Below are 72,089 nucleotides of genomic sequence, written 5' to 3'. Positions count from 1 at the left end.
TACGCTTGCCTGGAGAATCCCAGGGACGGAGGAGCCTGGTGGGCTGCCATCTATGGGGTCGCACAGAGTCGGACACGACTGACGCGACTTACCAGCAGCAGCAGCATAGCTGCTTCAATAACTATTTTGTTTTTCAATGTATTTCTTTGATATCATGTAGCCATAGGGCATCCCAGGTGGTGCTAGTGGCAAAGAATCTGCCTGCCAATGCAGGAAAAGCAAAAGATAAGGGTTTGATCACTGGGTCAGGAAGATCCCCTGGAGGAGGAAATGGCATCTCACTCCAGTATTATTTCCTGGGCAGAAGAGGCTGGCAGGCTACAGTCCATGGGGTCATAAAGAATCGGACATAACTGAGCACACATATTCTTGTTTAATCTGAATTTAATTCTCCTTTAAATTTATTTACATTAGATTATCAATGATTATCAAACTATGTAACCAGTTGTTCCTGTTATATTACTTATGCAACTTTCCATGAGAATCTATTGAACTGATGCAGGTAACTATATCTTACTGACACTTTCTCTTGTGTATTAAAGTTTCTAACTAAAGAAATAAAGTTTAGAACTAAAAAAAGTACCAGCTTCTCTTTTTAAATTCAAGTCATAATAAAAATAATTTGTATAAGATTATATTCACTCAGATGGGAAGTATAGCTTTAAAAAGCATATAGCAGAAGTCATCTTTTATAACTGTTGAAATGTCTACTGAAATTTGACAAATATCAAGGCCATTCTATCTGTTGATTTCTTAAAAAATAAATTAAAATTGGTTTCTATAGTAGTTCATTTACTGTAAATATTTTCTTCTTTAAAATACAAATATTTCTTGATGCCAAACTATCAACACAAAGATATTTTATAAACAATATTTTTATGTATTCTGGACATAGCAAAATACTTACCTATTTCCATTTATAGTTTAGGCTATAGTAGACCTAAAAAAAAGTCATAGAACTTTGTTTCTCCTATATTCAATATCAGGAAATTGTAATCATGACATAGACATGTATTACTCTCTAGTCAAAATCCTTAAGTGGCTTCCTATGTGGCTATACATGGAACTAGCACTTCTAATCTTTTGAGATTAGTGGTGTGTGTGTGTGTGTGTATAGGCACACAATATTAGTATACGTATATGTAATATGCAAGACTCAGGTTTGATCCCTGGGTCAGGAAGATTCCCTGGAGATGGGAATGCTACCTACTCCAGTCTTCTTTCCTGGGCAATTCCATGGATAGAGGAGGCTAGAGGCTGGGTTTCAAAGAGTTGGACACAACTGAGTGACTAAAGAACAACAAATTCTTTATAATATGTGAACATAATGCATAATATATAGTGTTATGAAACTGAAAGTGTTAGTCACTAAGTCCTGTCTGACTTTTTACAACCCAATAGACTGCAGTATGCCAGGCTTCCCTGTCCTTCACTATCTCCCAATGTTTGCTAAAACTCATTTCCGTTAAGTTGGTGATGCTGTCTAACCATTTCATCCTCCACTACCCCTTCTTCTTTGCCCTTCAATCTTTCCCAGCATCAGGGTCTTTTCCAGTGAGTAGGCTCTTCACAACAGGTGGCCAAAATACTGGAGCTTCAGCATCAGCATCAGTCCTTCCAATGAATATTCAGGTTGTTTTACATTAATATATAGTTCTTGTCTTATTTAATTCTCAATTTATGAACAACACAGTAGGGGATTTTACCTTAAGTGTGGTTTTTGGAGCAATTTTTAGAAAAAAAAATAATTCTGTATTTTGTGAATTTGACTAAACTGTACAATAGTGTGGTACTTAATGATACTTAGTTTAATAAAAAAAACAAAACAGATTTTAAGAATTTTTCCCACTGATTTTGCCTAGTGTTATCCTATGCCTTGACCTACTGCCAATAGATTTTATGCTCTTTCAAAGAAGAAAACATTTAGTGAAGTTACTGATGAAAATATCAAGAAGACATTACTAATTGACAAAGTAATAACTATTTTTTGGTTTTTTAAATTTGTGTATAACACCAGATTCTCTTTGTGCCCCACCCCATTTTGTAGACATTGTTACCATTTTATACAGATAATCAGAAATGTAGGTAGAGTGCTTGCATAAATATTTTACTAAAAATGACCTTGCATGCTGTTTCCTGGGGTGAGGTCATATTTGCTAGCTAGGCGAATTAGATTTTGAATTTTCTACAGGGCTGTCCCTTTAGAAGAAATAGATGAACACTGGAGAAGAATATGGAAAAAAAGTTTCCTTTCCTTATTTTTTTAGAAGATAGACACATACACACACACATTTAAAAAAAAAAAATTCTTTCCAACATTGTTATTGTTAACAGTATTGTATTACGTAACTGCAACTTCATTTACTTTGGTCATTTTCCTGTCAAAATATAAATGATTGGTAAGGAGAAAGCTTGGGTGCAATGGGTATTGGCTACTATTATTTATTCTTTAATCTTATCTTTCTAGTTACATTAGCTAAAAGCAGTTTATGAGCAGACTGCACACTGAGGTAAATTGCACTGCATTCTATTATGTACATTGAGAGGGCCAAAGGCTTTCAAGCAGAGTTGGGAGGTGAAGCTGAAAGGGGATCACATCAGAAACAAATCTCTCTGATCTAACTGTGTTAGTTTGGGTCAATCCCTCATTATCTGTTACTGGAAAACCATAAAGCCTAAGACATTTATCATTTTCCTATCTTATCTACTTTTTGGAACAAACTGATTAGTTAATTTGGCCTGAAATGTTCCAGATATTCTTAGGGTCACTGAGTGATTACACCCTAAAATGAAGAAGGGATAAGCTTTTCACACAAGCATAATGTAGTGACCTAGACTGGGAAAATAAAAGGAGGAAACCTCAAGTACTTGGAAAATGACATATTTTCAACATGGAAAATGCTTCAAGAGAAAGCGACATGAAATTCTAAACAGATGGAAGACTATAGTGCAGAATATAGAAAATGTTGAGTGTTTTAAACATCAAAATAAATATATAATGTAAAAATAATTTGGGACATTGAACATGTAATGCTTAGAATGGAAACAGGAATGGCAATTATCTGGTGACCCGAACGTGGTGTCTGGTATTTGTGGCATATGACTAAACAGGAACTGTAGGGAAAACAGTGAGTTTCTCTTCAATGCATAGCAGACAGAAGACAATAAGAATTATAAAACTATAAAAATATATTTTCTGTCTTGTATTTTAATCCTCTCAGGTTTATAACCAAGGAATTCAATAGTAAGACATTAAAGATATGCCTGTGAATTTACATAGGGCAGTAACGGAGAGAGTGAATGTCCTGTTAATATCATTTTCCATCTTGCTGAAGCAGAGCATCTGTGTGTGTGTGATTACCTCACTTTCGCATCTCTTAGATCTTGTAGACAGGAAGGGAATCTGCTGGAGGCAAGAGATGATGCATACAAAGTCATGTTGGCAACTGTCAAAGTCAGCAGTCATATGAGCATGGAGTTTTAGATAAGGTGTTTATTTGTTGGAGCTCAGTATAGTGGATCCCAGGGAGAATTATGAAGTGTGTATTTTTAAACAACTCCTATTCCCATAATGAAGAACACTGCTCCCTGGAGAAAATGGGTAAGTTCACTGTTACTTCACTCTAATTTTTTTAAAGGTAAATAAAACAATATATAATATGGTGGAAAATTCTAAAATAATAAACAATAGTTCATTATTGAACAAGTAAGCTAGGTTTTCAATTTATAAATTTAACTTTTATTTGTAATGTCACAATTTAAAAGCATCAAGAAAGGAAACAGAAAATGTAAACCTGTATAAAATTAAATATACATATTTATATTTATACAATGTGTATACATATATATATTTAACATGTAATAAGTGTAAAGAAGATGACATTGTAAGTAAGAAATACAGTATGGAGTAATCATTAAATAAATAAAATTACTACTTTGACCTTACAGAACTGAAGGAGGCAGCTATACCATACTGGTGCAAGTGTGGAGTCACTTGCTAAACTCATAATTTCTCTGGTCATACTCATTTAAAAATACTATAATACTGTTAAAAAGACAGAAGGATATTTGTTACTTATGGTCAAGAAGTGTGGAAGTAATGAATCCAGGCTTCTAATCTACTCATTACTGAGATGGATAAATTCCTTACTTTCATGGTCCTTCACCTTCTCCAGTTTGTACCCCCAAGGTCACCACATGGTATAGGAGATGAGCTGAAGATTCAGCCTTTATGTTTGCCTTTCAAACAGCAAGAAAGAATGAGGGAAAACAGATATAGAATCCTTCCCTTTAAGAACACTTATCAGAATTATTTTTCATGTCACCAGTAAGAATTTTATCACATGGTCAAAACTGTTAATAAGGATTTCTATTTTTCATGGCTGTGCATTTCAGAATCACATTTTGATTATTGAGGAAGAAAGAGCACATTTTGAGACAACAAAATGTCTTCTAAAATTCTGATAATAATGTCTACCTAATACTATACTTTTCCATGGTATTCATATGAGAGATTATATAAGAAATGACATCACAATACATATATCACTTAACCAAACTTTAAATGGCACATGATGGTTCAAGTATAATCTGAATTGTATCTTTTAAAAAAACTACCATTTCTTTCAAATCTTTACTTTTATGCTTCATCAGTAATGCGTGGGTGTGTGTTACTCTCTCAGTCATGTCCGACTCTTCGTGATCCCATGGACTGTAGCCCCCCAGGCTCCTCTGTCCATCGAAATCTCTAGGCAAGAATACTGGAGTGAGTTGCTATTTCCTTCTCCAGGGGACCTTCCTGATCCAGGGATAGAACCCGGGTCTTCTGCACTGCTGGCAGATTCTTTACTGTCTGAGCCACCAGGGAATACACAATCAATTATGTTTTTAAATTAACATTTTATTTTATGTCAAATTCAGAGAGAATTCATTTGTTTTTCAAATCCTTAGGCTCCTTTTTTGGTTACTTCCTGCTTCCGGCTCAGTAATAATTATGTTGATACTAAGAATGCTCTGTTCCCTGCCCTGTATCCTTAGAAAGTTCACTTACTTAAAGCCAAGTGAAAGAAATGACTGGAGGTCTAGTAAAGCCACACACAAGTACACACCCCCACACACACATATGCACCCATACACGCAGAGTTCTAAATCAAAGCACATTGTTTTTAAAAATTTAGAAAACTGGGCATAAATGCAAGATTTGAGAAGAAACTATGGAGAAGAATATGGGGCAGTTACAAAAGATCAGGGACCTAATAAATCACTGAAAAGGTTTAAGGATCTGATTGGCATCAAACTTATCCAAAATCTAAAACTAAATGTGCAAATTTCTTCAACATTCTGAGGAAAAATGATTACCAATCTAAAATTCTGTACTAAGGAAAACTATAAATCTGATAATGGTAAAATAAAGGCATGTTCAGGTATGTACCACCTAAAAAAGTTTTGCCTTACATACATAAATATCTCATAAACACATGGAGGGATCTTCTACTATCAAAATTAGGTTATAAATCAGTATAACTTTGAACTAATAACATAATCGATCTTGGTTCCTTAATTGTGACAAATGCACTATACTGATGTAAGATCATAATAACGTGCTGGGTGTTTCACATATACTCAGGAAGAGCAGTGGACACCATCTTGTTTCATCAAGCTGCCCATGGTAAAACTGAGGAGGAGAGACAGGAGTTTAAAAAAGACCTTTTCAGTATTCAAACAGAAGTCAAAATAGAAAGGGATTTCTGGTTTGAAATTTAAATTATTTCTCATACCCACCTACTCAAGACTTTCAAATGAAAAAGGGCTTCAGAACAAAAGTTAAACTCAGCATGTAAATATAAGATCATTGGTAAAGAAAGACCTGAGAAATATTGAAAGTGTTGCCTCAGAGAAGTGTTCGATTAGACAAGAGACCTACGAGTGATCTTGAAGAGATGCCTCACAATTTTCATCAAATTTTAGGGCTTCAGAACATCTTAAGACGTTGTTCTTCAGCAGCCTTCATGAAGACCACAGCAGAAAAGTTCTTACTTTGGGAAAAAGAAAAATTAATATGTCTTTTGTCAAACAGAGCAGAAAACCAATTGATGGATAAGAAAGCTACAAAATATTTATAGTTATTTCAGCTTAGACGGCAAGGACAGAGACAATGCAAAGGACAGCATGAGGCTCACAAAGTTACTCAGCTGGCAATCTCCGCCCAGTTGTGGCTCAGAACTGTCTCAATCTGTGTGCCTTGGTGCCTCCCATTTCACCCTTTTTGAATAGGAGTGGCTGTATTAATTATTCTATTTCTGTTTACCACTGGACATGAGTTATGAGGGCCATAACTTGTCTTTTTAGCTCTTGTCTCTCAAAATTGAGATTAAAAAAAAAAAAAAATGAAAGCACAGAGCTTCACAATCAGAACCACTTCTGAGAACTTGATTCAGAGATAAGTAGATCCTGGACATCAAGCATGAGTGGGATCCAGTGGATCCAGCATACTATGGGCAGCAGGGAAGTTCTGGCCCATGTGTTTTTGTAAATAAAGTATTATTAGAATACAACCATACATATTTGCTTACACATTATCTGTGAGTCCTTCAAGCTATAATGCCAGAGGTGAGCAGTCTGAACAGAGATCATATGCCTTACAGTGCTAAATACATTTATTGTTCTATAGATAATTCTTTGGTGATGGGTCTTACAAAATGGTAAGTGGATTTTTCATATGGAAATAATAACTACTGTGTAGCTACAGGTCAGTACATTAGTAGCTCAGTTGTGTCCCACTCTTTGCAATCCCATGGACTGTAGCCCATCAGGGTCCTCTGTCCATAGACTTCTCCAGGCAAGAATACTGGACTGGGTGTTCATTTCCTTCTCTAGATGCTCTTCCCAGTCCAGGTATCGAAGCTGGGTCTCCCGCATTGCAGCTAGATTATCCTCTGAGCCACCAGGGAAGCCCCGACGTCAGAGACTGATGGTTTTAAAACAGGTCCTCATATTTTGTTTCAATTCTCCCACAAATATTTCAGGATAATTTCTCTCTCCTCAAATACAGAGTTCAGTCTTATTTTCTCATTTCTAATGTGTGAACTGCAATAGAAGTAACAGTGTCCAAAGCAAGGTCCTAAAAATATTACAGCTTCTGCTTGGCTTACTGTGTCTTAGGACACACACTTTTGAAACCTAAGCACATACTACAAGGTAGCCCAGATTAGTTACAGGGAGAGAAACATGGATAAACCCAAGTGGAGAGAAACTGAGAGCCCAGTGAAAAAAAAAAAAAAAAAAAAGAAAAAAAACAGTAACAACCTCCAGACATCAGTGGAAAAAAAAAAATTTCAATGATTCCAGCCCCTGGCAGAGGAGGCATAAGCACAGACGCATGTTCTTGGGACTTATGTTGACTATATATCTCAATATTCAAATCTGCCTACCTAACAAAATAGTAGTATGTCCTTGCCAAGACTAAATTAACATTCCAACTTGGGAAAACACCCTGTAAGCTGGGGTTCTTTCTCCAGGATGTTGTATATAATCTAAGATACAGTGTTGTGTCTCCATTAGCTAAAATACATTAGTGCAGGAAATAAAGTGAAAGTGAAAGTCACTCAGTTGTGTCCGACTCTTTGAGACCCCATGGACTTATAGTCCACGGAATGCTCCAGACCAGAATACTGGTGTGGGTAGCCTTTCCCTTCTCCAGGGGATCTTCCCAACCCAGGGATCAAACCCAGGTCTCATGCATTGCAGGCTGATTCTTTACCAGCTGAGCCACAAGGGAATAAAGGGAGGAACTGATATTGGCCTCCTCTCATGCTCACGCCCTGTGACTCTCCTGTAGAATCTGTGCTTCTGATCCCCACAACATTTTTACTCTGCCAATTTGAAATGATATGTTTTGAATTAGGCATGTGTTTTGAATTTTGAGGACACGGAATTAAACGGAATTGTAAGGATTACAATAGGCAAAGTTATGAGTAACACTTTGTCCTTTGGGCTTCTCATTGAAGGGGTTTAGCAGGGGAAATGGAGAAGGAAATGGAACCCACTCCAGTATTCTTGCCTAGAGAATCCCGTGGACAGAGGAGCCTGGTGGGCTGCTGTCCATAGGGTCGCATAGAGTCGGACAGGACTGAACTGACTTAGCATGCATGCATGCGTTGGAGAAGGAAATGGCAACCCACTCCAGTATTTTTGCCTGGAGAATCTCAGGGACAGAGGAGCCTGGTGGGCTGACGTCTATGGGGTTGCGCAGAGTCAGACACAACTGAAGCGACTTAGCAGCAGCAGCAGCAGGCGGAAAAAAAAAAAAAAAAAAAAAACTAGGGTACTCTACTAAGCCCATATAGATTCTGATAACCACGAAGGGTTAAGGGTAATTTTGTACTATTGTATCAAGGGAGAAGTAAGCTTGGAACCCAGGAAATTCATGGCATGCCTCTCAGTTCTTCCAAGTCTGTGATAATCATGAATATCAATATCAGTGATTACAAAGCACCACAAATGAAGTAATTCAAATCTCAGATACTTTATGAATAAAGGACCAAGTGACCCCACGAACCAAGAACCTGGATATGCCATATTCTTGGTGAAGAAAATCAAAATCTTCATTTAAGAAGAAAGAGAACAGATACTGGTTACAGTCCCAAGATCAGCTGCAGTAATAGGAACTGCTGTAGGTAGTTAGGGCTTTTTTTTTATTAGATCCTTGGAGAATGATTGAGAATTATCTGCTATTGAGAATTATCTACCAAGGGCTCTATGAAAAATTTAGCTTAATGGTAGCCAAATGTTGATTTCTGTGGTTCAGTGAGTAGACTACTCTCAAGTAACAATTTAAAATCCTCTTGGTCCTTCCTCTTCCTTCAGCTTAGCCATCATATTATGCAGGGTTGCACAGCCTTCATTTGAGTAGAACCTCACCACGTTCATCTGATATCACTGCTGTGTACCTCATGATTTCTTTTCAGGTGATACTCTTATCATTACAATGGAGGACGCCAGCAGGAAACTATACCAATGCATACTCAACTCCAGGGTGCAGAAGTGGAGCCATGAAGTAGCAGCCATGGAGTCTGTGATGTATAAATTCTGCTCTCTTACTCCTTCAAGCTGAGAGTTTTGATGTGCATTTCAAAAACACTCTTTATAGACTTTTCTGGTGGGACTAAGTGCCAGTCATCTGTAAGCAATGGCTAAGTCCAAAATACATCTTTGTTTTGGTTTTTCCTCCCTCCATGCTTCACTCACCTGCCCTTTGTATTCACTTCCTGAGATCACATTTAAACTACCTGCATGCAAGTCTTTGTTCAGACTCAGCTTTATGGAGAATGAAAGATGACCTCAGCTTAACCATTTTCCAATATTTTGTTCACAACTCCTATTTGTGGTTATCTACTTCTCTTAGTTTTGTAGATTATAGATTTATTCTGTTACTAATATGCCAATGCTATTCTGTAAGAAACAGTGGTAGACAGATAGGTAGGTAGACAGAAATAGATAAGTAGCTAATTAATAGACAGATGCAGAAATAAGTATAGATATGGATATATAGAGATATCAATATTATGTGTTTGAATGAGTTCAATTGTCCTTATTTGCATGTAAGTTTAAAATGCTGTATTTATGTAACTTAGTTTCCAAACTTGTAGATAAGGACCATTTCTAATTGATCTTTTTATAATTTCTAGGTTTACACTTCTTGAAAAAGTAATCTCTCATCTTCAACAAAAGATTCAAGATTCAAAACAATAACAATGAAAGCTAATGCACATAATTGAATATTCAGTCTGGTAATTTGGTCCCAGTCAATTCATGTTTTCCTAGGACTATTTCTTAAAAAAAAAAAAAAATCATTACAAATATACAAAATTTTTTGTTTTAAGTTATTTTTAAGATATGTTAACAGGAACACTAACATATGAGGTTTTATATGTATGGGAAGAACTTTGTTAGACTTGAATTTTATTATTTTAATCTATAAAATACTAAAATACACTGAGAAAAACAGGTGTTAAAAATTCTATAGATTGTGAAAAGATTAAGAAATTAATAATTTACCAATTCTTTCAATTAACTGTATTCTGAATCCTTCACCTAACTTCATCATAATAAGGTGAGCAGAAAGAAAGTCTCTAAGTCAGTCTTAGAGATTCTGTAATCAGACAAGAGGGGGACCACACATGAGGTTATAGTCTAAGAAGATAGATGATTTACTCAGATCCAATGCACAAGAGATCTCTCATACTTACTAGGGTCTAATAAATTTTATAGAGAAAAATAATTTAAATATTTGTAATAGGAATCATCTTATGGGTAGTTAACATGAATATGGATACAGATAAAACATAAAGAACATTTTAACTTTACTTTTATGTTTTTCACATGATTTTACATTTTTTATGTTAACTTAAAAAACGTCATCTTATTAAACTTACATAACCCACTAAGTGATTTTTAATCAGAAAAAACTCACAAAAAACATTTGTATGGCATTCATTTATAAGCTTTAATCTCAGTCAGTCAGTTCAGTTGCTCAGTCATGTCTGACTCTTTGTGATCCCACGGTCTGCAGCACACCAGGCTTCCCTATCCATCACCAACTCTCAGAGCTTGCTCAGACTTGGTATGCCATCCAACCATCTCATCCTCTGTCGTCCACTTCTCCTCCTGCCTGCAATCTTTCCCAGCATCAAGGTCTTTTCCAATGAGTCAGTTCTTCACATCAAGTGGCCAAAGTATTGGAGTTTCAGCATCAGTCCTTCTAATGAATATTCAGGGCTGATTTCTTTTAAGATTGACTGGTTTGATCTCCTAACAAGTCCAAGGGACTCTCAAGCATCTTCTCCAACACCACAGTTCAAGAGCATCAATTCTTCGGTGCTCAGCTTTCTTTATAGTCCAACTCTCACATCCATACGTGACCACTGGAAAAACCTTAGCTTTGACTAGATGAGTCTTTGTTCACAATGTAATGTTCCTGCTTTTTAAAATGCTCTCTAGGTTGGTCATAGCTTTCCTTCCAAGGAGCAAGCGTCTTTTAATTTCATGGCTGCAGTCACCATCTGCAATGATTTTGGAGCCCAAAATAATAATACCTGTCACTGTTTCTGTTGTTTCCCCATCTATTTGCCATGAAGTGATGGGGCTGGATGCCATGTTCTTATTCTTAGTTTTTTGAATGTTGAGTTTTAAGCCAGCTTTTTCACTCTCCTCTTTCACCTAAATCAAGAGTCTCTTCAGTTCCTCTTCATTTTCTGCCATAAGGGAGGTGTCATCTGCTTGTCTGAGGTTATTTATATTTCTCCTGGCAATCTTGATCCCAGTTTCTGCTCATCCAGCCCAGCATTTCGCATGATGTACTCTGCATATAAGCGAAATAAGCAGGGTGACAATATACAGCCTTGATGTACTCCTTTCCCTATTTGGAACCAGTCTGTTGTTCCATGTTCAGTTCTAACTGTTGCTTCTTGACCTGCATACAGGTTTCTCAGGAGGTAAGGTGTTCTGATACTCACATCTCTTGAAGAATTTTCCACAATTTGTTGTGATCTACAGAGTCAAAGGCTTTGGCATAAACAATAAAGCAAGTAGGTACTGTTTGATGGAAAACTAAAAACTATTTTATGTTTTCAAACATGAAAATACAGACTGGTTTAGCGTGAATGAACAGACATGAGTGTATGAAAACAACTGCATATATGGCAGAAAGAATGACTGTGTGGAGGTCCACATGCAACATTTAGGTCAGATTTTTACATTTACTTTTCTAGCCTTTCCATTGTATTTATCACCACTCTCACCACAAATATACTTAGATACAATATACTAGCATTGTAAATATGCAAACTATTATTTTAAGCAGTGAAATATAAAGTTACCTCAACCTCAAAATCTATGAAATCAGCAGTTAGAAATATTCTCACAATTGAGGTAAAGGGGAAGTGACATTTAGAATGACACAATTACTGTGTTCTTCCTTTCCTATGATTTCACACATTGAAGCCAACTTCAGTCTTTCGTTGTCCCATCACACAGTTTCTTTTTAACTCTGACTTTATGCTATACATTCCTCCCCTGTCTCCAGGAAGATTCTTCATATTAAGCCAGGCACATCTGTTTATTTCCAGAGCAAGTTTGTAAAGAGGTTAAAAAAAACAGCCAATTTTACTATATTTCCAAATGTGAGACATCAAGTTAAAAACATAGGCCAAAAACCACATCTGACTGCACACAAATATTTTGCCCCGATTTGAAATTACAATTTCTATCAAGGATGAGTTTGTTTCACCTCGGTTTTGAAGTTCATCTTTTAGACAATTTTAGAAATAATCATTTACCTCGGTATCAGTCTTTATTTCACTCTCACCACAATTGCAATACAAAACATTAATTTCTATTCTCTTCAAGTTCACTACACTGGCTGATAACAAAGCACTGATTTCCAGCAGGATAATATTTGCCATATTAGCTGATCATTTTCCTTTGAATGTCGTTTTCATTTCCTCTTCCATATACAGTTAGCTTTTATCTTCTCTCTCAATGGATCAGTGAATGGATAACATGCGAGAATACCAAAGGATTCATTCTTAATTTCTTTTACTGATAGAAAACTTTGGTTTAAAAAAGGTTTCTCAATATTGAACCCAACATATTGAATTACAAGTAAATAATTTTCCTAATTTTCATGCTCTACTTAAATAGGGAGTGTATCGCAGGCTGGAAGAAAATTAGAAGGATGTCCTGGTGGGAAACTGTAGTATGTTCCTGATAAAGAGAGAGAAATTTTCTTCCCTGATCTGTCCCAGTGTATGGGATGCAGAGAGGAGTCTGGGAAAAATATGTATTTCAGGCTAAAACAAAGTAAGAAATGGGGGGGGGATGCATATTGAAATACGGCAGTGCCACCTGTACTCCTGGAAACATCCTGGGGAAAGAGCATGACTGAGCACTCACTATGACTCAAACAATGGAAGTAGTAGAGTTGAAAGGGTATAAGCGTCCTCATATGTGTGCAGCTATTTCCCACATATCTCGGGGACTAGAGCAAATGCATGTGGACAGGACTGGTAGTGGGGAGGATGTGAAGTCTGCAAGTGCAGTGGAGACTGCCTAGAAAAGAATTTCCCACCAATGTCACGAGATAACAAACAAGTACAAAGACTCACACCCCCACACCTTCCAAAAAGAAACAAATAAAACGTACAACCTGATTCTTAGTAATGGGTCCACTGGTTATTAAATCTCATCAAGGAGATGAGGAGAGAGCTTGGATTCATTGAGATTAAATTTCTAAGAGGAGCCTCTAAGTAGAATTCAGATTAATTTATTAAAAAACAAAGTAATATTACTTTCATATCCATGTTCATGAATATGATTTTAACTGCTATATGTAAAAATTTAGGCTTTTGAAATCTAAGTACTGTAATGACAATATTTATATATTTAAAAAATACTCTGATAAGCACATTTGAGTACTGCATAAGTATGGCATGATGTGTGATACAAAGCTAAGTGTTATAGATACATTAACTTTTTTCTATTTTATGCTCACTTACTATACTAATACCAAAAATAATTTCAAGCTCACTCTTTTTTATCTTTAAAACAAAACATTTTAAACTATAAATTTAAATTTTTACTCATTTCCATTTATAGTTTTGTTTTTACCAAGCAAGCGGATCCAAGTAACTATGACTATGCATACTATGGAATGTGTTAAAAATAACTAACGCCCACTGAATTCACTGATGTTTACAGAATATATAAATAAAATGTCAGTTGTAATAAACCTAAAAAATTAAAATGATATATTTGCATATTTTATTTCACTATCTGTTCATGTGGGCTCCCCTTGTGGCTCAACTGGTAAAGAATCTGCTTGCCATGCAGGAGACCTGGTGGGTTCCATCCTTGGGTTGGGAAGATACCCTGGAGAAGGGAAAGGCTAGCCAAGTCAGTATTCTGGCCTGGAGAATTCCATGGACTGTATAGTCCATGGGGTTGCACAGAGTTGGTCGCGACTGAGCAAATTTCACTTTTCATGTGGGCTGGTATAAGTTTCATATAAACTTCAATTATATATTATTCAGATTCTAGTCTAGGCTTTGTTGTTGTCAGCCACTAAGTCATATCAGACTCTTTATGAGTCTTCATGGACTGCATGTAGCCCGACAGGCTTCCCTGTCCTTCATTATCACGCAGAGTTTGCTCAAACTTAGGTCTACTGAGTTGGTGTTGCTATCCAAACATCTTATCCTCTGTTGCCCCCTTCTCTTCCTGCCTTCAATCTTTCCCAGCATCATGGTCTTTTCCAATGAGTTGGCTCTTCGCATTAGGTGGCCAAAGTATTGGAGCTTCAGCTTCAGCATCAGTCCTTCCAGTGAATATTCAGGGTTGATTTCCCTTAGGATTGACTGGTTTGATCTATGCCAGTATATTTTAATTAGGAAAAAACACCTTATTACAATATATTTTTACCAAAATTATCCTTTAGAGATTTTGTCTGTGAACTAATTGTTTGGTTCAATGTTCTAGCTGGCTTTACCCTAGAATTATGATGGGGAAACAGAGTAGAGGTGATACCCTAAAATTGTCCCTAAACAAATACCTATAACTATCAATGTCCATACCTACAGTCAACAAACATATCTACTTGTAAGACATGGGCACTTTGAAAAGATGCATATTTTGGTGTTATGATTTATTATATCTATATTCTAAGACTGAAACAAATGAATAATAAGTTAACTAAAATTTAAAAATTTATATAGTAATTTTCATTTCCTTATTGCATGGAATATTACCACTGCTGGGTTTTCAGCCTCCACCACTGAGTTTAAAGCCTTGAACTAAATATACTTTAACAGACTCATGCATAATTTGCATCCGTAGATAATCTTAGACAACATTCTTGAAATATTCATTGAGGTTATTATCTAACAATTGTCATATTTCAATATGTCACTTTGTCCTAAAAATCAGTTGTTTTTGTTTGCTTTTAAAACCTGTACATCATATTGCCTCATCTCCAAAATTTTAGTAACCCTAAATGTTAGGAAGAAATGTTATTACTTTGTAAGTAGCTAAAATGACTGTAGTTTATAAGCCTTAGATTCCCTTTCAACCAAAATGTCTGATGTTATCTTGGGAAAGCAGTTAAGCATGGGTGTTAACAGTATCCTCTCCACACTCAAACTACCCAAGGACAAATCCAGACCATCCACCCTTGTGTTACTCAACATATTAGTGGTCTCTTCTCTAAGCTGTTCACACTAATAGTACCTGACTCCTAACACTGTTGTAAAGATTAAATGGGTGATGTATGTCAAAATACTGCCTGGTACATAATAAATACAAATATGTCAGCTACTGTTTCTTTTGTTGTGTTTTTGGTATGAAATGACGTCACTGTCATACACAGCAAATATGGGCTCAGCTTTTAGAAACTTGTCTCTTGTTTGAAATATGCCTGAAAGCTATGCACACTGAGTAAATATGACTAATTTATAGCTATGTATATACATAATTGAGAAAGAAAATGAACCACACTTTCCACTTACCACTGTATGGGTACAATTTATGCACAGTAGTCCCCCTAAGCTATGACAAATATGTTCTAAGACTCCCCAGTGGATGCCTGAAATCATGGAGAATAGCAAACCCCATAAATATATGTATGTGTGTGTTTTCTATACCTATATACTACAGAAATTCAGTAACTTAGTTAATTCTTATTTAAAAATTAGACAGTAAGGTATTAACAATAATAACTAATAAAATATAACAATCATAACAACATGTTTTAACAAAAGTTTTATGAACCATTGTGTTTCTACCTCATCAACTTCTTTAGCTCTGAAACGTGGCAGCAGACTCTTTCTTTGTAGATACAGTCTCTTAGGTAATTTATATATATTTATAGTCTAAACCTATTCCTGAATATGTGTAACCATCCCTTGTGTGGTTTAGTTACTAAGTTGTGTCTGACTCTTGCAAACTCACGGACTGTAGGCTGCTAGGTTCCTTTGCCTATGGGATTCTCCAGGCAAGAGTACTGGAGTGGGTTGCCATTTCCTTCTCCAGGGGATCTTCAAGACTCAGGAATCAAACCCAGGTCTCCCGCATTGCAGGCAGATTCTTTACCGACTGAGCTGTGAGGGAAGCCCATATGTGCATTAACCATCCTTTACGTGCAGCAAATGGCTTAGTGTCACTCCATTTAGGAGATCCTTTTCTGAATCCTTTGTATTGGTTCCAGGCTTTCTGGTGCAACACATTGCTGTCAATGTTTAGAACAGGTTTTGAACAGGTTTTCCACCCCCAAAGATGAAAGACATTTCCATCTTAACTCAGCGCTTATCAAACACTGTGGCTCTAAGTTTGGCAGCTTGAGGTGCAGCAGCGAAACTAGCATGAATTTCTTTTCCCTTCTTCACAATTCTAGGAGAAGATTAATACTGTAGATCTTAGCAACTTCAGCATACAATATTATTTGTTTGTTTTTCCTTTCCTTAGAGTTTCCCTGGTGGCTCAGATGGTAAAGAATTTGCCTGCAATGCAGGAGACCCAGATTCAATCCCTGAGTTGGGAAGATCCCCTGGAAAAGGGAATGGCTACCCACTCCAGTATTCTTGATGGAAGAATTCTGAGGACAGAGGAGCCTGGCGGGCTGCAGACCATGGGATCACAAAGAATCAGACACAACAGAGTGACTTTCATTTTTGCTCTATCTTTTAAATTTAAAGGAAGCACTTCAAGGCTTCTCTTTGGCATATCTGTATTGCCAGCCTCACTACTCTTATGTTTTGCAGCCATTATTAAATAAAAGAAAGGTTATTTGAACACAAGCACTGTGATACCACAACACACAACAGTACATCTAATAACCCAAGAATACCGGAGTGGGTCACCTTTCCCTTCTCCAGAGGATCTCCTGCATTGCAATCAGGGTCTCTTGCATTGCAGGCGGATTGTTTACCAGCTGAGCAACCAGGGAAGCCCCTCTGATAATCCAGGCAGCTACTAAGTGACTAAAGGTTGGGATCAGCTGAGCAGAGATGATTCACCTCCCAGGTGGCACCAAAAGGGACAGCGTGGGAGTTCATCACTCTCCAAGAATGGTAGGGAATTTAAAATTTCTGAATAATTTGTTTCACAAATTTTCCATTTACTATTCTCAGACCACAGTTTGCCATGGGTAACTGCATCTGTGGAAAGTAAAACCATGGATAAGAGGGTACTACCATGGATGATGTGTCTGATTTTCAGAAGAGTAAGCTGTACTTACTCTCAGGGTATAAATTAGCCATGTTTAAGATTACTTAAAATTTTACAATTTCAGTAAGGTTTGTAGTTGTTGTGTGTATGTAGTTTACTTGTCTTATAGTATTCCTTTTTCAGGCAAACACATTAGATACTTAAAAAACTTTTTGTGCATTTATTCAAGTCAGTGTTTGTATATTGACAGACTTTGAAAACCTTGAATTAGTTAATGGTTAATTTGCATATTTGTTATTTCTTTAATAAAAAACAGTCATTGCACCTCTTTTTCATATCTGTTCTTCTTGTTTTGAATGATAATTGTTCATCATTTTATACCCAGTTTCACCATTTCTAAATATCCATCTAAAGGTGATCTTTTTAGTAGAGTCACTGGCTCCTTCATCTCATATAGAGTGATGGAATCTACTGCACCTTCAGCATGTGGTCTGTACAACACAGAGGATAATACAAAAATCTGTCGATAATATCCTGCAAAATTTATCTACAAGCATCTGAGTAATATGAGTTTTTTGGTTGCCAATGATGAAAAGAAAAGAACCAAGATTCATTGGTTTAAGTACATCATCTGTCAAAAATCAATCATAAGCAATTAAATTTGACACTTAGGGAAATGTCCTTTTAACATTTCTCAAAAAGCTGAGTGAGTCCAAATTGTTTTTTTTTTTTATTTAAAAGATAACAATTTGGATTCTAAAGTACTAAGACAGCTTATAAATATGTATGGTATAAAAATGTATTTAACTTTTGTATACTTTAAGATGTTCATATTATAACACTCAAATACAAACTACATTTGTCAAGAGTTACCACAAATCATACTCATATTCACTGTAAGACATTGATAAAATACTGATAAATAAAGAAGCTGTTTCTATATTGCACATGTCTGAGCATATAAAATACCCTTCTGTTAAGTGGATGGTGATAAGAAGGACAATATAAAAGCCACCTATCTTCAATTTGCTGCACCACAACTCAAAGGGACTAAGATCAGTTTTTTTTTTTTTAGAAGTTATAGTAGCCCCTGTTTTTTAATCTAATATAACCTTGGCATTTCACAACTGAATCCAGTACCCCTAACTTAGTGCCTGTCAGAGATTAGGAAGGTGAAAAATGTTGAATGAAGTGGGTTGTTCTTCGCAGTAACACAAAAGTACTCGCTGGAAGATAAAAACAAAACCAACACAGGTCTCAGGAATGCTAATCATTTTCAGAAAGGGTATATAAGACCACAATCAAATAGTCTCTGATAATAACTAATTTGTGTATGTGGTTACTAGGACTGTATTTAAAAACACACATACATATATAATATGTACCGAATTCCAAGGAGATGAAAATATTTTTAAAAGCTTTCTGATCAAGGTTTAACCTCAACCAATATGGAATATGTTTTACTATTTGAGTCAACTTCCAATTGTACTTAGTCACTGCTTTTGAAAGACAGCAGTGAGATTTTTTTTTTCTGAGTGTTGCATATCATATATATAATTTTTAAAATTTTTATTGGTGTATGTAAGTTGACTTACATCGCTAGTTTCTGCTGTACAGCAAAGTGAATCAGTTATACATACACATATATCCACTCTTTCTTAGATTATTTTCCCAAATAGGTCAATTATAATTCTTTGCTTTTTTATTTCATCTCTGAAATATATCTTCTCCATCATTTCAACTATACTTCACCATAAGTATATATATGTATATATATTCATCATATATATACCTCTATCTACAGCTAATATTTATATCTATAGGCAGAGTTTTTAATGTGACTTTATAAAAAGAGAAATATTATAAGTTATATCTCCATACAGAATTTCTACTCTATGATCAAACAGTTTAAGAACAAATAGTTGTAACTTTAAAAAAAATTATATTTTTGCATTCTTCTTAAATTGATAATATTGTTCTTTAAAAATTACTTATTTTACTGTCAATTTATAATGTTTTGTGAGCTTAATCAGAAAATTATCTCTAAGATCCCTTTTAAAAGTGATGAATACTAAGGAACAGCCTCTTACTGATTTTTTAATACAGATGTATTGATTAAGCATCACAGTCATTTTTCATCTTTTCTACTTACTTATAGCAGATATGACAATCATAAAAAAGCAGTTATAGAATACAAATGCATAGAAAAACCAGAGAAGAACATCAGAAAAAAAAGTATATGTTGGGGCTGTAGTATAAAGAGACAGAAAAGGGGGAAAGGGAGAGAGAGAGAAAGGGAGAGAGGGAGGGAGGGAAGGAGAGAGGAGAGGAGGTAAGAGAGAGAAGGGGAGAGACAGAGGGAGTTTTTCTTAAATTCCATTTCTAACTAGTACAACTGCCTCCCTTCCATTATGAGGTTTTACCACTGACATGTGTTATGTGAAAACCGCTCAGTCGTGACCGGCTCTTTGCAACCCCACGGACTATACAGTCCATGGAATTCTCCAGGCCAGATATACTGAAGTGGGTAGCCTATCCCTTCTCCAGAAGATTTTCCTGATCCAGGAATCAAATGGAGGTCTCCTGCATTGCAGGTAGATTCTTTACTCAGGGAAGCCCAGCCCTTCACTTTTCTTACCACTTTCAAGTGTTGTAGAATATACCAAAAAAGAGTTAAATGTGATTATACAATACATAACTATCTTTCTAAATTGTACTACTGATTATATGAAATTAGATGTCCAATATATAAAATTAGAACTTGCATAATATTTCATGCCAGTAAAATTGTCTCAAAGAGGAAAATCTCATATTCTTAGCATTTTCATATGAAAAAGTTATAATAACATATTTATCTTAATGACATGTGAAAAAAATTAGATTGAATAACAAACTTCCAGTATTCAGATATCTTCAGGGATAAATGAATATGGAGCATTTGGTTTGCAACAAAGCTATCTAACTTGGATATAAGTTTAAAATGCTGATTTGTAAAAAACAGTAAATCAAATAAACTTGTTTCTCTTTTTTATGAATTATATCACTGTATATTCACTTGCTCAAGACTTACATTTAAAAATGTGAACTCTCACTTGATACTTTAAGAAACTATAGTTTAAACTTGAAGTGTACTAATGATACTATGTTTATGTTTTTGAAGACAATATTTTTACCAATATGTATTAAATTTTCTATAGATGCAGTCAGACTAGAGGGAAGATGGGTGAGAATATAGGTAAAACAAGATCAGTCATGCATGGATAGTTTTTGAAGCTAGGTGATTCATATATGAGGTTTTATTATATGTTTTTCTAGCTACTTTTATATACATTTGACTTTTTATCATTAAAAGTTTAAAAAAATTATTTTTTTAATTTTAATTTAAATTAAAATTTTAATATAATTTAATTTAAATTAAATGTTTAATTGTTTTTAATTCCAAGTTCTTTTGAACCATACTGTATAAGAAGTAGATGGCAATCTAATCCTGATTTTTTTTTTTTTTTTTATCCTGAGGATTTATGTTACTAATTGCCTGGATCCATACCTGCCTAGCAGAATGGATCTTCCATTAAAGTTCTCAATCAATTTTGACCTGACAGCTCTTCCATCAGAAAAAGAGGTAAAAATTATTCTATAAACAGGTTTAAGGAACTGTAGGAAGCAGGGATATAAACTTGTGCCTACAAAGGAATTAAGCATATCTGGTCACGAAGGATGGAATGCAGGTCCACCCTGTAAGTAGTAAATTTTCAAGAGTAATTTGAGTGCTACTGTATGTCAGCTTTGGCTGCCATAACAAAATACTGTAGACTTGGTGGCTTAAACCACAGAAGTGTATTTTTTCATAGTTCTGGAGTTTGGAAGTCTGAGTGTTGGGTTCTGAGGAGGTTTCTCTTACTGACTTGTCAACAGCAACCTCCTTCTTATGCCCTTGGAGAGGGCAGACAAGGCTCTCTCCATTGCCACCTTACCCCTCCTTTCTTCCTCTACTTAGGGAGCTGACTAATCTTATCATGAAGGTTCAGCCCTCAGGATCTCATCTAACCCTAATCAGCTCTCAAAGTCTCCACATTCAGATATCATTGCATTAGGACTTCAACATATGAATTTGAAGGGAATACATTCAGTCCATAGAGTTGTTCTAGCTTTAAAAGGGAGGAGGAGTTTGAAAGTATCTTCTGTGAGGAACACAACATATTGTATATCTTAGGAGTGTTCTCAGGATCTGTTTTCTCAACTCAGATCAGAGCCAAAAGTTTGTTGGCATAAGTGTAAGAACTTCTACGAAATAATAACAGAGACCAAGGAAGATCAATGTATCTTCTAAAATGGCAAAGTAAAGATAGACAGTGATAAATTTTCTCTACTTCTGTTTAAAATTCAGTATGTGTTTAGTCACTTCAGTCATGGCTGACTCTGTGGGACCCCATGGACTGTAGCCCACCAGGCTCCTCTGGCCAGGGGATTCTCTAGGCAAGAATACTGGAGTGGGTTGACATTTCCATTTCCAAAATTCAATATATGTTGACTAAAATGAGAGCTCTGCCGCAGCTTGGACAGCTAGATATTCCACAGCTTGTAACCCTGGCAAGACATTTTTCTCACTGATTGCTCCAACATTAGAGGCAAAATCTGCTTAAAAACGCCAAGGGAACTAGGAGTTGCAACTGGAAATTTGTTCATGAGATTCACAAGGGCAGATCTCTCATCCACAAAGATGGAGGAAGACTGAGATCATATTAGATAGATACTCTCATCCACTAAATGCGCCTTTGGAGCAGGGCTACAATTCTTGAATTGCATAGCTGGAGGCATAGTCCCAGGATTGTCAGTTACCCCTGTGAATGTGATCACACTAGTACAAATGCTTGATTAGCTCTGGGAGAATTCTGTTACATGCAGAGTATGAAGTGTAGAAAAAACAAATAAATCACAAGTTGGCTATACTAATGCAAATCAAACATACACAAAACACTTTAAACATATTTTATATACTGAACACAGTACATGTCACTGATATATCCTCACAAAGAGCATCACATAGAATATTTTAAAATAAAGTTGTGATAGAATATTAATAGACAGAATATCCAGGTTATACGCCATCTCTTATGTGCCCAACCCTATCATCTCCTTCAGCCTCTCCTCAGGACAAGAACTGAGCTTGGTCATGGGCAAACGACACCTATTAAGGCAGCAGCGACAACAATGCTAGCACCCACGTTTAGTTCAGTTATAACCATGAAGGCTATGGTTTCCCCAGCAGTGGCCAGACAGAGCCAGTTAACACAGTGCAGACATGAAGGGGTATTGAGCCCTATACGTTAATTTTGAACAGTGAAAGACAGGTGACCTGAGAGAAGGGCAAGATAAACTTTGACCTTCCTTTTTTCTCACCCTGATAGACAATTCTGGGCTTCCTTGGTGGCTCTGATGGTAAAGAATCTGCCTGCAATGTGGGAGACCTGTGTTCGATCCCCGGGTTGGGAAGATCCCCTGGAGGAGGTATGGCTACCCACTACAGTATTCTTGTCTGGAGAATCCTCATGGACAGAGGAGCCTGGTGGGCTACAGTCCATGGGGTCACCGAGCAGGACATGACTGAGCGACTAAGCACAGCACAGCACAATAGACAATTCCAGACACAGTAATTCCATACACCCTCTTCAGAGAAGCATTTTTGCCTGTATTCCCTTGTGAATTTGTGGTCAACACAGTTATCCACAAACTTCTAGTTCTTTCTCTCCTTCCCTAGAGCAGCCCTTATACTGTTCTCTCAGTCGTGTTGCCCTAGTAATACAGCAATCCTCCCACCGCCCCTCTACCCTCCAAAAAAAGTCTACAAAAGATTTACCATATAAGCTAGACCTCTGGCTGGATTTTCAAAACATATCTGGACTAAGACCCTTGGTCACAACACTGGTCCTATAATTAAACCCCCAGAATGAGAATTCAGACTCGCATTCTCAGTGATCTGACATCAATACAGACACTATATTTTTGTGGATAATTACGGTGAGTAATAATTCTTGGTATGCATAGGCATCATACTTACTAAGGTTTTCAGAAGTGTTTAATTAGGAAAAAGCTCGGAGGGAAGGTGACGAGTAGGAAGGTAACTGCTGCACTTGATTAGCATAGAGGCGATGATGATTATAAGAAATCTTATGTGAGATGTCTGCTTTGGCCAAACATGGGGACTTTGCATGCATACACACATATATGCAGGCTTAGGATTAACTGATCCTAACCTTAAGCATGCTGTGAAAAACCTCAGAAATTCTAAGGTCATATTAGAAGCCATTCTTAAATATTTCAGCTACAAGGAAGAGTACTGAAAATCAAGCCCACTGAAAGGTTATAAGGTTGTAAATGCTACAACCAACAGCAAATATGCAGCCATGATACATCTTGACCCTTACAAGGAAAAGTGGGGCCCTGAGATTTATGGAGATAGGTGTGTGAACGAGAATAAAATATATTGAAAATCTATGCTTTCCTGAACCCTGCTGGATAAAAGCAGGAGCCCCTTTCTGTTTTGCTAAGAATGGCCTCATTCAATAATCTGGTCTCTAGCAAGTGCCTCCAAAGGTGATGCTGTTCTCCTCCATAGTTACCGCCGGTGTATGTTAGCTTCCAGATTTAGATTTTCTATTTTTTTTTTTTATGTGAACCATTTTTAAAGTCTTTATTGAATTTTATATAATACTGCTTCTATTTTATGTTTTGATTTTTGGGCTGTGAGGGATGTAGAATCTTAGCTCCCCATCCAGGGACCGAATCCACACGCCCTGCACTGGAAGGCAAAGTCTTAACCACTAGACTTCTAGGAAAGTCCCGAACCTCCAGATTTAAAAGCATCAGATCTGTGAGATCAAGTGAGAATGTAGAAGCCCTGTTTACAAAAAGAAAATAGTCTACAAACCATGAAATTTCAGGAGCCAGTTAATAAACAGTAGCAGACAAAAGGGGATCTGGAGAGTTTAGCCTGGGGGTAATAGGATGTTAAATAAGAAGGCTGAGGTTCAAGTTGCTGTACAGCTAAGGACATGCAGAAGGAAACTGGATGTTACTCTAGGTATCCAGGAGGGATACGGATACTGACCAATGACTCTGGAAAGGTCCAGCAAGAAGTGGAAGATGCCTAAGGTCCTGCATCAAAGCCAAACATTACAAGAGTGAGTTTTCTAGGGAGCAGAGAGTAAGACATACTTTTCACATGACTTTTGTTTTCTCTGGATTAAACTATCCACTCTGGCACTGCCTTTCACAACCATCAATCTTATTGTAAGACTTCTCCAGCCAATCCTTCAACAAAATTTTTGGGAAGTTCATTAAATCCAGTTACAATTATTTAATAATACATTTTATAATTTATTGATAATATCTATGCCTCAGCCAAGTAAATTATTTGAACCTTTAGATAAATGTGATAAATTAATAAAATTAGGTTAAGTCAGAACCTTGCTTGCTTTCAGCTTAGAGCATGTAATGCTATCATAATTATCACATTGTACCTAAGTTTAAAAGAAAATAATGTCTCTTCAGCAACTCTTACTCATTCATTCACATTTGTGAACATCTGACTTACTAGGTGTCTGCATAGACCAAAGCCTTAATATTTGGGGAGGGGTAGAAGACAGACTTCATTACCTCCATTTGGAAGAACTCATAGTGCACACTGCCAAGGTACACAATTTCCATTTAAATAACACAAAAATATTTCGTCCTAGAGCTACACAATGATCCCCGCATCTTGGATATTAACACTTGTAGCATGTTAAAAGAAGTGAAAGTGTTTGTTAAGTCATGTCCTACTCTTTGCAACCCCATGGACTGTAGTCCACCAGGCTCCTCTCTCCATGGGATTCTCCAGGCAACTGGAGTGGGTAGCCACTCCCTTCTCCAGGGAATCTTCCCATTCCAAGGATGGAACCTGGGTGTCTTGCATTGTAGGCAGATTCTTTACTATCAGAGCCATCAGCGAAACTCATCAAACGTACAATAAGCAAGTGAGATGACTTTAGAAAGCAATCAGCTTGATGAAAAAGGAAATTAAAAAGCCAATGGAAGACTAGTATGTGGAAAGAAGTGTGCTTTATCTAGAGAAAACATGCTGTGATCCAGTTCAGCTCATCTGAGAAGATCTAGCAATAGGGAGACCTAGAGAAGTGCATTGTGAACATAACTAATTCCCAGTGTAAAGTTTAGGATAAGTTTGGAAGGTTTGAAGGTCAAAAAAAAAACCTAATTCTATTGAAGATTGGGAACCAGGTGACAGTATTGCCACATGAAGAGAGAGAAGTAGGTGAGGCCTTATATGTCACAGAAGGGATCTTTTATTTCAATTGTGTGAAAATTCATTGATGTATTGAAAGCATGTTACTGACATGATCTGACCTGTACTATAAAATGTTACCCTGCGTGCAAAGAGGAGAGGAAACTGTGAGGGGTGGAAGGAATGAGAGTGTTCAGGAAGGCTGACTCATAGTTCTCAATCCTGAGCAACTGGCTAATTAAAATCATTAAATGAGGTGAAAATGGCTGAAGAAAGATAGAAAAGGCAAGAATTTTGTTCTTCTTTTAGAGCCTCGAAGTAATATAGCCCTGCCAACACTTTGATTTTAGCTCAGTGAGACATCAGATTTCTGATGTGAAGTTTAATATAATACATTTGTTTTAAGTCACTATTTTTTATTGAAGTGTAACTGACATGGGCTTCCCTGGTGGCCCAGTCAGTAAAGAATCTACCAGCAATGCAGAAGACCTGGGTTTGATCCCTGGGTTGGGAAGATCCCCTGGAGAAGGGCATGGCAACCCACTCCAGTATTCTTGCCTGGAGAATTCTCATGGAAAGAAGAGTCTGGTGGACTGTAGTCCATGGGGTTGCAAAGAGTTGGACACGACTGAGTGACTAATACACCTGCATGAACACACGTGCTAAAGTCAACTGGGTTTAACACCAGTCTGATAAGGGAGTAAAAGAGTCATCCCTTTCTCCAAACACACTTTCCTCTCTAACATGCAGACCAGAGAACATTTTACCATTCACTCTCAGCACACTCACTGTTAATGGAGACTGACAGTAAGGAAAGAAGTTTTGGTTCAATTAATGTCTTCTGTGTGAGGCATATACGTTTATTGAAACTGCCAGTTGAGGTGATTTTTCTCCTTGGCTGTCAGATCTCTTCCCTTGGCTTTACGTCTCTGGGTTAAACGACCATCAGTTCTTTGGACAAAACCTGTCGCTAATGTCAGGTTATGCAGTGAACTACTAGCTCAGGCACCTTGCTGGTGGATATCTCGCAGTACTAGACCCATTTAGAGGAGGAATTAACAGCACTCCTTAATGTAAAGGAAGAAATGGTATGGAAAGAAAAACAACACTGAAATACAATAAAACAGTTTACAAATTAGAAAACACATTAGATAATATAGCCTATCTCCTGCTTCTCAGTTTTGAATGAGATGAATGAAACTTAAATTGGTAAACAATTTTCTTTAGGAGACATTGTTCGATAAGTAGAATTTTAACTAAATTTTCTTTCTTTCTTTTCTTTTTTTTTTTTAGTGAAATGATCCCTCAGAAAACTAATATTTTGGAGCAGTGAGGAAAGAACTCACTTCTACATGAGCATGTGAATGCTGGGGTTGTAATGACAATCATAACACTTATTAAGCACTCTGTGCCAGGCTTGGTGGTATACACTCTCTGTTTGATCTTATTTAATTTGTATAAAACAAACAAAGAAAAAAAAAAGATACATTCATATTGTTCTTTCAGAGATGAGAAAAAGGAGGCACAAAGAGATGAAGTAACTTTTTAACGATTGTACAGTAGTTAATGACTGAGATATGTCCTGGAAGGAGGGAAACATTCTAAAAAAGGGCAGGTCATGTGAGCACTATGATCAGTGGGGCTGTTCTGCTGGTTACTGGAGTTTCAAGAGGAGATGCAGAGACTTCACTTCAGGATCTGCCCCTTTCAAAGTGAGTCATAAATACCTATAACCCAGATATTTCCTCTGGGGATAGTTAAGGGGTGTATCAATGCATACTTCCCTGCCTGAGAGTGCAAGTAACACTTCTAGAGGGGAAAGGACAGGCTCAGGAGAAGTACGAGTGTGTGTCTGTGTGTAGGTGTGTGTGTTGGTGTGTGTATCGCGGACCTAGGAGGAAGCACCCAGGCTTTTCCTACCATCTTCTGTGAGGGAGCTTTTCTTTCTCCTATTAAGACATGTCTGGAAGTGCGGTCGCATTTCCTCTTTACCCTCCTTGACACAACATGGCAGGTACATAGAGCCCAATAAACAGAACAAATCTCCTTCTACTCCAAGGTGACTCAGGAGGAGGAGGCATTACAAATATCTGTCTCCCCTCATTTTAAATCCTCTCAACTGAAGCTTGACCAGTGGAAAGTAAAAATCTGAGACTGAAATTCTCAGCCTAGATGACAGCAACTGGGATATTATAACCAAGAGTAACCAGAAGACGGTAAAATCTGTTAAGGTGACAGTGAAACATTGTTTATCATGTTGTGATTCACAAAACCACAGTGAGTGGTAAAGAGACGAGGAGCTGAAGCCAGAATATAAATAAATGTATTGTTTTATTTTTAATATTTTGGTTAATGTAAGATATTAAAATGATAAAAAAAAATCAGTACAACAGGCATTAATGGTAAGAAAAAATAGTTACGCCCATACTTCTGCATAATAGAACTCTCCAGAGGTACATTGGTTTATCCTGTGAAATTCTGGTGGTTACTTTAATGCTTTTATATATAATGCATGTGTTTGCATGTGTATAATGTACATGTATATTTATAAATATATGTGTGTATCTGTGTGTTTGTGTATGTAATGTGACAGAACCTTTAAAGAAAATATATATGTATTTTAATGGGAGCCACAGTGTAGAAAACAAGCAACTTGAAAATATTAAAATACATCATTAATTATTTCCATTTTGGATCTCCTAGATTGAGTCTCTTTTTATACATATTTTATTATTTCTATATATTTAAACATATTATACCAAATCTGTTTTTCAACAAAACTTATTATATTCTAATTTGGGAAATTATGCTTTAGTATTTCTAAAGCCATCTCTTCTTATATTACTCCATTTTCATATGTTAAGTAGTTAGAATAGGAAAAAGGAGTCCAGAATGGCAGTGGCTAAAAGACAAGGAAGGGAAAAGCCTGCAACAATAGAACAAAGGAAGGTCCGAGGACTGGAGTAGGACCTCAGGTAGAACAAACAGCACTCCTGGCTAGCCCAGTTTACATAGGGCAGGCCCAGGGGTAGGAAAAGCACATAACCGGGGCTCTCTCTCTCCCACACACACGCAAGCATTCTCTCTTTTTCTTTCTCTCTCTCTCTCCTCTTCACATCTCTTGGGTCAGCATGCCCCCATGCCTCGAGGATGTATTTTCCTTTCTTTCCTAAATAAAACTGATCTGTCCGAGAACTATAACACAGACTGTCTGAGAGCTGGGATGCACCAAAGGCTTTAACATCCATAGCTTCAAATTTTTGTTGTGATGAGACAGAACCAAGGAAATTACACTCCTCTAACACATACAATTATTTTCACTGTGAATATAAGTTCACTTCAGTCTCTCAGCCGTGTCCAACTCTTTGTGACCCCATGGACTGCAGCACGTCCGGATTCCCTGTCCATCACTAACTCCCCAAGTTTGCTCAAACTTGTGTCCATCAAGTCGGTGATGCCATCCAACCATCTCATCCTCTGTCGCCCCCTTGTCCTCCTGCCTTCAATCTTTCCCAGCATCAGGGTCTTTTCCAATGAGTCAGTTCTTCGCATCAGGTGGCCCAAGTATTGGAGCTTCAGCTTCAGCGTCAGTCCTTCCATTGAATAGTCAGGATTGACTGGTTTGATCTCCTTTCAGTCCAAGGGACTCTCAAGAGTCTTCTCTAACACCACAGTTCAAAAGCATCAATCAATATGAATATAAGCTTACTGTGAATTTTAATATTTGACATTTTTAATTACAACAACTTCTCACTCATCAATACCTACTCTTTAAGTCAATATTTTTGCCTTTTTAATATTGATATTTTGCCTTTAATGTCTATATTTTTTCAAATAGCTGATAAATGTTTTTTCTTTTCATGGCTCCTGTCTTTGATAAGTACTTGTACCTAGTAAGCAGTAAACAAGGAGTCCTTTAACATTATTGTGTTTCTTGCAATAATAAGGAAAGCTTGGTTGCATCAAGACTTTTCTTTACAGTGAGCATGACAGAAACTAACCTGTGTATTAGGGATTATCCAAAGTCAGAATAAGGAAGCCTATTCTTGAGTCAACTTCATCCATATTAACTGTCCATTATTTCCCTGGAGAGATTATGTAATGCATCAGAAAAGAATCCTACATTTTTTTTTTCCCCTTGTGGCAGGCAAATTCCTAGCTGCCCTGAAATCTCTAAATAAAGGCAGGGGTGGGAAGTGTGACTGTATAATATACTGTTATGTAAATGACATTAAAGGCTTCAGTTAGAACTTCTGATTTCTGCCTCCACCTCTCACTCCTTCCCTCTGATATACCTCTGTCTCCAAGTCCAGAGCCCCTTTAGTTTCAAAAGCAGCTCAGCTTCTTTGTTCTTCTCAGCACCTTCCTCCAAGTGTGTATAAGCTGTGGCTTTCTTTGCGTTGGTTCATCAATAAATAGTCTACCGTCTACTTTTCAAATCTAGAAGTTGATTAAAATTTCCCATACACTGAGATTGCTCCTGAAAATGCTATGAAATCATGCTTATTAATTATAGTGTATTGATTTAATATGATTGGGTAATAAAAATGATATGAAAGCATGAATTTAGACTTTCATTTTACTGTGAAATCCACTCTAAGAATATATATTACCTTAAATTTCTATGATTATATTTCTATTTCTTATGCCTTTCAACTCTGGGCAGTAGAGTCCCAGAAAGATCATCTCTCCAAATCTCCCAAAAAAAAGAAAAATGGTAATAACAGTAGTAGTTAGATGGGCTAACTTCAAAATTGTAACGATTTTGAACCCATTGAAGTAAAAAGATCACCATACAACCAACTGGTATGGGATCTTTGAGAGACGATGTATACACTGAAAGAAGAAAAGTAGGGACCAGTCATTTGGTGAAGATGCAAAGCTAAGAGTATAGTTAGAATAGTTGTAAACTGATGAAAGCTGAGTGTACTAACAGAAAAGACTGGAAAAAAAATCCCAAGAGGCATTCACATGATGGAGTCAGACCTGGGCCAGTAGAAAACCACTGTGCAGGAAGGGTAAGAATCTCCACCAGGATCCTCTTCACTGTTCAAAAATGAAGAAAAACCTTACTCTCTGGGAATGAAAGGAAGGCGACTAAGAATTGCAGTCCCCATGGCATTTGTGAGTTCCACTGACAGAATAGATCAGGATTGAACAACAAACCAAAACCCTTTCTTGGGAAGTAGCTGAATTATGCATGGAGCCCACAACTGCATCAGACAAGGTGCAACAGGCCTCAAAGTAGGTATAACCTCAGACCAAGAGACATGATTTCAGGTTAATATTGAGAGTTAATTAGAACATCACAGAATACACTTCTAAGACCACACTTATGCCATTAAGTACAGAAGTTTCAAATAATAAGTACAGAATACTGAGGAACAGGAAAAGAAAAAGAGCATGCAGAGACTCTGAGGTATGCCACAGGGGAAGACCTAGCACTCAGCATTGAGAGAGATTGATCTAAAACACCAAACTCCATCTAAATACAAAGTACTTGTATAGGAATTGAAACCTGCAGTATAGTAATGATAACTATACCAACCACACTACAAAACCAGCCCAACTCACCTATATTAAAGGCTTAGTGAAGAAGTATGCCGACTTGCAAGCATACATGTTATCTGCCTCAGTCTCTTCTTTCCTGCATGTGATATCAGCATTAAAGTACAATATATTGTATATGTGAAGGTAATAATAAACACACTTAGAATAGACAAAGCAACAATCTGAGCCAGACTCAGTTATGACACATGACACATGTTAGAACTGTCTGACATGGAGTTTCAAATCACTGCAATAAAATTGTTAATTAGGATGCAATGTGGGAGGGGGGACTTGGCAGGGATACAGACACTCTTGACTCCACTCTTCGTGATATGCCATGATCCATGGAATGACACGAAATTTGCCCCTGAGTTAGCTCCCTTCTTGAATTTTCTTCCACCAAGAACTCCCAATCCAGCACCAGCTGCCCATCCTGAGTCAAGGGCAGCCTCTTCCATCATGGTTAGCCTAGGTTGGCTTGTCAGGAGGACTTCCCAGGTGGCACTAGTGGTAAAAAAGCTGCCTCTTGATGCAGGAGACATAAGAGATGCAGGTTTGATCCCTGGGCCGGGAATATCCCCTGGAGGAGTGCATGGCAACCCACTCCAGCATTGTTGCCTAGAGAAACCCATGGACAGAAGAGCTTGATGGGCTGAAGTCCATCGGGTTGCAAAGAGTCAGACACAACTGAGCATACACCCATGCACAGCTTTTCAGGAAACCAACCCCATACCCTCAGATGAGGCCTTAACTGCTTTATTTTGTACCGAGTTCTGGAGAATGGTGTCAAGTTCTTGGTAGTCTTTATAGTTCCAGCGCTAAGCTCCCATCTTCTCCCTACAGGGGTCACACCAACCCTTCGAAGCCACAGAGCACAATGTACGGCGGCATAGTAAGAGGCAACTGAGGGCTCTGGGCCTCGCTGGCTCCGGAAAGCAGTCGGGGTGGATAAAGCTGTCTTTCCTTGTGTGCTGTCTCCACTTGTCTCAACTCCTTCCACACCTCACCCCACTCCCACCAAAAAGTAAAAATCATCAGAATGTTCTTTACTGTCCATTGCTCTGTGCTATAATAAGCAATCTGCAGCTAAAACATGTTCAGATTAGAGAGATGAACAACATGTGAGATCAAATGAGTGATTTCAACAGACAGATGGAAACTACAAGAAAGAATAAAACAGAAATGGTAGGAAAAACACACATACACACACAGCAGATGAGATGAAGAACATCTTTGATACACTCATCAAAAATTCGATGAAGGCAAGGAAAGAATCAATGAACTTAAAGGGAGAAATAATAAATCAGTTCAGTTCAGTTCAGTCGCTCAGTCGTGTCCGACTCTTTGCGACCCCAAGAATTGCAGCACGCCAGGCCTCCCTGTCCATCACCAACTCCCAGAGTCTACCTAAACCCATGTCCATCGAGTTGGTGATGCCATCCAGTCATCTCATCCTCTGTCATCCCCTTCTCCTCCTGCCCCCAATCCTTCCCAGCATTAGGCTCTTTTCCAATCAGTCAACCCTTCGTATGAGGTGGCCAAAGTATTGGAGTTTCAGCTTCAACATCAGTCCTTCCAATGAACACCCAGGACGGATCTCCTTTAGGATGGACTGGTTGGATCTCCTTGCAGTCCAAGGGACTCTCAAGAGTCTTCTCCAACACCACAGTTCAAAAGCATCAATTCTGCGGCGCTCAGCTTTCTTCACCGTCCAACTCTCACATCCATATATGACTACTGGAAAAACCATAGCCTTGACTAGACGGACTTTTGTTGGTAAAGTAATGTCTCTGCTTTTAAATATGCTATCTAGGTTGGCCATAACCTTCCTTCCAAGGAATAAGCGTCTTTTAATTTCATGGCTACAATCACCAAATAATAAATATTGAAACACAAAGAAATTTTTTTTTAAAAAAATAGAGAATTTAAGAGTTGGGGAATGATATTAGTCACTCAGCCATGTCCAATTCTTTGCAACCCCATGGACTGTTCCCCACCAGACTCCTTTGTGCATGGGATTTTCCATGCAAGAATACTGGAGTGGGTAGTCATTCTCTTCCCCATGGGATCTTCCTGACCCAGGGATCAAACCCAAATCTCCTGCATTGCAGGCAGTTTCTTTACCACTGAGCCACCAGGAATGATATTAAATAGTCTAACAGCATATTTGGGATCTTGGAGAAAAAAAAGTAAAGGAAAAGAAATACTTTTTTAAAGAAAATCAGAGAGGATTTTCCAAGATTAAGGACAGACAATATAGCACATATCTAAGATGCTCAGAGGAACAAAGCAAGAACAGACAATCATCCTAAGCATATCCTATTCAAATGTCAAAAACCACATACAAAGTAAACCTTAAAAGTAGCCAGAAAAAAATAAATACAAACAGAGGAACAAATTATGAAAAAATTATGCAAGCCAGAGAAAACAGAGGAACATTTTAAAATACTTAAAGAAAACAATTTAATGTTCTTACCTAGAAATCTATAGTCAGAGAAAGTATCTTTTAAACATGAAACAGCAATTAACTTTCCTTGGAGAAGCAAAAACTCACAGAATTCACTGCCAACACACTTTCTCCATGAAAAACGTTAGAAATGTTCTTCCAGCAAAAAATAATGTGATGTCAGACTAATATGTGAATCTACAAAAAAAGAAGAGTTCTGGAATGGAATAAGCAATGGGCAGAAAATTACTTGTCTTATCTTTAAATATTATTAAATATAACTGTTTATATTTTTACAGAATAGGTAAAAGTAAGGGCAATGACAAAATATTAATATCAAGAGATGGAAAAGAGGATTAGTAATAACCTCCAGCAGATTTTTCACTAAATATGAAGCAGCAAATTATTAATTAAAAGTCAACTCTTTTTATATGTAGATGTATATAATCAGAAGATGCATATAATCAGCATTGTAAACGCTCATTCCTTTCTGTGATTGGCTTATTTCACTTTGCATAATTTTCTCAAGGTCCATTAGTGTTGTCACTAAGAGATACTGCAGAATCTCTTCAATAATGCTGGGTGACATTGCACTGTGTATATAAGTCATATTTTCCTAACTTTTATCTACTAATGGCCATTTAGGTTGTTTGTACATCTTGGCTATTGTGAATAATGCTGCAATGAACTTTAGAGTACAGATGTTTCTTTGAGATACTCATTCCAACTACATGAGTTATCTAAAAAGGCAAATTCATAGAATCAAATAATGAAATGGTGGCTGCCAAAGGCTGAGGGGAGGAGGAAATGATGGGTAACTAACGATCAACATAAACTTTCAGTTAATCAAGACAAATAAGCTCTAGAGATCTGCTGTATGTCACTGTACCTGAGTCATCAATAATGTATTGTATATTTAACATGGTGTTGAGAGGTTATGTCTTATATTAAGTGTTCTTAACAAAATAAAATAAAATGTAAAAAAGCATATATATCCAATACTTCATGTAAAAAACTGCAATTATCAGATTTGATCAAAAATAATCCATCTAAAAATTTTCACTTTAAATCTGAAATTAAAGATAAAAAATGGAAAAGATATACCATGCAAGCACACACAAAAACTGAATTACCAATATTAACATAAAAAACTGAAATTCATAACAAGTAGTATTATCAGAGATAAAGAGGAATATCACATAATGATAAAGGAAATTATATCTTTAAGAAGACATGCAAACCTTAAACATGTATTCATCTGAAAATAGAGTATCAAAGTTCATGAAACAAAAAGCTGTTAGAAATGAGAAGAGAAACAGTCAAATGTACAATTACACATGGAAATTTTAACATCATCTTTTCAGTAATTAACAGAATAGGCAGAAAATCTGCAATGAGAGAGAAAACTTGACCACCACCACCAAGTAAGTAGTCCTAATAGGCTGTTACAAAATATATCTTAGGGATATTTCAAAACATATTTAAACTGAAGGAAAATGAAAATGTAACATATTAAAATTTGTTCTCAAGGTCCATTGGTATTGTCATATTTTCTAAAGACTGCTAAACTCTTGTGTGTATGTGGTATGTGTGTGTGTGTGTGTGTATGTGTGCAGGGTTTAATAATACAATACAAATAAAATTGTCTTGCTGTTTACATTTTAAGAATCTTTGATCTTTTATTTTATGGTTTAGCATTAATAAATGGTTGATACTCAAGATAAAACACAAATGCACAGGTGTGTACTCTGAGGACTAAATTATGACTGATAAAGGCCCTTTAGTTTTTTCCCATGTATTGATATCTGTATGATAAATGCTTGATAGCTTTAATTCAGCACTTCTCTGGACCATATATATAATCTCTTATGCTTCAATTATTAGAGTAAATGGTATATATGATACATAAATTGCACTGAAATTATTTATATGTAAATATAAAATTCCATATTTGTGTATATATTTGGGCTTCCCAGATGGTATAGTGGGTAAAGAATCTGCCTGCAATGCAAGAGACACAGGAAACACAGGTTTGACACCTGGGTAGGGAAGATCCCCTGGAGGAGGAAGTGACAGCCCAGCATTCTTGCCTGAGCAATCTCCAAATTATAAAATTTTGTGTGTGTATATGTATTCTAGATTAACATAAACATTTGCCTCTCCCATACACTACAACAAAGAGTAGCCTCCACTCACAGCAACTAAAGAAAGCCCAAACAGCAATGAAGACCCAATGCAACCAAAAACATACATAAAATTAAATATAAATTTTATTTATAAATTTGAAATAAAATTTGCCTCAAAAGATAAGTACAGAGAAATAGTATTCTAGAAGCATTTAGTATTTCATTCATTCACCCAACAAATATTTCTTAACCACACAATTTCCAAGCAATTCTCTAAGCCTTGAAGATACATCGGTAAACAGAGCAGTATTGTTTTTAAAATTTCGTCCAAGTTTTTATTTTAAAGGGGGAGAGTAAAAATAAAAATTAAAATAATATGATATATTTAAAAGTGATTCTTAGAAAAGTATGAAAAGGTTATAAGGATCGTAGCAGTATGCTAGAGATTGTAATTTTACTTAGCGTGGTTAGAAAATGCCTCACTGAGAAAGGGACTTCCCAAAAAGGACAAGGCAAGTCAGGGAGCAAGTTGTGCGGACATCTGAAGGCAAGCATTGCCTACAGCCAGAGGAACAGCTAGTTGCGGTTGAGCCAGGAGCGTGGGGGAAATTTTTTCGAAAAGTTGTTCCACGAGAGAAGAAAGTAGGATACATGATATCACAGAGTTAAGGCTTTGAGGGGAGAGAGCTGACGATATAAGGCCTTTAAGTTTTGTAGGCACTCAAAAAATCTGGAACATCTTCTTCAGCCCTAAAAATGTAAAGATCAAGAGGAAATATACAAACGCCCAAAATGGTCTTCCAAAGGGAATGTTACATAAACAGCCTTCATTTACATATTAATGTCCAGGAGTGGTTACTGATAAATTATACTCAAAGGAGTAGGAAAAAAGCAGGTAGACCGTAATTAAGTTTGATAGCTAAAGCACAGATGCCTTTGTTGACAGGGCTACTACAATTAAAACAAGAAAAAAAGGAGATTTTCAAATTTCCCTCTTTAAAAATGTTATGGAAATTTTAAGTAAAACACAAGGATACACAGGTAGAGTTGTTTTAAATAAACTAAAGGATTCTAAAGTTAATTTTATTAAAAATATTTGTTTTCATGCTTTGAAATCTTTATGATGAATTAATAATGGATAGAATATCATTTCTCCAGTATAGAATAAACTATGATTGGAATTTATCAGGCATGGACTGTGACATGAAAACTCTGGAACAAGTATGAACTAGAAATTATTGAGGTTAGAAAAAAACGGGTTAATATCCCTTAAATATCATGCAAAGTTAGAACTTTATATCTTAAATATCACGCAACAGTTAGAACTGGACATGAAACAACAGACTGGTTCCAAATCGGGAAAGGAGTACATCAAGGCTGTATATTGTCATCCTCCTTATTGAACTTATATGCAGAGTACCTCATGTGAAATGCCAGGTTGGATGAAGCACAAGCTGGAATCGAGACTGCCAGGAGAAATATCAATAACCTCAGATATGCAGATGACACTACACCTATGGCAGAAAGCAAAAAGGAACTAAAGAGACTCTTGATGAAAGTGAAAGAGGAGAGTGAGAAAGCTGGCTTAAAACTCAACATTCAGAAAATGAAGCTCATGGCATCCAGTTCCATCACTTCATGGCAAATAAATGGGGAAACAATAGAAACAGTGAAGGACTTTGTTTTTTGGGCTCCAAAATCACTGCAGATGGTGACTGCAGCCCTGAAATTAAAAGACGCCTGCTCCTTGGAAGAAAAGCTATGATCAACCTAGACAGCATACTAAAAAGAAGAGACGTTACTTTCCAGCAAAGGTCTGTCTATTCAAAGCTATGGTTTTTCCAGTAGTCATGTACACCAGAGAAATGATGCTTTTGAACTGTGGTTTTGGAGAAGACTTGAGAGTCCCTTGGACTGCAAGGAGATCCAACCAGTCAATCCTAAAGGAAATCAGTCCTGAATATTCATTGGAAGGACTGATACTGATGCTGAAACTTCAATACTTCGGCCACCTGATGTGAAGAACTGACTCGTTGGAAAAAACCCTGATGCTGGGAAAGATTGAAGGTGGGAGGAGAAGGGGACGACAGAGGATGAGATGGTTGGATGGTATCACCGACTCAATGGATGTGAGTTTGAGTGAGCTCTGGGAGTTGGTGATGGACAGGAACGTCTGGTGTGCTGCAGTCCATGGGGTTGCAAACAGTCGGACACAACTGAGCGACCGAACTGAACTGATCATGCAAAGATATTTAACATGTATGGTAGAGTTGGTGGAAAGTATACCAGTTCAATAAAATCTCAGGGGGAAAAGAAGCATTTAGTAGCCAGAAGTGTGAGAATTCTCCTTCTGACTTGAAAACAGAGTGAGACTTCTAAAACACAAATCAACTTTGTCTTTAAACATTTTCAAAATGTCCCCTTGACCTTAAAATACAATTAAAATTGCTTAATATGGTTGTGTAAAAGTCCCATAGCCTGTTTATCTTGCCTGTCTTATTTTTCCCCCATCTCCTTACCCCCTCACATATTCTAAGCTGTAGTGATACTGAAAACCTCTCAGCAGCAAGCATAAAATGTCTTCTCTACTCTGGATTCTCAAACAAGCATTTTTCCTCCATCTCAAACAATCTTGGCTTTTCTACTTCAGTTATCAGATTAAATGTAATCTTTCCTGACCATCTCTTGACTGGTGCGGCTCAATAATATTTTTAGATATAATTTGGGAAGCTTTTCTTCTTCTTGTCTAACCACATTTTCTTCTTTCTCTTTCTCCATAATTCTTGGAATAGCAGGTTTCATGCTTTTCTGCCTCTGGGGAGTTGTCTGCCAGGGGAAAAATTAAGTAGTACAAGTCAGCAGGACTCCTGAGCTTTTGTCTTCAAAATTTTAAAATCATGAAGGAAGGATGGGTTTCCAGTAAAAAAGGACTATATGAAAAAGTGAGAGGGAAGAGAGTAGTAAGCCTTGCCAATCATTACGTGAAAAAAATTATACCAGGAAGTGAGAAGCCCAGAAGCAGTGTTGGGTCCCTAGCCCTCAGCACTGGGATGCTGTTCTCTGCCACTGCCCAAGTAAGATCAACACTGGAGGTGGCTTAGGTCCTACAGTATCTTTGGGCTACAGAACATGCAGAAACTGTTAACAGTGCTCATTATAGATATTCAAGACATGTTATTTGGGGGAATGACTGTACCAGAGTATAAAGCCAGAGCATGATCCTCCTAGAATTAATGAGACAACATTTACTAAGGACCTGGAGGCACAGAAGGCTGGTAGAAAAATTTTAACTATAGAAAATAAAGTGACATTTCTTATACCCATGCATGTGGAGACCCAGCAATATTGCTATAGTAGTACAATGTGTCATAGCAATCTATTATTATTATAAGAGAATTCACCATGTTTTATGCTGATTGTTTAATTGTGTTTATTTCCCCTAGAAAGGGGTCTATGTTGCTTTACATTTTATTCCCAAATGCCTAACACTAAATGGGAATTAAAGATCTTCTGCTTAAAGAAATGGATACAAGACTATGAATTATCAGGTTGGCCTCCTGGAATGATTTCCATTCAAATGACATTATTGTTACCAGAAATTTTTAAAAACCACCTGATTCAGTTTTATATCTTATATCTAATAATCTCTTCATTCTCTGTAGCCCACCCTCTTCTTTTTAAATCTTCAGTCACATTCTGTGATGGTAATGGCTTTGCAAACCACTTCAAGTGGTACATACATACTATTTACTCTCATCTGTAGTAAAGGAAAATGTCTCTCTTATCACATTTCAAGCCTATTAGAAAATAAACCAGCATATGTGAAGATCAATTTAAGAAGATGACTTAAATCTGTGGGTAAGTGGGTTTCATAAAATGCTTCTGCCCTATAAAACTTTCAGCTGAGACTTGGAGAGGTATCTGCATTGCTGGCAATCAGATAACTAAGAGAAAGTTATTGAGCCAGGGATTTTTTGTTCATTATTCCCAAATAACCAGTCATATATATTTGACAACAGGCTCATCTTACAGGCGGCAGGTGGAATTCATCCGCATAGTGTGTGCATAAAAATGACACTTTCAAGATAGGTGTTAGCAGCTTGGAAGAAAATCTCAGAGACAACAGTGATGTCCTATCTTAATTGTGGTAAGTCAATTGTCTTGATGTTCCAGAAGATTATATTTTATAGAGAAATATGAACACCGATGGCTTTGAGTGAAAAGAAATTTTGGACACACCTTACTCCATTTATTTAATTTATATTCTACTTCTATGTGTGTACAAAAAATGACACATAATAGATATCTGGGTCTAAATAAACTTGAGCAAGTTTTTCCCATAAGCATAAAACAAAATGTGATGTGGTCACAATTTTTTTCCATAATTGCATCTATAATGTTTTCTATTAATTAGTGTCTCATAAAATAATGGAATACCTTTCAGCTAATGGCATCATGCATTAGAGGAAATATAGTTCATTAAAATAATCTTGTAATTAACTAGTCAATATCAAGTGAGATCAAGTGGGAGTAGTACTTATTTAGTATTTCAGAGATAACCAACTCCAGGCTCTTTTGACCAACTGACTATGGATATTAATTTAATTCAGATCATCAGGATTAATAAGGCAATAAAGAAAATTCTATTTGAATCAAGATTCATAAGAAACATGCTGGACATTTAGCTGTTAATAACTTAATAGGTATTCATTTCCTTCCAAATAAATTCTGACTTCCAAAACTCAGTACTGTCTTCCAGAAAGAGAAAGTGTCAGAATCCATTTTATTCTCATTGCCTTTTTGCTGTGAAAATATAAGCTTTTATTAGACTAGGCAGGCTTGTAGCTGTAATCTTGGCTATTGTATCCAGATTCTGTTATAAATCTCTTTCTTATGATAAAAGATTTACATGGTCTCTTTTGTGACTAATCTGATTTCAGATTCTGGTTTCAACTTCCTTAATTTCTTGGTCCGCAATATGCACATCTTGACTTTAAGCTGTGTTCTGTGGCTCCCGATTCTCTTTCTCTCAAATTTCAATTTTACTCTTGTTTTAATGTAATAGATTCTGTATTATCTACCACAGATCCTCCTTTTTTATTATGACTCAGTCCTAACCCTGGGTAAAATGTTTTTCACTGAGATTCTGGACCCGCACCTCTAGGAGACAATCCTCTGTCTTCCTGGCAAATAGTACAGTTTCCAGGGCATGATCCACCAGTGCTTTGGCTTTAAAAAATCGCCAGTCTCCTAGTAGCATGAACATTATCTCAACAAACTTCTCTAGTTTCTAGTCAGCTTAATCTTCACAAGTAGAATAAAGCCTTTAGAATCTGCTAGAGGATATTACTAGCTGTACACACCATATCTTTTAAAGCTCCCAAACAACACAGTATCAATTCATGTTAGTTCTTCAGTTTAATCTGCTGCTGCTGCTGCTGCTAAGTCGCTTCAGTCGTGTCTGACTGTGTGCGACCCCACAGACGGCAGCCCACCAGACTCCCCCGTCCCTGGGATTCTCCAGGCAAGAACACTGGAGTGGGTTGCCATTTCCTTCTCCATTGCATGAAAGTGAAAAGTGAAAGGGAAGTCGCTCAGTCGTGTCTGACTCTTCACGATCCCATGGACTACAACCCACCAGGCTCCTCCATCCACAGGATTTTCCAGGCAAGAGTACTGGAGTGAGGTGCCATTGCCTTCTCCGTCAGTTTAATCTAGGTTTGTTTAAAAAGACAAACAGATTGAACCTCCTTTAGCATAAGTACGTGACTTCAGTTCAGTTCAGTTCAGTCGCTCGGTCCTCACCAACTCCTTGCGACTCCATGGAGTGCATCACGCCAGGCCTCCCTGTCCATCACCAACTCCCTGAGTCCACCCAAACCCATGTCCATTGAGTCAGTGATGCCATCCAACCATCTCATCCTCTGTTGTCCCCTTCTCCTCCCACACTCAATCTTTCCCAGCATCAGAGTCCTTTCCAATGAGTCAACTCTTCACATCAGGTGGCCAAAGTATTGGAGTTTCAGCTTCAACATCAGTCCTTCCAATGAATACACAGGACGGATCTCCTTTAGGATGGACTGGTTGGATCTCCTTGCAGTCCAAGGGACTCTCAAGAGTCTTCTCCAACACCACAGTTCAAAAGCATCAATTCTTCAGTGCTCAGCTTTCTTTATAGTCCAACTCTCACATCCATACATGACTACTGGAAAAACCATAGCCTTGACTAGATGGACCTTTGTTGGCAAAGTAATGTCTCTCCCTTTTTAATATGCTATCTATGTTGGTCATAACCTTCCTTCCAAGGAGTAAGCGTCTTTTAATTTCAAGGCTGCAGTCACCATCTGCAGTGATTTTGGAGCCCAAAAAAATAAAGTCTGCCACTGTTTCCCCATCTATTTGCCATGAAGTGATGGGACTAGATGCCATGATCTTAGTTTTCTGAATGTTGAGCTTTAGGCCAGCATTTTCACTCTCCTCTTGCACTTTCATTAAGAGGCTCTTTAGTCCTTCTTCACTTTCTACCATAAGGGTTGTATCATCTGCATATCTGAGGTTATTGATATTTCTCCTGGCAATCTTGATTCAGCTTCATCCAGTCCAGTGTTTCTCATGATGAACTCTGCATATAAGTTAAACAAGCAGGGTGACAATATACAGCCTTGACGTAATCCTTTTCCTATTTGGAACCAGTCTGTTGTTCCATGTCCAGTTCTAACTGTTGCTTCCTGACCTGCATACAGATTTCTTAGGAGGCAGGTCAGGTGGTCTGGTATTCCCATCTCTTTTAAGAATTTTCCACAGTATGTTGGGATCCACACAGTCAAAGGCTTTGGCATAGTCAATAAAGCAGAAATAGAAGTTTTTCTGGAACTTTCTTGATTTTTTGATCATCCAGTAGATGATGCCAATTTGATCTCTGGTTCCTCTGCCTTTTCTAAATTCAGCTGAAACATCTGGAAGTTCATGGTTCACGTACTCTTGATGCCTGGCTTGGAGAATTATGAGCATTACTTTACTAGTGTGTGAGATGAGTGCAATTGTGCAATAGTTTGAGCATTCTTTGGCATTGCATTTGGGATTGGAATGAAAACTGACCTTTTCCAATCCTGTGGTCACTGCTGAGGTTTCCAAATTTGCTGGCATATTGAGTGCAGCATTTTCACAGCATCATCTTTCAGGATTTGAAATAGCTCAACTGGAATTCCATCACCTCCACCAGCTTTGTTCATAGTGATGCTTTCTAAGGCCCACTTGACTTCACATTCCAGGATGTCTGGCTCTAGGAGAGTGATCACACCATTGTGATCATCTGGGTTGTGAAGATCTTTTTTTGTACAGTTCTTCTGTGTATTCTTGCCACCTCTTCTTAGTATCTTCTGCTTCTGTTAGGTCCTTACCATTTCTGTCCTTCATTGTGTCCATTTTTGCATGAAATTTTCCCTTGGTATCTCTAATTTTCTTGAAAAGATCTCTAGTCTTTACCATTCTATTATTTTCCTCTATTTCTTTGCACTGATCATTGAGGAAGGCTTTCTTATCTCTTCTTGCTATTCTTTGGAACTCTGCAATCAAATGGGTATATCTTTCCTTTTCTCCTTTGCCTTTCACTAGTCTTCTTTTCACAGCTATTTGTAAGGCCTCCTCAGACAGCCATTTTGCTTTTTTGCATTTCTTTTTCTTGAGGATGGTCTTGATCCCTGTCTCATGAACAATGTCACGGACCTCCATCCATAGTTCATCAGGCACTCTGTCTATCAGATCTAGTCCCTTAAATCTATTTCCCACTTCCATTGTATCATTGTAAGAGAATTGATTTAGGCCATACCTGAATAGTCTAGTGGTTTTCCCTACCTTCTTCAATTTAAGTCTAAACTTGGCAATAAGTTCATGATCTGAGCCACAGTCAATTCCTGGTCTTGTTTTTGCTCTGTATAGAGCTTCTCCATCTTTGGCTGCAAAGAATATAATCAATCTGATTTCGGTGTTAACCATCTGGTAATGTCCATGTGTAGAGTCTTCTCTTGTGTTGTTGGAGGATGGTATTTGCTATGACTAGTGTGTTCTCTTGGCAAAACCCTATGAATCTTTGCCCTGCTTCATTCTGTACTCCAAGGCCAAATTTGCCTGTTACTCCAGGTGTTTCTTGACTTCCTACTTTTGCATTCCAGTCCCCTATAATGAAAAGGATATCTTTTGAGGGTGTTAGAAGGAGAAATAACTGCCTCACTTTACAGACATGGAATCTCAGCTCCATCTTTATCTCTTCCGCTCCTTTTTCTGCAATTAAAAAATAAACTGAGATGCCAATAATGCATAGATAGCAACACACAGTCATGCAGTTTCTACTGTATCTCACTATTTTAGACTAATTTTCAGTATCGCAGAACCTACTTTCAATTATCTTTAGTCCCAACTCCCAATCTGTAGGAATCTCTTTAAAGGTAAGTTTTTATTGAACATGACTATTTTTTGTTTACCTAAACCCATATCTCCAGAAATTTTATGCTTGATTCTTACCCTATACAATAAAATCCTCCTTTATGAATCTCTTAACAGAGCATATACCAATAGCAGATATTGAAATATAATTTTATAGCACAGTTTCCTCATATAATACTAAGTATATTTTATGAAAAGGGAAATGTCTGCTTATGAAAGAACATATAATCTTACTTGGAGCTCAAACATCCATCTTTCTCTCTGATCATAGTTACAGCAGCATTGTTCTTCTATTCCTATGTATTTAAATCATATCTATGAAACACATTAAAACTAACACAAACTGTCCCTCTGCTTTACCTCTGACTTCAACATTGCACGCATTTCCTTTCTAACCCAAGCGATAATCTACCCAGGAATTATATTTAAAAAGATATTCCACAGCCTTAACCTGGAATGGTAGCACCAAACTGACACCAGGCAATTTCCGAAACTCTTATCTCATAGTTCAAAATTTACCCATTGCTCTTCGGTGTGGCCACTTATGTGTTATAACAAATTCCTACAGATGTACACATGGTTGCTGGGCTTTCTTTTACTCCCTTATAATACTCTGCCTTCTCTTGTATAATATCACTGTCTTAATTATCCTATTTTTATAATAAGGCTTGAAATATAGAATGGCTTGTTCATTTACAGTTTCAGGACCTTTTCTGGTTTTCCCCATAAAATGCAAAACCAGCTTGTTAAATTTCACTGAAAAAAAAGGCCTATTTATATTATGAAAATAACTGCATTTTATCTGTACATTAATTTGGGTACAAATTTCTCTGTCAAATAGTTCTCCTTTATCTCTCTTTGCCTCCTTAAATCTTAATTCAGAAATATTTCATCTACTAGCCATTCACAATTCTTGCCCTATCTGAGGGACTGAGCAACAATATAGTGACTAGCCTACATGAAGCCATGAATGAAGAATGTCAACTTTCCGGACAGACAGGGCCATGTATGACATTGTTCCATGGAGCTAGAAGGCTTACCTATTAGCATGCATTTTTCTCAGCTGGGAAAACTACAACCCAGGTCTGCATTTGAAAAGTGAATACAGACATGATCACATCCTCATAAAGGGTACTTCAAAACTTCTTACTCTGCAAAAATCAAGTTTCGGTAGCTTTTACTGCTTTCTAAAATGGAACTAGATTAGTCATGCTAAACCACTGTAACCTCAGTTACACATCTATCATTATTTAAAATTCATTTTCTCTCATTTTTTAATGTTATATTTAATATTTACTATTATAAGTGTGTAGGGAATGATACACAGTGAGAACTTAATGGGGGTTAGCTTTTTCTCAGTCTTCTAAAGCTAAACTTTTCAAATTTGTTTTTAATTTTTTATTATTTTTAACTGTAATAGAAATCATAAAATTTACCATCTTAATTGTTTTTCAGTGTATGGTTCAGTGTGTGTGTGTGTTTGTGTGTGTGTGTGTGTGTGTATTAGTCACTCAGTTTTGTCCAACTCTTTGTGACCCCATGGACTGTAGCCCACCAGGCTCCTCTATCCATGGAATTCTCCAGGCAAGAATACTGGAGTGGGTAACTATTCCCTTCATCAGGGGATCTTCCTGACACAGGGGTTAAACCCGGGCCTCCTGTATTGCAGGCCGATTCTTTACTGTCTGAGCCACCATATGGTTCAGTAGCAGTAAGTTTATTTTCATTGTAAAGAGATCTTCAAGACAAAATGAAACTCTAAACCCATTAAGCAATAAGTCTTCTTTTTCCCCTCCTGCCAGCTCATGATGACCACATTTCTACGTCCTATTTCTATGTTTTGATTTCTTCAAATACCTCATTGAAGAGGAATCATGCAGTATTTGTCTTTTGGGATTACCTTCTTTTACTTAGCTTAACGGCCTCAACGTTCATCCATGTTATAGCATGTCACATAATTTCCTTAGGGGTACATAATATTTCCTCTCACACACACACACACACACACACCACATTTTGTTCATCCATACATCTGTCAAGGGACCATTAGTCACAGCCGACAAACAGGTATATAATCACATATCTGGCCACTTCTACATACAAGGAAAGCGAACAACCAACTGCTCTGCTCCCCGTCCTGACCGCTAGGACATCCCTTCATCACTGTCCTTCAGAGATGTCTCAGAAAGGGGTTACAATGCAGCACTTTTGGCAGTGCCTGCATATGTCACCTGTAAACCAGGTCCAAGTCTTCTCTTCCTCAGTTAACTGATCACAGGAAACTCCCCATTAAGTCCTAGGTTCATGCTTAGAGAGAGAAGGCAGTGTAGCAAGAACGGTGACCATGGACATTTTGGCCCGTTCTTTATGTACTTTACCTGTGACTTTAAGGCCCGCTCAGCCCCACTCTTATATATATAGCTTCCACTAATGAGGGAGTGCCGCTGCATACAACCAAATATATGCCTTGGTGGGCCTGAGAACACCCAGAACATAATGGGTAGCTCAGGTCCCATGGCAACCTGGTGCCCCATGGTTAAACAATCAGTCTCTACTAAGGCCAAGTAGTAGGCTAAGCAATGTTTCTCCAAAGGAAAGTAGTTAAAACAAACAATCCAATTAAAAAATGGGCAGAGGATCTGAACAGGTATTTTTCCAAAAAGACATACATAGGGTCAACAGATACATAAAAAGTCCGCATCATTAATCACCAGGGGAATGCAAGTTAAAACCACAATGAGATATCACTCCACACATGTCAGAGTGGCTATTTTCAAAAAGTAAAAAAAGTTGTCAGTGAGAATGTGGACAAAAGGGTATCTTTGTGCACTATTGGTAGAAACATAAATTGTTACAGCCATTACTGAAAACAGTATGCAAGTCCCTCAAAAAATCAACATTGGAACTACCATGTGATCCAGCAATTCTGCTTCTATTTATCTGAGGAAAACAAAAACAGTAATTGGAAAAGATACGCACTCCTGTATGCACTGCAGCATTATTTACAATAGTGAAGATACAGAAGCAACCTAAGTGTCCATCAATAGATGAATGGATAAAGAAAACATGATATATACACAATGGGATGCCCTCCAGCCATAAAAAGGAATGAAATCTTGCCATTTGCAACCAGAACAATAAGACTTGAGAGCATTATGCTAAGTGAAATAAGTCAGACAAATGCAAACACCACAAAGAGTCGGACAAGATGCTGAACAACAACAAATAACTTACCTGTGGATTCTAAACAAACATATAACAATAACTAAAATAAATTCACAGATACAGAGAACAGATGAACAGATTGTTGGTTGCCAGAGGCAGGGACTGGTGGGTGGACAAAATGTGTAAAGGAGGTCAAAAGTTATAAACTTCCAGTCATAAAATAAATAACTCATGGAGATGTATTAAAATGCTATAGTCACTAACATAGTAAATCACAAAGGACCTCACCACAAGAAAAAGAATGAAAACTATGTATGGTGAGGGATGTTAACTAGACTCGTGATAATTTCACAATGTACAAAAATATTGAATCATTATACACGATACTAATATAATGTTATATGTCAATTACATCTCCATTTAAAATGAGCTGCAGTAACATTCCCAAATGAGAAATATGTTTCCTCCAAAATCCAGACAGATACACCAGATATTGTCTCTCTCTTGGTTGTAGCCAAACGACAATTATGTATCCTTCACCTTAGATTTATCGATATGCTCCTTATCACAGAATCCCTAGAAATTTCATTGGGATAAAAGGCTGTTGAATTTCTTTCAGATTTATTTTCCTTTGACACACAAATACCTTACCAATAAGTCTAGAACATTTGTTACTTTTTCACTATATTAAGTCTTTTATTTCCTTGCTTACCTTTTACCTGGCTCTTACAACCATATTGAAAATGGAGTGTTGAAGTCTCCTAATGTTAACCATGGTTATTTACTTTTCTCTTCAATTCTATCATTTACATTACATACTTAGGAGCTCTGACATTGATGTTTGGTGCATAAAATTTGTAATTGATACAGTTCTTGGTGAGTTGATCCTTTTATCCTTACATGATGTCCTTTATCTGTTGGAACAATTTTTATTCTTAAAGTATGATTTAGTGTCCTACTAATACTCTGTTCCATTTATCAATTGTATAAAATACGTTCTTCCATTCTCTCACTTTCAGCCTGTATCATTTGTTCTAAGTGAGTTTCTTGTATATAACATATACTCTGTTTGATTTTGTTTGTTTGTTTGTTATGTTTTGGATCCACTTACCTAAACAATGTATTTTGATTGGCAACTTCAATCAATTTACATTTAAAGTAATTACTGATACTAAAGGACTATTTCCATTTTACTCATTGTTTTTTGTACATCTTGTACTTTTTTGTCCTTCCTTTCCTCTCAGCCGTCCTGTATTTTTTTAAAATGTTTTTCTAGTAGTGACATGATTTGATTGCCTTCTCATTTTCTTTTGTGGATGTTCTATAGGTATTTTATTTTTGCCTATCACTGTAGTTATTTAAAAATAAAGCTTCCTATATAGCTCCACCTATCACTTTATGGTATAGTATCACAAATTTCATCTTTATACATTATATACCATTTAACATAGGTTATTTTTGTTTTACTCCTTTCAATTCTATATAAAAATTAAAAGTGAATTTATGCACCAAATTTACATTAATACTTGCTACTACGTTTGTCCATGAATTTACTTTTACCATAGAACTTTATATTTTCATAGGGTTCCCTGTTGTTCTCTAGCACCTTTGCTTTCATCTTGAAAGACTTTATATTTCTTACAGAGCAGGTCTATAATGAACACCCTCAGCTTTTGTTTATTTTGGTGTTACTTTCTGCTTCATTTATGAAGGACGTTATACTATATACAATATTCTTGGTTGACAGTTTTTTGTTTGTTTTTTTCCCAGTACTTTCAATACATCATACCATTCCTTTGTGCCGTGCAAGACTTGCACTGAGAAATCTGCTGAGAATCACGTGGAAGCTCTCTTGTATGTGATATATCACCTTTTTCTGGCTGCTTTCAATGCTATCTCTTCGTCTTTTAAATTTTGATTATAATATGTGTCAACATGCATCTCTCTGGATTTATCTAATTGGAGCTCTTTGAGCTTCTTGAATTTGTAAGTCCATTTCTTTCCTCAGATTTGAGAAGTTTTCAGTCAATATTTTTTTCAAATTTCTCCTGCTAGAATTCTCATAAAGCATGCGTGCATACTAAGTCACTTCATTCATGCATGACTCTTTGTGATCCTATGGGCTATAGCCCACCAGGCTCCTCTGTCCATGGGATTCTCAAGGCAAGAATACTGGAGTGAGTTGCCATTCCCTTCTCCAGAGGATCTTCCTGACCCAGAGACTGAACCCTTGACTCATGTCTCCTGTTTTGGCAGGCAGGTTCCTTACCACTAGTGCCACCTGGGAAGCCCCATAAGGCATATATCAGTCCATTTAACAATGTCCCATAAGCTCAGACAGTAAAGAACCTGTGTGCAATGCAGAAGACTTAGGTTCAATCCCTGGGTCAGGAAGATCCTCTGGAGAAGGGAATGGCAACTCACTCCAGTATTCTTGCCTGGAGAATCCCATGAACAGAGGACCCTGGAGGGCTACAGTTCACAGGATTGCAAAGAGTTGGACATAAGTTCTCTTCCCTCTTAACTTTTTTTTCTATTTCTCTGATTTAGTGATTATAAAAGACATATTTTTCAAATTAACAAGTTCTTCTGCCTGATCAAATCTGCTGTTAAATCCACTGAGTGAATATCCCCATTCATTGTCATTTTTCAGCTCGGGGAATTTCTGTTCTGTTCTTTTTTATAGTTTCTACCACTTTGTTGACATTCTCATTTTGCTCAGGCAACACCTGCCTCCTTTTGTTTGGTTGTCTATTTGTGCTCTCTTTCAGCTCATTGAGCATCTTTAAGATAGTTATTTTAAATACTTTGTAAGGCAGCTCTTACATTTGCATTTCTTTAGAGTTGGATTCTGAAGTTTCATTTTGTTTCTCTTGATTGAGTTATGTTTCCGTTTCCTTTTATTCCTTGTGATGCTTTGCTGAGTGTGCATGCCTGCTTGCATGCTCAGTCATGTCCGACTCTGTGAAACTGTGGACTGTGACCCTCCAGGCTCCTCTGTCCATGGGATTTCTCAGGCAAGAATTCTGAATTGGGTTGCCATTTCCTCTTCCAGGAGATCTTTCTGACCCAGAGATCTAATCCTTGTCTCCTGCATTGGCAGGCAGATTTGTTACCACACAGCCACCTAGGAATTCCATTCTGGTCGTTAGATTGTTACTAATTTGATTCTTATGAGAGATAAAGAGGGTCTAAAGCTTCCCAGTCAACTATCTTAGTGAGGTCACTCTCTTGAACTGAACTTTTATATGCCTTGAAGTCTGTGTTGTCATGACTTAACATAATTCACATAACATAGACACAATCCCATTTTCACAGATCACTATCTTAATGGGAATAGTTTAAATGGTTCTGCCTCACAAAACAGGAATATTATCCTTCTGTTTTAATTTAAGCTTTGAGGTGTACTTGACATACATAGTAGAAAATACTACCAACACTGTGCATTCACCTTAAACATAAATCAAAACCAGACAAAGAATATTTTGTAGCCTGGCCCTGGAAAATCATTCTATGGCTTTATTTCAATAAATACTATTAGAAAGATTAAAACACTGTGCTGTCTTTCCTTAACAAATATGTTAAAAGTATAAATTTAAATTAAAGTCTTCATGTTAAATAAACTAAACAAAGATTCAATGAAAGTCAAAAAGGAATAATTGGTTTCTTTTCAAGAACACGAACAGATTTAAACAAATGAAGGGGAAAATTCAAACACTAGAGATCTTTCAGCATTACCTATGTTAAATATCTGGGTGAAAATTCATTTAAAACAATTAACTAAATCATTTTGTTCAGCTTTGCATTTTATTTGAAAAACATTTTAATTCATAAATTAAAGATGGTTAAATTTTACATAGTACTATGTTCACAACAATAATTTACAAATTATTTTTATTATGACAAAAAGCACATGAGATTCACCATTTTAAACATTTTAGAGTGTACAATTCAGTAATATTTAGTATGTTTACAACCATCACAGTATCTAGTTCCAGAATTTTTCTTTACCCCAAATGAAAATTGATACCAATGAAGTTGTTATAGACATTCTTCTATCCTCCCAAATCCTGGAAATGACTACTTTGATTTTTGTCTCTATGTATTTGCCTATTTTCGATATTTCATGTAGATGAAATAATACAGCATGCAGTCGTTTATCTGGCTTCTTTTACATAGCATAATGTTTTTAAGGATCATTCATGATGTTGCTTTTATCAGTACTTCATTGTTATTTGTGGATGAATATTATCCCATTGCATAGATATACCATTATTTTGTTTGTTCATTCTTCAGGCAATAGAGTTTTGCGCTGTTTCTAAGTTCTGACTGTTGTGAATAGAATAATGCTATCAACATTCATGTGTAAATTTGTGTTTGAATACCTTTCTTCTATTGTTATGGGTATGTACGTAGGAATGGAATAGCAGAGTAATATGGTATTTATATTTAACTCATTGAGAAACTGTTAAATCAATTTCCCTAGCAGTTACACAACTTTACATTCCCATCAGCAATATATGAGTATTAATTTACCCACATTCTTGCCAATACTTATTTTAACCTTTTTGATTTTTGTTATACTTGGTATGAAAGTATTTTTTCACTGTGTTGATTTGCACTTCCATGAACATAAATAATATTTAGCATTTTTATTTGCTTGTTGACCATTTGTATATCATCTTAAAAATATCCATTTGAGTCCATTGCCTACTAAAAAAATTAAACAGCTTAAAGAAGTACAACTAACAAATTAGCCAGCTCACCCACTTAAAGTGTATAATACATTTCCCATAGCATTAGTCATTAACAATGCTGAGTAACTTTTCATTTGCTTATTTGGCATTTGCATATCTTACTCACAGAAGTGTTTATTCAGATCCAATGCCCATTTGAAAAGCTGAGTTGCCTTTTAATCACAGCCCTAATAAGTTTTTATATATTCCAGGTACATGCTCTTTATCATATATCAGAGTTTACAAACATTTTATCTCATCCTATGGGTTGTCTTTTCACTTCATTGATTATGTTTTTTGAAACAGAAAGTTTTTTTTTCTTTTTAGGGTCCCTTGTATTTTCATATGCATTTTAGAATCAGCTTAACAATTTTTATAAACAAGTCAATTGGGAATAAGATAGAGATTGGGTTGAATCTACAGATTAGTTTTGGGAAGACTCTAATCCATGAAAATGAGATGTCTTTTTATTAAAGTCTTCAGTATTTTTCAACAATGTTTGATAGTTCTCAAAGTATAAATCTGGAAGTTCGTTTGTTGGTCTTAAACATTTTTTGGTGCTTTATTATTTGTTTTTGAATGGAATTTTTCTCGTTTATTTTTGGATGGTTTGTTGCAAGTTTATAGGGATGAAGTTGATTTGGGGGTATGGATCTTACATCTGAAAACCTGAATTCATTTATTTATTCTAATACTTTTATGCATGCATGCTAAGTCACGTCAGTCATGTCCGACTCTGTGTGACCCCAAGGACTACAGCCCGCGGGACTCCTCTCTCCATGGGATTATCCAGGTAAGAATATTGGAGTGGGTTGCCATGCCCTTCCAACCCACTCCAGTATTCTTGCCTGGAGAATCCCAGGGACAGAGGAGCCTGGTGGGCTGCCGTCTGTGGGGTCGCTCGGAGTCGGACACGACTGACGCAATTTAGCAGCAGCAGCAGCAGCAGCAGCAGCCATGCCCTTCTGCAGGGGATGTTCCCAACACAGGTATTCAAACCCACCTCTCTTGCGTCTCCTGCATTGGCAGGCGGGTTCTTTATCACTAGCGCCACCTGGCAATCCAGGTGCATATTTAAGATTTTCTAAATGATCATGTTGTCTGCAAACAGAAATACTGTTGTAATTTTTCTTTTGCAATATTCACTCTTTTTATTCGTTTTTATTGGCTAACTGCTTTGACTGCAACTTCTATTAAAATGTTTAACAGAAGTGGTAAGAGTGAACATCACGTTTTTGTTCCATGTCTTACAGAAGGAAATCTTGTCTTTTACCATTAAGCATGATGAATGTGGATATTCCATTGAGGAAATGCCCTTTTATTCTTAGTTTGTTGAGTGTCTTTTTTCTTTTTTTTTTTTTGCCATGGAATGGTGTTGCATTCTGTTAAATGAATTTTCTGTGTGTGTTAATAATCATGCAAATCAAAATATATTCTATTGATGTGCTATGTTAGATTAATTGATTTTTAGATATTAAAATGAACTTGCATCCTCAAGACAAATCACTTCATCATGAATATCCATTTTCTTCATTTCTTTTTCTGATTCTTAGACCAGCTAATTTCAATTACCTACTGTATTATTTTGTGTATTGATTTTTTTCCTACCTACTCACATCTGCTGATGAAATTCTATAGTAAATTTCTCATTTCATTAAATTTTACTTTTCAAATCCAGATTGTTTTTGCTTCATGCTTTTATAATCTGTATATTTATTTCTTATTATCTGTTTGATGAGACATCAATTTAGGGGGATCTATATTACAGTAAATTTGTTGCTATTGTATTAATCCTGAATCTCATTATGTATTATATTAAATATGCTGGCTCAAACACTGCAAGATAGATACTTAATAAAGCCCATCATTTATGATTAATCCTAGAATATTAAGACCTATTAAACATTTCAAAATAGAACTTCATTTTTTAAAGTATGTAATATTTATTTCTGATAAATAAAGGTCATATAAAATATTTTCTGATTTTATTTATAAATTATATTTTATGAATAATATTATGAATTATAAAACACAGCATATAAACACAGCATATAAATTATATTATATTAAAATTATATTATATATATTATATTTATATATAATATAATTATATAAATATATTTAATTATATAATTAAATATATATAAATTATATTTTATATTATAAATATATATTCTGTATATATAATATTTAATATATATTATATAAACATAATTATATTATATATTGCTTATATAAATATAAATTATTAAATTAGAAACCATAGCATATAAACACAGACATACATGGATACACATAGCCTTGTGGATCCTTTGATGCTATTTTTTCTCAGTCGAAAATAATATCTAGAACTGCATTCAGTGCTTTAATATTATCACAACTCTAATGTGATAATGGAAAAGAAAAAAAAGGATAAGGGGATGTGATAGTATTTTTGTGACCTTGGTTATCACTATGGAAGATGGGATACACAAATATAGAATGTCTAATGGCAAAGAATCCTGTGGGTATACAATAAAATTTGAAGTGCAAAAATGAACCCATACTTTCTGTATATAGTTCAAAGAGAGAGTCTTGAAGTAAAGTCACCCTGATAGCATAACTACAGGGAACATGCACATTTGGGGTTATTATTTGATAATGCACTTCAGAAACTGGGCATCTTGAATAAGAGACTGATTAAAGAGCAAGGGCAGGAAAGGACGAATCTGAAGCATCTCACGTTGTGAAGTGAGAAAACAAGTTTTCCTCTTTAAAAATAAAATTTAATATAATTATATGTGAAAAAGACACAAGAAACAAATCTGACATGATTTGAATATTACAATAATTAAGAACAATAATGAATTCTTAATGAATGAAATAGAAAGAAAAGAAGGAAGGAGGGGTGAGAGGGAGGAAGGGAAGGGGGAGGGGCAGGGAGAGGAGGGGAAGGGGGAGGGGAGAGGGTGAAGGGGGACAGTAAGTCATACGTAAACTTATGATGGTGATAGTAGGAATTATTCTTATAGGACAATGGTGACAAATCAATTTACAGAAAAAGTTGGGAAATCATTTTGCAAGAATCATAGTAAGACTGTTCAGATATAAATAATCAATGGATGTTAAATCAGGGGGAGAGTGGAGAGAAGGTGTAAAGAGCAGAAAAGCTCTTGTTTTAAGTAACTTCCCACAGACTGCTTGTCCCTTCACAAGGAGAATACACATTGGAAAAGCCAGAGAATACCTGGAAGAACTAGGATATGGTGAATTCTATTCCTTCAATGTAACCTTCTTTTCCTGCTCCAATATCCTTATATATTTTCTTCATTTCTGAGGTTTAGTATATTACCAGAATAAATTTTGATTTGACTGACCTAACTAAAATTTTTTGAAAAACGGTGATACAAATAAATCTACAGATTTAAGCATTCATTCTTTACAATTTCGAATGGCTTTCTCTCTAATTTAGGGAACCAGCTATCTATAGTTGATTTTATTGACTGTCCTTTTCTTTAACATTTATCCTTTTATTGCATTTATTTTTCTTGTTCCCTAACATTCTGTTCATTTTTTAAAAGCTCCATTCATTTCCAGTTTTCCTTTGAGTAAATTCCATACATTCTTAGGAGTCATAAGCATTTATAATGTTCATACTTGTAATGCTTGTAGTAATAGTTCTGCTTTATCATTCTGCTTTTATTTTAGACCCACAGAAGAGGAAAAAGCAGACTCCTCACATCGCAGAACTTTTTTACCTCATAACCTTGCAACAATTTTCTCTTCACTTAATTTTAACCTTTTTCTTCAGATCTCCTTTATTTCATCTTATATTTCAAAGCACTTATTAAAATATAAAATATATCCTTAAATATATAGACTTATTTAATGTATCTGTTTTTAATTTTCATCAATGATATCATGCTGTAATTTACTGTCTATTTTCTCTCATTTCATTTCACAAAACACACCTTTTTTTTTTTATTTTTCACTTTAAACATTTACCATTGGATCCATTTTCCCAGTAATGGACATTTAGATTACAACTAAATACCTTCTACCTCAAACAACACTATTATATAAATCTTGTTCTTTGATCATTTTTAAATTTGTAAAAACTTGCTTGAAATATAAATCAAGGGATGGGATTTCAGCCATAGAGTATATCCATATTAATTTAATTGAGTAATACCAGATGCTTTTCCATAATATATATATGACAGTTTCAATGTTTATCAGCAGGTGGTAACAGTATCAATCTCCCAACATCATCACCAATAAGTGTATTCTACCACAAAGTTTATAAATTAGTCTTTGAGGCACTATCTTACTTTAATTTTCATTTATCAACTTATTAGTGGTGACACAGAGAATCCTCATATATATAACATTTAGTCATTTCCCCTACCTATTCCTATTTATCACTTCTGCCCATTTCCATGATATATTTCATATAACCTCTTGTGGCATGCCATCTGAAATTTTTTGTCCACGTTTCTATATATGTATTTGTCTTTTCCCTATTAATGTATAGGATTTAAAATGATGAACTTTTAATGATTTGCAATGGGTTCATTTATAAGAATTTTAATCATAGTGTAGTTTATTTTACAACAGTTTTGTTTCTCTTTCATAGTTAACATGGGGGCTTATTTGGTGGTTCAGAAAAAGAATCCTAGGCATCTCTAGTTTTTTGTGGCTCACTTAGTGACAACATTATGATGACAGTAACAATGACAAAGGATAAAACCATTTAAAGTCTAAGAAAACCTTCAACCTGTCTTACCCACTCATGGATAATCATGATATAACCATACATATAATGATGCTGCCGTACAAAGTTCCACAGAGGACCATTATTTCACTCAGTAGCACAAAGTTACTTTCAAAATACTATGAATTACAAACCACAGAGAGTTTCTAAAAGAACAAGATTAACTTAGGAATAACAAGGTTTTAAATCTTGGTTGGAACCCTGAAATCCCTGTAGCACACTAAAAATATAGTTTCATATTCACTGGTGTAAAAATACATAAATCATAAAGGTTTATGCAAGCAAAATAATATACATGGAATAGATAGATTTTCCTATGTACAAGATAGATTACTTTTTTGTGTTCAGATTTTATTGTCTTACTAAAATTTCTAACCTATTGGTGTATAAAAGCATTTTGAAATGATAAACTTTGATATATACTGAAACTATAAATGAAAAATTATTTGTGACCACAAAAATTGTATTGTACACTCTGTTGATATTATTCCTGTCATCTTCTTGAGCTTTTTCAGGGAGTTTAGGATAGTTGGCTTTCCCGGTGGCTCAGGGGTAAAGAATCCGCCTGCAATGCAGGAGACACAGCAGAAGCTGCAAGTTCGATCCCTGAGTTGGGAAGATCCCCTGGAGAAGGAAATGGCAGCCCACTCCAGTACTCTTGCCTGGAAAATGCCATGGACAGAGGAGTTTGGTGGGCTAAAGTCCATGGGGTCGCAAAGACTCTGACATGACCAGTCAATCATAAAGGATATCAACCCTGAATATTCATTGGAAGGACTGATGATGAAGCTGAAGCTCTAATACTTTGGCCACCTGTTGTGGAGAACTGACTCATTGGAAAAGACCCTGATGCTGAGAAAGACTGAGGGCAGGAGTAGAAGGGGCGACAGATGATGAGGTGCTTGGATGGCATCATTGACTCAATGGACATGAGTTTGAGCAAAGTCAGGGAGATAGAAAAGGACAGGGAAGCCTGATGTGCTACAGTCAGTCCATGGGTCACAGAGTTGGATACAACTGAGCAACTGAACAACAACAATAACCCATTCTTTGGACTCCAGAAATACTGATTACTCATATATACCTCTGTAACTCAGGTGATTTACCAACCCACGTCCCTTACTGCTTGTCACTGAACTGACACTTTTAAACATTCTTGCTTTCTTGTTTCTCTTAAACCTGTCTGAAATCATTTGTAATCTACTTGACACTCTGTCTTGTTTGTAGCATTTCAGGTACACTATGTACATTTTGATACAGTTAGAATTTATTAACAGATTTTTTGATGCTGATATCATTCAGCAAATTTAGTAAAAAAATAATGTATCTATTGACTATCAATTACATGATAAGAACTGAGCTAATTTGCTGAAGTTGCAAAGTCGAATAAAGCAGTCATACTGATAAGCACAGAGTATAGTAACCACATTAGATAACTAAACAGTAATGGTGGATGAAGTATGTATTACAAGTGCCAAACCCAAGCAAGCATATATTTAGTTCAGTATGGATGGCTTAGACATACTTATGTGTTAGATATTTACAAGTTGTCATAATAAAAATATGTAAGAAGGCCTTCTACATATAGCCAGAAACATGAAAGAGACAATCCAAAATTAAACTGACCCCAATAAAAATTGATCAATCAACAGGATTATTTGATTCTAATATAATTTAGCAATTGCCAACAGAATGTCAAGTTAAAACTTGGCCAAAAAAAAAAGTTTCTATCTCAAGTCTTCTGGGAAATCTATGTCAATGTACCCAAGCTAAAACAACACATCTGTGTCACTGAAAGAAAAAGTTAATATATTCATATTTTAAAAGATTTGGGTAACATTATGATAATGTGAACAGCAAACTGCTAATTGAATTTCCTAGAGAATATAAAATGATCCAAAGTGAAAGAAATTACATTGTGCTGTAAAATGCAGAGATAAAATCTGTTTTAAAAAACAGAATTGCATAAGTAACAAGAGTATCATGAAAACAAAAGTGGTGCCTAAGGCATAGACAATGTACTATATCAATATCAAATAGTGCTTTAGGTAATGAAATCTAGACACAGGACTCATGGTACACCATATCACTGAAGATAGGATTAGAGATGGCAACTCCATAAAGGTGACACCTACAGTATTGAATTTACATTCAATATGATTCCATTTTCAGTTTTTTGCTTGTTTATTTTGTTGTAAATAACTGAAAAAGAAACATTCAGTTGTAATCTGACATCTCAGACTCCAGTGGTACAAATGAATTAAGTGGTTCTTTTGTTCTGCTTTTGGTTATAAAATAGTTTACAAGTTAAGGAAATACTTGTTCAATTATATTATTTTAATTATATATATATATATGAACCTATATGAATACACATATATGAAAACATGTAAAGAGCAAAAGGTTAATTTTGTAGATGCTATTATTTTTTTTTAAAAAAATGTTGAATTAATCTATAGGAAATGTGTGTAAACCCATCTCTGTACTACAGCATATAACTTAGTACGTTTTAGAGAACATACACCTTTTTTCACTCACACATATGAAATCTCAAAGTTAATTTTTAAATTAATAATTAAAATACCTAAGTAAAATGATGAGAACTGGAGAGAACTCAAGTTAAGTCTGAACCTGCTGTTTACATATGTATGACAGTGAAGAATAGCAATGAATGTACTAAAAATGAAAAGTGAACCCATCTATCTTCTATCATATAATAGCAATTTTGAACTAAAATACATAATAATTCCATCAGTTACAGCATCATAGTTATGTTGACTTGTGTTTGATGAGAGAAAGAAGGAAAACCTTTCATTTTTTTTTTAATCTATTCATTTAGCAAATGATATGGTGGCACTAGTGATAAAGAACCTGCCTATTAATGCAGGAGACATAAGAAATGTGAGTTCGATCCTTGGCCCGGGCAGATCCCCTGGAGGTGGAAATGAAAACCCACTCCATTATTCTTGCCTGGAGAATTCCCATGGACAGGAGCCTGGCAGGCTACAGTCCATCAGGTCGCAAAGAGTCAGACACGACTGAAGACACTGAGTACACATGCACGCAAGCTCCTTAGAGAATAATAATGAAATAAAAGAAGAGTTTGTCTAGTAAAGTATGGTTGAGGAATAACTCCTCTCAGAGCAGAAAGAATAACTGAAGCAAAGGACGAGAAGCAGGAAACCAAAAGGTATATTTGACCATCACAATAAGATGTTTAGAAGGTGTGTTCCCAGATGTAGACTTATTAACATTGCAGCAAACCTATGACCAGCTCAGTCATAAAAGTACACAACAATAACAACAGATTCCTGTCCTCAACAGACCATTTCAAGAGATCGTTACTGTTTCAATTACATACTGTTGTAAACAAGTTACAGATGATAATGGAGGAGCTGTGATTAAGGTCACACTACAAAGTATTGTGAAAGCAAAATGCTCCATGAAAATAGTCATTTTGTTCTTGTTAATATGAAAAAAAAAAAATGCTTATACACTAACTTTCTGATTTAATCCAGTTACCAATACTTCCCAGAGCCACTCTAATTCAGAAAGGTTGTAGCTCCTGTTATGAGGAATCAAAATACCTAGTGAGAGGTATGAGACACTGCATACGTTTAAAGCGCCCATTTCTCCTAAGACATTCTCAATAAGTGATGTCTGGGAATAAATGTAGTGGACAGTTAATTCATATGTGACTCACTGGTGAACTTTTCAAAAACATGGAGCTTTTAAATTGAAAATTATTCTTGGACTGATCATTCCTGCAGAATATACTAATTAGATCTTAGGATCTTTATATTATGTTAACATTTTACAGTATGAAATAAGAAAATTTATCATGAAATCAAATCACAATATTGGTTCACCAACATGATTATGATGATAAATTTTTTACGAGTATATTAATTAGCAGATAATTTTCTCTCGCCTTTTCCCTCTGCTCATATTGCTACATCAGCAACCAAATCAGTAAATATATATTGCATTTAGTGAACCCTATAAACCAAGAGAAACTTGAGATGAAAACTATGCCTAGTTAAGTCGAAGGAACATCCGTAAGTCTTTCAACTTGAAATTGACACACAGTCTGCTCATATACCCATAAGCTCGCCAGTCCAAGTTTAATGATTTATTCAGATTTGCTGGATGAATCTATCTTCTTTCGTAACAAAGAGTTACAAACTTTGTTCCACACTGAATCTATTTAGCTCAGACTTTTGTGCTCCACTGCCTGTTCTTAGTCATGCTGACTCTGCATCTTTGTAAAAGACATTACATATAGTCTCTAATATACCTGACAGCCCATTGCATCTTGGTATCAGGGTTGCCAAGGAAAACATAAAGTGGTTAAGCACTGGACAGGACAAATATTTTAATTACACAGAGAAGAGATGGAGCAAAATCAGGTTCAAAGGTATGCATAGGTCCTCCATGGCCAGGGGGATATATTTTGGTGATTTGCCTATGCGTCGTACTCCTCTCGTGCCCCAGTGGAAGACAGAATTAACAGTGGGGTCGGTGCCATATAACATACATGCTTTAAGCAAAGACAAAATAGTACTCAATGAGCATGAAATAAGGCCAGATCTTCCTAGACAAAGTGATAAGGCTGGCCCAGGCTCTGTGGGCATTTTATCTCTTGGTAAGGAAATATTCTAGGCCCAAGGCCCACTCTTATAAGGCTGAGTGGAGTCAATGCCTGTACATTGGATAGGAAGTTTAGGAGGGATCATTTTTTCCCCTTCAAAGATGTTATATTTTAGGATAATTATAACATATAACTTTAAGAATAAGGTATAACATGGTAACGAACCTGAATGTTATATAAATTGCTACAGTGACATAAAATGAAGCGGTCACGGGTGGTAAAACTGCAGCAGAGCACTCCTGCAGATGACATTCAACTTAAGCAGGCAAGAAAGAAGAGGGCGCATGGAAATGTGAGGAAAAGCCTGGAAATCCTATGAAGGACACTCTCTTCATCTGTTCTTAGTAATGTGAAAAGATACATTCCTAGAGGAAAATTAATTTCAGAGGCAGGATACAGTTGTCATTTTGATTCTGTATTTTCATTGTTGTTGTTCAGTCTATAAGTTCATGTCCAACTCTTTGCAACTCCATGGACTGCACGCAGCACTTCAAGCTTCCCTGTTCTTCACTATCTCCCGGAGTTTGTGCAAATTCAGGTCCATTGAGTCGGTGATGCCATCCAACCATCACATCTTCTGTCGCCCCCTTCTCCTACCCTTAATCTTTACCAGCATTAGGGTCTTTTCCAATGTGTAGGCTCCTTGCATCAGGTGGCCAAAAGTATGGGGGCTTCAGCATCAGTCCTTCCAATGAATATTCAAAATTGATTTCCTTTAGGATTGACTGGTTTGTACTAATTGTAATATCAAACATTTACAGCTGAAACTGTTATGTTATCTGTCAGATTTGCATTCATTCAGATTCCAAAACAGCATTATCAAGTGTCTCTTTTCAAATGCAAATAATGTCTCCATCAGAAGGTGAATATGAGGTCAAAGATTTAAAAAAAAAGAAGCTAATTAATGGTTAAAAAAAAAAAAGCATAGTGCAAAGGAATTTTACCTTAATCATCTTTCATGTCAACATAAAAATGACTGCTTTTCGAGTTCTTTCATTTTGCTAGATTTTTTTTAAAGTTTACATGTGGAGAATAATTTCAATCATTTTGATGTTTTAGTAAGATATTATATCATATTCCATCAAGGAAATATTTTATTGGAGATACTGCTAATCTCATACCTGGCCATATATGATTCTTCACTATTTTTTCCAGATTTATTTAGATATACTTGACACAGCACTTTATAAGTTAAAGTTGTACAGTATAATGACCTGACACACATATATTGTAAAATGACTACACAATGTTAACATCCATCATCTCATACAGCTATGAAAAATTAAAAGATAGTAAGTCTTCCTTGTCATGAGAACTTTTAGGATTTACTCTTAATGACTCTCCTGTATATATCACACTGCTGTGGACCTATACTCATCAAGTTGTACATCACATTACCGGTCCTTATTTCATCTTCTCACTGGCAGTTTGTACCTTTTCACCAGCTCCATCCAGTTCTCTCTTCCTCTACATCTGTCTCCCCTCACTTTTGGTGATCACAAATTTGATTTTTCTTTTTTTTTTTTTTCCTATGAGTCAGTCTGTGTGTTTTAGGTTCCACATGATCATATAGTATTTGTCTTTCTCTGAGTTATTTCACTTAGGATAATGCCTTTGAGGTCCATCCATATTATCTTGATTGGCAGAATTTTCTCATTTTTATGGCTGAATAATATTGTATATACATACACCACAACTTCTTTTTCCTTGGGTTATTTCCTTTGCTATTGTAAATAATGCTACTATGAACACAGAAGTACAAATATCTCTTCAACATAGTGTTTTCATTTCTCTAGGATATATTCACAGAAGTGGGACTGTTGGATCCTATGGTCATTCTAGTTTTAATTTTGGGGGGAACTTCCATAAAGTTTTCCATAATTGTCTGTACCAATTTACCATCCTGCCAATAGTACACAATCTTTTCTCTGCATCCTCATGCATTATTGTCTGTTTTTTTGTTTGTTTTTGTTTTTTTTCATGCTCATCATGCTAAGCAGTATGAAGTAATCTCTCACTGTGATTTTGTTTTGTATTACCCTAATGATAATGCTTGGAGAAGGAAATGGCAACCTACTCCAGTGTTATTGCCTGGAAGGTTCTATGGACAGAGGGGCCTGGCAGGCTGCAGTCCATAGGGTTGCAGATTTGGACACGACTCAGTATGTATGTACACAATGATAACAATGTTAAGCATCTTTTCATATACTTGTTGGCCATTCATATATCTTCATCAGAGACTGTCTATCCAGGTTTTTTGCCAATTTTTATATTCAATTGTTTCTTGCTATTTTTTTTTTTATAATTATTTATTTTAGTTGGGGGCTAATTACTTTACAATATTGTAATAGTTTTTGCCATACATTGACATGAATCAGCCATGGGTTTACATGTGTTCCCCTTCCTGGACCCTCCACCCACCTCCCTCCCCATCCCATCCCTCTGGGTCATCCCATTGCCCCGGCCCTGAGCCCTTGTCTCACGCATCGAACATGGAATGGTGTTCTGTTTCACATATGATAATACACATGTTTCAATGCTATTCTCCCAGAACATCCCACCCTCACCTTCTCCCTCAGAGTCCATAAAATTGTTCTATGCATCTGTGTCTCTTATTCTGTCTCGCATATAGGGTTCTCGTTACCATCTTTCAAATTCCATATATATGCATTAGTATACTGTATTGTTGTTTTTCTTTCTGGCTTACTTCACTCTGTACAATGGGCTCCAGTTTCATCCATCTCAGTTTCTTGCTATTGAGTTGTATGAGCTCTTTATATATTTTGGATATTAACTCCTTATCAGATACACTGTTCACAAATATTGTTATCAAACCATAGCTTGGCTTTTCATTTGGCTGTTCCTTTCACTGTGCAGAAGCTTTTTAGTTTGTGTAGTCCCATTTATTTATTTTTTATTTCCTTGCCTGTGCTTTATGTTTTGTATCCAAAAATCATCGCCAAGACCTATGTCAAAGAGCTTTTATCTATATTTTCTTCTAGAATTTTTATGATTTCTGGTCATACATTTAAGTCCTTATTTTGTGTTAATTTTTGTGCATGATGTAAGATAGGGATCTAGTTTCATTTTTTACCTGTGAATATCCAGTTTTCCCAGGAGCATTTATTTAAGGGGCTGTCTTTTCGCCATTGATTGTTTTTTGCTCCACTGTCAAATATTAGTTCATCCTATATGTGTGGGTTTAATTTCGAGGCTTTTGATATTGTTCTACTTCTGTTTTTAAGCCAGTATGATACTACTTCAATTATCATAGCTTCATAATACAGTTAGAAATTAAGAAGCATGATGATCTTCGTTATTATTGTATGATATTTCAACATACAAGTAAAATTACCATGTTTTATATAAATGATCCTCCAGCTTCTTAGGTTATTCTTTATTGTCTTTTAAATTTTAAAATACTCATTTAAAAGAATTCTTGAAATTAGGAGTTGATATTCAAAAAGTGAGCAGGCATATAGTTTTGAATTAACTATACAATGTATACAATTAAAGAGAAAAGATTAAAAACACTGGAGAAAAGAAGAAGGGGAACTTCATAAAACTCACATATTAAAATGGCAGTATTTTTCATTAAAGTTTTACAGGACTTTCAAAACTTTATCCTTATTATGAAGAGCCTTACTCTAAAAAATATACATATATCATGCATATAGATGTCTCCTACATTTGGAAAATCTGTATCTGACTACAGAGGTAATTCAACATCTAAATATACATTTCTTGTTTCTCATCATCTCTCTAAATGAAACTGTAAGACTTTATATTCCTCTCTTTCTCTTTCAAACATGGACCATCATGTGATTCAACAATTAGATGAAATCATTATTAGAAATCACCAAGAGGTTGACTTCTAAAACGTGAATTTAACACATACATATTTAAGCAAAGCAGTTTTAATCTCAAACTGTTCCCCTGGGATTTAGTCATATAATCTGCATTTGGATTCTAATGATCTCTGAAACCATCACACATTTAAAGTGTCCTACTGAAAATATTCTTGGTTTCCCATAAGTATCACACATTTAAGATATCATAACACAGTAGTCTAAATAGAACCTCACCCACTTCAATATCTAAAAACTGCCATCTAATCCTCACTTATACCAGTTTTAAATGATCACATATACATATTTGAGGAACTATTTACTAGCTTCTGCTGATTCTCAGTTAGTCAAGGACAATTTACCCTATTATTCATAGTAACTATGAAGCAATTCTATCTGCTGTTGTCTCATGAAAGTTTGTAGTCTCAGATGTTTCAGGTTACCCAGTAATTAATGAATAATTAATTGATCATTTAAACTAATTATATTAAAATTGATCAATAAATTTATTGGCTTATTTAATTTTAATTATTTATGATTTATTTCATTTATAATTACTAATATTTTAAATATTTTATCCCCCCATATTTGCTTAGCTAAGCAACTTCCATATATATTCTGACCAGTCCATTTTAAAGTGAAGCAAAACCTTTATTGGCAAAATCCATGATGAATGACTGAACGACCATTTTACTATTTTTCTAACATAATTTTGCAAAATTCAGAAAGATCAAGATACTTCAGAGAAAAAACCCAGGATATAATGTAGAACAAAATAGTTCATGTAGCTCTTTGACTATAAAGAGTAGTATACTATAAGCATCGTCAAAAAATGCTGTGGAAATCCACTTTGTTTCTACAAATTAAGAAAATCACATTGCTAAAAAATATACAGCCTAAGGAAAGCCCATGTTAGGCTATAGTCAGAAGTCAGACTTTTGGACTTTATTCTTCTTATGTTTTAATTTGCTTTTAGCAAAGGACTTCAATAACAAACAGTGAAACACTTCAAACTTCAATACAAGAGTGAACGCTTTAAACTTCAAGAAGAATGAACAAAATCCACCAGCCCTCTTGGCTTCACCATTTCCTCTTTCCAGGAGACACTTCTATGAACTTTTTCTTACGGCTTGCACTGATCCAGTATTTAACTCCTGTCCCTTTCAATACCAACTGTATTCAGCTAATACTCTTAAGTCTCATTTCAGTTATTTTAAATTAAATTACTTAAAGGAAACTTTATTTAGGTATAACCGTATTATCCTATGCAAAAAAATCAGTTACCACATCACTACTGCTTTCTATTTTAAAGAATATCCATCTACCACTATATCACAATTTGTTTCCAAAAGTGATATTTTATTTTCCTCTTTCCTTTCTAAGAAACTTGAGAAAATTATTCTCTCTCTCTTTTTTTGTTATCAAAAGCTTCCTTTCTTCCCACTCAGTTTGACCCTCAATAAAACAGTTTTCACCTACTGTGTTGTACTGAGACATCTTTAACTGCTTTGTTCTGTTCTTATCTTCCTCTTCAAGTTTTCTTCTGTTGTTGACATAATCAATCACACCCTCCTGTTCCACCTCCCATTGCTCCATCATCTCCTTGTTCTTCTCTCATCTCCTGTTGAACCTGAGTACCCCTTAGAGATAGAGAAAACAAAATAAAACAGGCTTAAGCAGCTACAGCTTTTCACTGTAGTTAAGTGTGACAAAACAACTCATATCTTACTTTTATGAAAACTTATGTAAGCTCAAAATAACAAGCAAAATGATATTTACAAAGAGATACAATTATTTCACTGGAATAACAAGACATCACCTTTCTGGTCAGTATTGTTTGGACTAAGCTAAGAAGCCTATACACCTGGGAATAACAAACACTTTTTTCTTTCTTCACTTTAGTTTTAATTGGAAAAGTAGCTTGTATATATTAATTAAGATTTAACCCTGTAAGCCAAAATCCTGTAAAAATCCAGTTACAGAGTTTTAAAAGCACCTAATAATAAAATAGTCAATATACAAATATTAAATATATGGCAAGGGAAAACTAATTAGCATTCATTTTCAGACATAACCAGGAAAATTTTACTACAGTGGTTAATACTGCAGTCTCTCTAAAGGGCTTCCCAGCTAGCACAAAGTTAAAGAATCTGCCTGCCAATGCAAGAGAGACAAGAGATGCATGTCTGATCCTTGCTTTGGGGAGATCCCTTGGTGTGAAGAAGTGAAGTGAAGTCGTTCAGTCGTGTCCGACTCTTTGTGACCCCATGGACTGTAGCCTACCAGGCTCCTCTCATGGGATTTTCCAGGCAAGAATACTGGAGTGGGTTGCCATTGCCCTTAGGAAATGTAGGAAATGGCAACCCACTCAAGTATTCTTGCCTGAAAAATCCCAGGGATAGAGGAACTTGGAGGGCTACAGTCCATGCAGCTGCAAAGAGTCTGACACCACTGAACAACTAAGCACACAAAAAGTCTCTCTAAAATTAAGAGTTTATTAATATGTTATATATGTATAACATTATAACTAATATAAATATTACTTATAATAAACATTACATTTCATTATAACTAAAATCAATTGACTCATAGTCATACACTGAAGTGAGAATCCATTCAAGTGTTACTTCTCAATATGTCTGGTGCTAACTGAGTTATGAAATGTGCCCTTTACCTCATAAATACTAAGTGTTATGGGTTGAACTACATTTCATATATTGATGTCCTAACCCCCGGTGCCTCAGAAAGTGATTTTATTTGAAAACAAGATTGTTGCAATTATTATTAGTCAAGATGAGCCCACAGCGGAGAATGGTGGACCCCTAATGCAATAGTTTAGTGCCCTTGTTAAAAGGCATAAATTTGCACATAGGCACACAGAAAGAACACCATGTGAAGATGAAGGCAGAGATCAGGGTAGTGCCCAGAAGCCATGAAATGCCAGACTGCTAGCAAACCACCTGAGAGAAAGGCCTGGAGGAGATTCTCCATTACAGCCCTAAGAAGGAGCCAATTCTACTAAGCCCTGGATCTCACACGTCTAGCCTCTAGAACTGTGACCTGAGGTAAGTCTATTGTTTAAGCTGAACAACAGGCCCATAAGGTTCTCCTCGGCTGACTAAGTTTAGGCAGGTTTCTTCCTGACCACAGGCCCCTGAGTTTCCTTATCTTAGCACATTTACTTTAGAAAACTTGCAATTATGGATTCCTTCTCTATGCCTTTGAGATATAAATCTTCCTCCCTCTTCTTGCCATTTTCACAAACCAGGAATATCTTTTTCAAGGACCTGGGAGCCACTCTTCTGTAGTGTAAGCACCAAGAAGAAAGACAGGTTCCAACATCCCCAGTCTCTGTGGGGGATCAGGAGCCAGAATATAGAAAGCACCAACTGACAAACACTGGTAACCAAAATATGTTCATCAACCCACCCTCTCCTCCATTCTAGTACCTTTCCACTAGCTCACCCTGGTGTGGAAAACTCTCCTGCCTTTTGTTTCAACAGAACTGAGAGCAATCTCTCATCTTCATTGCAATAGTCTTTAGTAAACTCTTACTTGCCTGTTTAACTCTGTTCTATGGAAGTTTCATTGATGAAATTACTCAGTTTGTGCTACAGCAGCTCTAGCAAACTAATACACTAAATATTGCTACTGAATGTTCAGTAAATTAATAAGCCAAAGAATATCAAATGCTAGACTTAGAAAGAGTAGACTTGGGAAAAGCAGGAATCCTATCTCTAGCATTATATAGCTAATTGTCTTTAACCATACTTTATACATATTTAAGAAACAGCTTTGGCAGCTATGAACAGTATAAAAAACTACAATGTTATATGGAGACACAAATAAGATATATACAGAATTTGGGGCAGATTTCAGCATCAACTTATAACTTTTTAAAAAATGTATATATATATATATATGTATATAAAGGAGCCTGGTGGGCTGCAGTCCGTGGGGTCGCAAAGAGTCAGACATGACTGAGCAACTGAACTTATGCATGTGTATGTGCTAAGTCACTTCAGTCATGTCCGACTCTTTGCAACCCCAAGGACCCCACCAGGCTTCTTTGTCCATGGAATTCTCCAGGCAAGAATACTGGAGTAGGTTGCCATGCCATCCTCCAGGGGATCTTCTTGACCCAGGGATCGAACCTGCATCTCCTGTGGCTCCTGCACTGTAGGTGGGTTCTTTACCACTAGTGCTACCTGGGAAGTCCATATGTGTATGTATGTATATATATTTACACACACACACACACACACACACACATATATATATATATACACACATAACTTTATATATCCATACACATACACAAGGTTGTATATTGTCACCCTGCTTATTTAACTTATATGCAGAGAACATCATGTAAACTGCTGGGATGGATGAAGCACAGCCTCGAAACAAGACTGCTGGGAGAAACATCAATAACCTCAGATATGCAGATGATACCACACTTATGGTAGAAAGTGAAGAGAAACTAAAGAGTCTCTTGATGAATGTGAAAGAGGATAGTAAAAAAGCTGACTTAAAACTCAACATTCAAAAAACAAAGATTATGGTATCTGGTCCCATCACTTCATAGCAAATACATCGGGAAACAACTGAAACAGTGAGATACTTTATTTATTGGGCTCCAAAATCACTGTAGAGGGTGAATGAAGCTGTGAAATTATAAGACACTCGCTCCTTGGAAGAAAAGCTATGACAAACCTAGACAGCACATTAAAAAGCAGAGACATTACTTTTCTGACAAAGATCCATATAGTCAAAGCTGTGGTTTTTCCAGTAGCCATGTATGGATGTGAGAGTTGGACCTTAAAGAAGACTGACTGCCAAAGAACTGATGCTTTTGAACTGTGGTCCTGGAGAAAACTCTTGAGAAACCCTTGGAGTGCAAGAAGATCAAACCTCGCAATCCTAAAGGAAATCCATCCTGAATATTCATTGGAAGGACTGATGTTGAAGTTGAAGCTCCAATACTTTGGCAACCTGCTGAGAAGAGCTGACTCATTAAAGAAGACCCCAATGTTGCGAAAGACTGAAGGCAGGAAGAGAAGGAGTGACAGAGAATGAGATGGTTGGATGGCATCACCAACTCAATGGACATGAGGTGGAGAAAACTCTGGGAGATGGTGAAAAACAGGGAAACCTGGCGTGTTGCAGTCTATGGGGTTGAAAAGAACTGGACACAATTGAGTGACTGAACAACAAAAACATATATATACTTCAGTCATTATTATTAAATATATATGTTCCAAGCTTCTGTGTAGATATGGCCATGATTAATATAACGCAAATTATATGTAAAAGCATTGCTCAATGATAAAACAATTAAAATTTTCTCTAAGGGTACATATTAGTATATCCTTGAAACTTCACTTGTGTATAACTCTTCAGAGAATCCTAACACAAACAGAATGAAATTACTGAATACAAATTCTTCCTCAGATACTTTCATAGCATCATATCTCACTGCTGCACAGCATTCTGTGATGTTATGTAATTATTCGTCATTTTATTTTATACAACATATTTTTTAGGTCACCCTTCTTTCATTTCTGCTGCCCACTTGCAGGGAAGCCCTTACCATTTTTCTTTACCTGCTATCAGTTCAGTTCAGGTCAATCACTCAGTCGTGTCCACCTCTTTGCAACTCCATGGACTGCAGCACGCCAGGGCTCCCTTTCCACCACTAACTCCTGGGGTTTACTCAGACTCATGTCCATTGAGATGGTGATGCCATCCAACCATCCCATCCTCAGTCGTCCCCTTCTCCTCCCACCCTCAATCTTTCCCAGCATCAGGGTCTTTTCAAACGAGTCAGTTCTTCTCATCAGGTGGCCTAAGTATTGGAGTTTCAGCATCAGTCCTTCCAATAAATATTTAAGACTGATTTCTTTTAGGATGGACTGGTCAGATCTCCTTGCAGTCCAAGGGACTCTCAAGAATCTTCTCCAACACCATAGTTCAAAAGCATCAATTTTTCAGTGGTCAGCTTTCTTTATAGTCCAACTCTCACATCCATACATGACTACTGGCAAAAACCATAGCTTTGACTAGATGGACCTTCGTTGGCAAAGTAATGTCTCTGCTTTTCAATATGCTGTCTAGGTTAGCCATAACGTTTCTTCCACAGTGCAAGTGTCTTTTAATTTCATGGCTGAAGTCACCATCTGCAGTGATTTGAGAGCCCAAGAAAATGAAGTCTGTCACTGTTTCCATTGTTTCCCCAACTATCTGCCCTGAAGTGATGGGACCAGATGCCATGATCTTAGTTTTCTAAATGTTGAGTTTTAAGCCAACTTTTTCACTCTCCTCTCTCACTTTCATCAAGAGGCTCTTTAATTATTCTTTGCTTTCTGCCATAAGGGTGGTATCATCTGCATATCTGAGGTTATTGATATTTCTCCTGGCAATCTTGATTCCAGCTTGTGCTTCCTCCAGCTCAGCATTTCACATGATGTACTCTGCCTGTATGTTAAATATGCAGGGTGACAATATACAGCCTTGACATACTCCTTTCCCAATTTGGAACCAGTTTGTTGCTCCATATCCAGTTCTAACTGTTGCTTCCTGACCTGCATACACACTTCTCAAGAGGAAGGTCATGTGGTCTGGTATTCCCATCTCTTTCAGAATTTTCCAGAATTTGTTGTGGTCCACACAGTCAAAGGCTTTGGCATAGTCAATAAAGCAGAAATAGATGTTTTTCTGGAACTCTCTTGCTTTTTCAATGATCCAACAGATGTTGGCAATTTGATCTCTGGTTCCTCTGCCTTTTCTAAAACCAGCTTGAACATCTGGAAGTTCACAATTAATACACTGTTGAAGCCTGGTTTGGAGAATTTTGAGCATCCCTTTGCTAGCGTGT

This window comes from Giraffa tippelskirchi, chromosome 12 (genome assembly GCF_054371585.1).
Source record: "Giraffa tippelskirchi isolate mGirTip1 chromosome 12, T2T-mGirTip1v1.2.pri, whole genome shotgun sequence".
In the NCBI taxonomy this organism is placed as follows: Eukaryota; Metazoa; Chordata; class Mammalia; order Artiodactyla; family Giraffidae; genus Giraffa; species Giraffa tippelskirchi.
The sequence above is the reverse complement of the archived record's forward strand: the minus strand, read 5'-3'. Positions refer to the sequence as shown.